This window comes from Manacus candei, unplaced genomic scaffold, assembly GCF_025592945.1.
Source record: "Manacus candei isolate 608988 ecotype Guabito, Panama unplaced genomic scaffold, ASM2559294v1 h1tg000009l, whole genome shotgun sequence".
Lineage (NCBI taxonomy): Eukaryota > Metazoa > Chordata > Aves > Passeriformes > Pipridae > Manacus > Manacus candei.
In genome coordinates, this window is record NW_026138057.1 from 7,964,631 (window position 1) to 8,036,719 (window position 72,089).

General features: G+C 41.5%; 1 protein-coding gene and 2 long non-coding RNA genes across 4 annotated transcripts in view; 1 reads left to right on the top strand and 2 right to left on the bottom strand.

Moving 5' to 3' along the window:
* Positions 1–11,913: 11,913 nt before the first annotated feature.
* LOC127466262 (uncharacterized) lies at positions 11,914–13,457 on the bottom strand. Its single transcript, XR_007902678.1, has 3 exons — positions 13,404–13,457; positions 13,204–13,329; positions 11,914–12,304 (listed from the first exon to the last, which is right to left on the bottom strand). It is a non-coding gene; the product is annotated as an uncharacterized LOC127466262 (long non-coding RNA).
* A 1,854-nt stretch (positions 13,458–15,311) lies between these two features.
* On the bottom strand, positions 15,312–37,806 carry LOC127466261 (uncharacterized). 2 transcript variants are annotated; one of them, XR_007902677.1, is made up of 4 exons: positions 37,747–37,806; positions 35,494–35,668; positions 33,803–33,941; positions 15,312–15,357 (listed from the first exon to the last, which is right to left on the bottom strand). It is a non-coding gene; the product is annotated as an uncharacterized LOC127466261 (long non-coding RNA). The 2 variants fall into 2 exon arrangements; XR_007902676.1 differs by lacking the exon at positions 15,312–15,357 and adding an exon at positions 32,878–33,001.
* Positions 37,807–71,201: 33,395 nt separating this feature from the next.
* Positions 71,202–72,089, top strand: part of RCN1 (reticulocalbin 1) — a 12,833-nt gene continuing 11,945 nt past the window's right edge. Inside the window, exon 1 of the mRNA XM_051776481.1 lies at positions 71,202–71,426. Coding sequence (XP_051632441.1) covers positions 71,209–71,426 — 218 coding nt within the window. The 5' untranslated portion in view covers positions 71,202–71,208. The remainder of the gene's footprint in view (positions 71,427–72,089) is intronic.

The window sequence follows — 72,089 nt, forward strand, 5'->3', positions numbered from 1 at the left end:
CAATCAGTCAAACAGACCAACTCAGTGTAGTGGTACGGGATAAAAAGTCTGATTTCTGGTTTATTAGAGTTCTTAGAAAATGGAAATTGAGCAGCAGGTGGTACCTTGAGCAAAGTTTTTAGGGTGGATTACTGCAATGGATCTAGGCAAGTATCAGCTAATAGCAACTTTTGAAATTTTATTTGAAGACTTCTTCCTCCAAAAAATTCCTGTGCCTAATACAGAACCACCAGTTACTACAATGGATTTGTGACAGTCTTCATAGAGCTGGATGTGAGAGGTAAAATTCATCGATTCCCAACAACTAGTTCAAACATTATCCAACTTAAACAAATGCTATACCTCTTCAGTTTAGGATATTGTTTCCAGTAATAAACTACCCACTCTCTGTGGGTAGTTAATTCCCTATCACCACATGTTCCTTTCACTTAAAAAAAAAAGAAATCTTTTATTCTCAAGATTTTGATCAGACAATAGACAAGACTCTTCCTCTTCACAAAAAAGACTATCAATTTTTTTAGACAAATAATAAATTCCATTTAAAAAATTACGACAAAAAATTCCCGACTTAAAACTTTGGAAGCCAAATTATTCAAGAATCTCAGGGAGGCTGCTCAAAAATTGAAATATCAAGAGTGTTCAGACCCCCAAAAACATAGGCTCTTACCTTAAAGCTGCCAAGTCCAATTTAAAATTAAATAATAAGCAAAATTGCACTGACAATTGCAAAAGCAGGAATGGATCTAGAAACCCATTATTAACAAGATATATTTTAAGAGTTGAGTCAAATGCTGTTGTGTTCGCAACTGAATTCTACCAAGGGTAAATCCAGAGGAAAGAAAAGTGTGCTACAAAGGTAAGCTTTTTAATTTCTTCTTCTGTGTATATTTGTTTTGTGGGATGCTTCCAAGTAATAAAAAGATGACTTTGTAAACAGAATGCGTAATATGATCCTGAAAAAGAGGCATTTCCCCACCTTCAAGAAGCACAGCTCAGATGGCAAAAGAAACGAAGGAAAAGATTAGGGGAATAGTGACAGATTTTCATAGAGACATCTCAAAATGTTGACATTAAAAATAAATTCAAAGAGATTAAATGGCTTTGAGTAGTCAAGAAACGAATCACATCAGCATAACTCTGGAAACTGGAACCCAAACCACCCTGATGGCTAAAAAAAACAGAAGGAGAAGCATACACCACAGAAATCAGCCTGAACCCACCAGCAGCAACTAAAATGACTGATTCTGATAAGATGTTAATTTTAAGGAATTTTGCAGTTAAGTGCATTATAACTGTAATCAGGATGTCAATAAAGCTCTGCAAGTATCCTGTGGTCTTCAGGGCCAGTCAGAGGGACTGTTCTCTTGTGATGTGCCCCTGTGACTGTATTTCCCTTTCGGCTGTAATGAATTTGAACACCACAGACTTCTACCCAAATGTCACAACTTAGCCCTTCTTTAAAAACAACAAAACAAAACAATCTTATTTTTCTGTCGCTGTTGGCAGTCTTGATGGCCTGCTTGGCCCTCTCTCCCACAAGTGTCTGTATTTTTTGTCTAGTGGCTGTTTGTGCCTGGAAGCCCTTACCCCTGCTCTTCCTTCCATCATCAGTCCTCCCAAAGCATTCTCCAAAGCACCGGCTTCTAATTGTTAGCAGGAAACTGTCCATCACACCTGGAAAACTGAGCTGGAAACCAAGAAGATGAAATAGAAAAATAGACTCCACATGACTGTAAGGAGATGAAAATAAGTGTTGGGAATCACAGCAGCCACACAGGAGGATAATGGGAAGTGCTGGTGTTAACCCTGGAAGACCAAAACCAACCACACAGCTACTGCCCTGGGCTGTTAGATCTGGATTAAGTAATTACTCCATCAGATCTGCCCAGATCCAGGTGTGTGCATCAAATCTTAGCCATAAACTATTTAACAACATAGTGTGCACATTATGAAAAGCCAGATATGTAACCAAACCCACACCACCCCTTTCACTTGTCTAGTACACTGTCCTATGAAACACCTATTTTCCTTTCTCTTTATCTTACTGCACCAATAGAAGGGTTAAATAGAGGGTGTCATCAGGGTGGTTCCTCCAGCACATTTTAAAAGTTCTGTTGCTGCACTTCCCTGCTTTTCCAGCTCCAAAACTGAGGGACTTTTCTTCATGCATCCAGCTAACTTCTTTGGTTTTCATCTTAATAAACCCACAAGGTATGGCGAGGAGGTTTCAGAAAACCTGAGCAACTGAGGGGCTCTGTGTTGAGCTGGAAAAAACAAGAAATGAATGGGCACGGACAATGCACTGTAGTAGAGAGAAAATCAAATGCTAAAACCAATCCCATCTGTTTTCACCTTTTCCAGTGTTTCTCTCCCTGTGTACATTGTCCAGGACAGCCACCTTCTAGTAAAGGTTATTTTGTCAAAATGTTCTATGGGGTCTCTATGTTTGTCATCCCTGTATCAAGAACAATGTGCATTATTTCACGTTTCTCAGTAATAAATTTAATTTGCCATGTGTCAGCTCAATTACTGAGCTGATCTAAGGCACGATGAATGTTTCTTGCCACTCATTTTGTGCTCAGTATGCATCATAATTTAGTATCATCAGCATATACAGCACATTATGGTGGGTCTTTCTAGCTAGGCAATTTATTTAAAATCGAACTATGAATCCAGGTGTTAATCACACTTAACTATTCCCTTTTGGGGGGATCTCTCAGCACAGAAAATTCATTTTCTTTCATGTATTTCTTTGCCATGTCCTTCTCAGCCCCTGTTAGGTTCATCTTCAGAAGCAGCCTGTCATGTAGATCTCTATCAGAGATTTTCTGAAAACCTAGATAAAATATGTCATATGCACCGCAATTATCTACTTTATACCTCCTAAGCTCATTAAAGAGGTCAATTAGTCACTATTGCCTTTTTTAAACCCCCTCTGGCAGCCTCAGGTTAGACTTTGGCTCCTTAATGCAGGCAGTACTCAAACCAAGTGAGTGCTCCCAGGAGCCAAGTGCTCCTGCAGCCAGAGCTGAGCACCAGCACTTTTAGAGGGGAAAAAAAGGGAAAAGAAAAAGAAGGTAACTGCCCACCGTTCCATTCACATATTAAATATTGATGAAAAGACTGAGAAAATAGAGCTGGAAACGTAAAATAATCACATCTGAGTGAAGAAAAAAAAAATCACGGAGAGAGCAGGAGGAAGGGCGGGGAGGGGGCAGCGAACACTGCAGAGCACTTTTGTAAGCAGAAGCTGAAATTAGCGGGGGGGGGGGTGGTGGTATCTATTTGCAAGTAGAACAAACACAATGAGATGTTCCCTCTGCTAATTTTTGGCTTCTGGTTGCACAAGTGCACTGCAGGGCACACACCTTCCTTACAGTTTCTGCCTGTTCAGTGCTTTCCAGGTGATATTTGTGGAACAGCAAAGGAGGAGCACCTCCATTTTGAGTGCTGACTGTAAGCACCTGGGTGACTCCTAGCACTTTGTTATGAAAATAAGCACATAGAGGTTTTGGGTTATTCCAACAGAACCTTCCTCACAGCACTTCTCCAGAGTGCTGTACTGGTGGATGAACCAACACAGCCAAGCATCCAAGAAGACTCATGGCTGCCTTGTTCTTCCTCTGTTGACCCATCTCAATTTCTTTGTGGGTCCCAGACAGGACTATGCAGAGTTATGTGAAGATGGAGAAACCCGGCTCAGTGGGGAGGACAGGGAGAGAAATGTGCCCCAACCCCAGCTGAAACTCCATCTAGGACCTCTCTGCAGAGCGTCTCTTCCCTGCTGACCATGAACTATTCCCAACTCATCTCCTTGATGTTTTCGCTGCCATTGTTGTGGTGCAAATTGAAGGAGAGAAATGAAATGGAATAAGAGAATGAAAGAAGGCTATTCCTGCCTCCATCTCATTATCTCTGCTGAAAAAATGAGCAATCACGGCAGTGAGAAACAAAATCTCTGAGGAGTGCTACTCCAGGCAGAGAAAGCAGCATCTGGGGGAAGGAGAGCATTAATATGTGCTTTTCAACCAACTGCATTTCAATTTACTGCTGGACTCTAGATTTCTTTTATTAATTTAGGAGTGTTCCTAGTTTATTCTGTAATCTGTGCCCTGCATTTTACAGAATTAGATGTCTATTTTTTTTCTGTTCTTTTTTCCTAGTTTTGTTTGGCAGTGTTACAGATGATCACATTTCCTTCTATTTGCAAGTTTGCTTTATCTATATTTCACAGTTGCAATCTGGGCTGTCCACTATCTTATTACTGTATGATAAGTGATATCTCCTAAAACTGCACATGAACTCATTTTTCTCTGTTCCCTTCAAATCCCTTCAAAGTCAGCTCATCTGAAATAACAAATTGTTGTCTTGTGACTGGCAATTATTAGTTTGGGCTTATTAGTTTTGATATCTAAGGTAATTTAATGTGTAACCTTATTATAGTTACTCATAGCACTGGACTCTACGTAAAGTCCAATTTGGCATTACCTTCTTAGCTATTAATTGCAACCCAGCTGGGCTCTGCATATATTAAAACAAAGCAATACTTTCATGAATAAATCTCTGCACCAGTTCCTAATACAAACATTTTAAGGTCATCCAATTAATGAGGAAAACTGAGGTAGGTCACACACACTATACCGTTTGTGATAATATCTTTTATATTTACTAGAATTCAGGTGACCAACATAACAGAATGGATAGTTTTATAGACTAAGCCAATCTTGCACAAACTAACATTTATTAATATCTCACTGTCTGTGATATCCTGAGTTCACTTCTTTTTCTGTTCACAGTTCTGCTATTTATGTCCTGATCCTCCTGTATCATCCACGCAAGAAGAACTTTACACCCATACTGGATCCTAGGAAAGGCTAAGGGGGCCTTCTCCGAGGGAGGGATATGTCCATTTGCAGCCAGTCAAACATGCAAAGAGCTGAGTTGTGTCAGCAACAAATACTCAGATTTTTTTTCATTGCTTCCCAAACTAGACATGTTAATTACTAACCTCGTTTCCAAACGACCTAATATGCGTTGGATATACTTACTTGTGCTAAAATTCCCGATGCCTTAAAAAGATGAGATGTAGCTGAAATTTATTAAGAATTTGAAGAAATCTATGATAACACCATGCAAAGAAAAGCTTTGTATCATCAGTAAGAGGTAAACATATGAACAAATGGTTACAAAAGGAAGTTGCTGTAAATACCTTGATGATACTGGCACAGCACTTGGGGGCTTTGTCTTACAACTGAGAAGGCAGCACAGTAGCAGAGAAGTTAAATAATCTGTGAATCTGATTACATCAAATAGATGATGTTTCACTCTCCATTAATTTATTTAAAATTTTCTCTGTTTTTGAAGAAGTGGTGTCTTTTTTTTTGGGTGAATGTGGGGGTGTGTTAACACGTTCCTCTGCTCAAGAATATGATCATGCAAATCTGTCCATTATTGAGAAATAACTGTTTATGTATGCTGCTGTCAGAAGGGTTTTCTGTGGTGATCACTGAGTCCAGTGAGAAAATAATATAATTTCAATTTTGCTAGCACTCCTGAATCCTCAGACACCTCCTCTGCAGGAACACTCTGGTTACTGTGAAACAAGACCACCATGAATAAGAGCACTTGAAGACCACCACGTCAGGACTATGAGCATTCCAAAATATTTCAATACCAGACCTTCAGATTTTCAGCAGGGCTCAGACCCGCGCCTCTGGAATAATAAACCCACTAATTATTCTGCAGCAAAATCATAAGTCTGGGAACGAAAATCCTGTTATCCTAAACTAAAAGCCATCCTACGTGCTGTGAAGCCCTTGCCAGGACCATAGGCATTAAAAGAAAGTGCTACGTGGATTAAATGCGGGCTCACCTGCCAGGCAGCATATGTTTCGCTCCTGTCAAACCCAAGGGTTCTGTAAAGGATTGAGACAGATGCTTATCTCACCTCCTGCACCTTTTGGAGGGATCATGTCACAGCATCCCCATCATCAGAATGCTTTGTTGTGAAACACAGCACCCTTTTTAACACTGGTTTGCCAGCAGCCTGAGACTTGCTGGTAAGAGTTTTTCTTCCACGTCAGCCAGTCTTGGCTATCCCTAAGTTTTCCTAAAGTGACACGTTGGAATTCCCCGCACGCGCATCAACCTGGAGATACGTGAGGTGCAGTGAATTGTAAACTTTCACAACTGATTTTACACGTTCCAGGTTTTAATACCCTTTCAATTCTTAAATGGATTAAGGAGGACAGTCTTTAGCTACATTTGACAGAGATTATTCTCGACATGGCCTATTTTTCATGGTAGTCATTTATTGTACTTGGTAATTAGCTATATGGCCTTCTGCATTGATTTTTTTCTTTCTGAATCTACTCTAGGTCTGCTTCCTAAATGCTGAATATGGTGTTTAGTGACACCACTTTTGTTTATTCTGCAGTCTGGTATATTTGATAATTCATTCATTTCTTCACATGACATAAATTGGCAAGGAATAAACTAAGGTTGGAAATAAAATGGCTTTGGCTGTCACAAGATGGATAAAAGCTCTGGAATGGCTGCCCAGTAATAGGAATACTGAGGGCCAAAAACCCAACTGTTTTTTCAGATGAAGCTTACCCAGTTCCTGAAAAGGTTTGTAAGACCTAACATAGTAGCTCTAGTACTGAGGAAATGGGTCCCAAAACACAAAATGCCGTTTTCAGACATTTGCGAGGTGAGTGTTCACGCACAGCATGATTCATCATCACAAAATATCACAGCATTTTCTAGTGTGTGCACAAAACAAACAGAAAATTAATCATAGCTCATTACTTATAGGCTTCCCTTTGAGCCTTGGAAAGGCTAACTCTAACTTGGAACACTGGTACTTCCACAGGGGAAGTCTGGCTTTTAAAAAAATTTAGGGGCACATGCAGCCGACTCCTGACACAGAAGTACTTGCAGTTTGTAAGGTTGCACATGCTACCAGATCCTGCTTTGTGATATTTTCCACAGAGACCATCCATCACAGTTGCAGCCTTGCACCTTGCTTTTGTCTCCCAAATATCTCCCACTTCTGAAGCTCCTTCCAGCTCCACTTGCATCTCTGGACCTGTGGGCCCTTTTCTTGGATCGTAGCAAGGGACAGAGTGCAGTGTCTGCTCCCTTTTGTGCATTCTTCACTTTCACTATATCTCTGATACTACTGGAGAGGACTGGGAACCACAGTAACCCAGAAAAACACCCTCCAAAATACAAGGGAGTTGAGCAGAAGAGTCAGATAACATCCACACCTACAACATCTAAGACTACATCTTCAACCTTTGCACTGAGACCTTGTGTGGCACAGGACAAACATAATCAGCTCCAGGATGGCTGCCAAAATCCCCTGAGGAGCTTCATCAAGGAACAAGCCCAGTTCCACATGCCCTGGTCCCCCCTGCCTCATGCAGGAAGCTCTATAAATGCTAAACCCACCTAAAGGGGAACAGAAGAGCATTTCCTGTTCTTCTGTGCATCTGTAACAACAACAGATAACCAAGACTGTGACAGTTTGGAAATAGACCCATGGGAATCATCGCATGGCACTGTGAAGGTGAAAGGCAAACACAAGCACAAAGAAAGCACAAGAACCCAGAGAATAAGCATTTAAACAAATCAATATGCTGCTCTCCAGAAGCAAGCTCTCCCATCAGAGCAGACTCATGGCTTCATTTCCCATATTCCATGCTCCAGTCACTCATTCAAGTCATTGCCAGCAGTGGCATTTCTATTGATGTTGCAGTGGTAGGAGAGTATAACTTTTCAGAAGGTGTGGGGGCTGGGGTAGGGCTGAATTTATCTGGCACTTAGTGAAACAGGGGAAGAGCCAGGAGGGGTAGGTGAATACAGTAAGACAAAGAGTTTCTGTATCAAATGGGACCTGTAAAGCTGCCCCATGTAATACTAGATTTGGAAGTTGTTTGTGTAGCTCTTTATATTCCCAGACTTAGTTCTATAAATGAACCCTGTCCATACCTGCTCTTTTACAGGAGCCCACGGAGTATGGAAGCAGGCTTACCACTCCTTGAGCCTAGAGGGAGAGCTCAGGCTCTTCTCTGCACCAGGGCAAGGCTCTCAGGCTAGATTTGTCAGCACCTCAAGCAACAGAAGAGTTTTACCATGGAGATCTATTCAGGGGCAGAGGCTGTGGATGAGTCTCTGTAGCCTGAGATTTTCCAGCTGCCTCAGGGAACATTGAAAACAAGGACAAGTTGGTGTCACTTAGACAAAAACATTGCTTACACCTGGGACTATCCCAACCCCAGGGTAGCAAGAGAACCTTGGAGGGTTATATCAGTATCATAAAGTGGCTTAAAACTTTTTCAAACCCTACTCTCCTTACCTGGAACAAAGAAGTGGAGCCAACCACCATCACTTATGACAGGTCAGCAGGAATGCAACTGGGACCATCCCACCCCATTAACCAGAAAACCAAGAGATAATAGAAATGCTAGTTCACTCTGAACTGAAGGGAGACTTGAAATATCAGTTCAACAACAAAAAGGTACCTATCCCCATCCTAAGCCAACCTACACTGCTAGGTCTTGAGGAAAATTATTGTAATAAAGCATCAAGTCAAAGCAATATTACCTGTAATCTCAGTCTGGTTAATCATAATTATTTTAAGTATTTATTGTTGGAAATGTGAGGAAAATGCAGAAAGTGAATTGAAAATTGACGTGAAGATGTGACAATTACAGTAACAATAATGCCTTTGTATGATGGACTATTCATAAAATGCCTTATATAATCAGATGCACAACAAAAATGCCTGAATGTGTCTTGCCATGTATCAGATAAAACATGAAGTACTTATTTGGCATCAAAACCAGCTGCTATTCCTTCGACATCCATCCCACTTGCAATAGCTTTAGAAAGAACAAGACACAGAAGCATAAGAGGGAAGAGAAAGAAGACAGTGATAAAGATATGAAAAATGCCTGTTTAATTATGCTCCAGATTTTATCTCTGTTTCATATCAACTCTCTCTCTTTCCTTTCCAAGAGAAATAACTGGCATGTGCTTTATTTTGAAAGCAGATTGACACAAAAAATGAGAATTGGCCATGTATCCTGGCATTAATCTCCCTCCACAACAGCCTGTGATTGAGTCAGAGCTATTATTCTCACTTTCAGGTCTGAGTCATTATCAAAAAGGATGCTATTTCTCCAGCACCCTTTCCAGTAGGAATATACACTGTCTAGCAGGGACATTGCAGAGCACTTCAAGTCCTACAGAATTTTCTCTGGCTCTTGCTTTTGTCCTGTTCATCCAATGAAAAACTGAAAGCCAAAAGGAGTACAAGGAAATGGTATTGCTGTTCCAGTTTCCTTATTATCTACTTTCTTCCATCTTTCTTCAGTTTACTCCATGATAGCATCCAGAATGTTATCTTCCCCACTAAAACCATAGTGCCTCATGAAAACCCTTCCCTGTTGATTTTGAACTCATCCCTTTTGCTCTGTATGTACAATAAAAATTGTCTCCCATTATGGTTTCTCTTTCATCTTCTCTGCTCCTGTGCCTTCTGCTTACACGCTTCTAAATATTCTTCCTAAGGATTACTTGACACCCTTTTTCTGCCCTGACCTTGAGATAGTCCTTAACAGGCCACCTTAAATACCCCCACTTGCTTCCTACCCAAGGAATGGAAGAAACCCACAGTGTCCCTGTACAGCCCAGCTGCTGAGCTCAGCATAAGACACCAGGTATTCAGGAACATTAATATTCATCAAGTACAACATGTCTGCTCCCTGCCTCAGCTTCACCTGGGCAAGTGCACCCCACCCCATTTACCAACAGAAGGAGAAATGATCCTGTGCAGGGGGAACATGCTCAGAACCACAACTACCTGTCAGCTGATGAAATGGTGCATTGCGTAGCTCACTGACCCTCAGTTTAAAGCTTCAGTTCTCTTCTAAAGAAACTGTGGAGCTTTTTACTTGGGTGTGGAGGTGGAAGAGACTGGCTTCAGACGCAGGACTTGCTCCCTGAATTTTCCCAGCTCTCACTAAAGCTTTTGGATAGTCTGGAGCAATAGAGTAGACACCTCAGAGAGCAGGATAGAGAGCAGACACCCTTCAGCCTGGTGATGACAGAGAACCAGAAAATGGAATGCTGATCCTAACAAATGCTCCTGGTCTGCTCTACTCTGAAGCTGAAGAGAATCTCATCTTCTCTTAATTTAAATTTTTATGTTGTTCTCTTCAATAGTGTACCTGAGTGCTTTCCTCAGCCAAATTTCTCAGCTCACTACCTGCTTTTCGTGCAAACACCCACGGAGATCTGAAGGCAGAATTTTGCCTGTTGTTGTAGTTATGAAAATAATGCAGGACTCAACTAATGCAATTCTTATGCTTAGACCCCTTTAATCAAGCAGCTTTTCCAAATCATCTTATTGAACTCTTTTCAGGAACAGTTCTGACTCCTACTCTTCACATGCTGCAGATATTCAGTGGCATGGCCGTGGGACTGGCTGGCAGAGGCATCCAGCTTCAGAAAAGAGACAAGGCTTAAACTGCTCTGGGGTTTATCCAGCATTCCTGGGAACTCACTACCTGCAGGAGACCATATTCCAGTACTTCCATTAGCAAAAGGATATTTTTCCAACATAACTGGGTGCCAGTATCCAGAGCACTCAGCAGCAAAGATACTGGTGCTCAGGGATGGGGTCCCTTCTGACAGTGTTTGGATGGGACCTCAGGAGCTGACAGGACTACAACTCTTTTTTTCTTTTCTTTTTTCTTTTTGTTTTTGGTTTGGGTTTTTTTTGGTTTGCCATACCTAAAGCTTATTTTTTACCAGTCATTTGAAAAAAAAAAATAAATTTGAGCTACAGCTTAGGTGCATTTTTGTTTCTGGACAAATCTCCAAGAGCCATCACTTACTCCCTTCATTCAACATCACACTTCACTTAAGTGACTTCTCAGAACTAAGCCTGTATGGAACTGACTGTAGTATTTTATCCTCTCTGTGAAATATTCTTCACTTTTGTGACACCAACTAGTCTTGAAATGCTGTAAAAATGCTGACAGAAGAAATACCAGAGAACGGTTTTAAAAAGCTTGTGAAGGATCGGTAGGTCCAGAGGTGTTTTTTCAGCACAAGAACAGCTGGGGGACATTTAAAACCAAACGGAAAAAATTCTAAAGGACACAGAAGATTTAGTGTATTTGAGGGAGTCACCAACATGAAAGGTAACATATTTTGGTGGAGGCTGGAGGGGACAGGATCTGATGGACAGTATGTCAGCCCTATAGCAGGAACAGGGGGGCAGGCAGCACTGCTGGAACATGGGGAAAGCAATGAAATGAGAAAGGTAAATGAAGCGAAGTGTAGCATCAGGCAGAGGCCCCAACATCACAAACACGGTCACAGTGTACAGTTTCATAGATCCCCTGAGTTTTACATTGAAGAGAAGTGACAAAATCATCAGGAGAGAAATGAGAATGACCAGCAGAAGCCTGAGGAGGAACAGTGTGAGAAGGGAGTCAAAAACACTAAAGAGCTGCCTGAGGTTAGTGCTACTGGACTATGATTTATGGAGGGATATATTCAAAACTGCCTCAAAGGTTAAATGTGAAGCTTGGACAAGAGAATGAGAGCAAAGAAAACCTTCAAGAGTCCAAGATGCAAGCAAGATATGTGGCATGTGCTGCTCAGCTAGCACAACTGCACTGGGAAACTGAATTCCTGAACAGCAGCTCCTTGTTTTGCTGCCCTGAAGGGGCACTCCCAGTCGTGTCTTTGTCATTTGAATGCTGATGGTTGCCACCCCTGTACTACAACAGAGGAAGAACCCCTAAAATAAGGCTGTGGAATGTTCATTAAACAGTCTTCCAGGATTTCATTTTCAAATGTAAGCACCAGTCCACATCCATGCTTACACATAGAGGTGCATATACACATATACATTAGGTTGCGTTTTCTTCTGCTCATCAGAACTCTTAACAATATTATTCAGTTGTGTTTAAAGTTTTTCTTAGAAATCCAGGTGAAAATAAAAGTAATTTATGCAAACATGTCCCACAGTCTCACTTTGGAGAGACCAAAGTGGTACTTCTCAGTCTCCCAAATAAAAGTCGCAGCAGAGTCAGATTTATAACCCCCCCTCTTATTCAGGCTTTCCCTAAGTCTTTACTGCATTCTGTAAGAAATCATTCATCTTTCAAACCAAGTGGTCCTGCAGGTTCTTTCCTGCACCCACATCCCGGGCTCCTCTTTTGCCTTCATCCAGCTGCATCAACAAGAGTCTTGTCCATCTACAGATGGCACTTCGTGGCTCCTGAAGGGTGGAATTTGTGGCCAGTTAATTTAATTTTGCACCCTCTACAATTATGGGGATTGTTCTGCTTTTAATTCAAATCATATAGCCCTTTTTCACTTAGCTTTATTACATCTTTAATTACGACCTTAGGCTGAGGTGGTATAATTTTACTTTAAGAGTTATGCCAGAACTCAAGTACTGACATCTCCAGGCTTCATAGAAATTGCAGGGATCATAGGAATTTAACTTCATAATTACCTCAATATTTCAAGTCAGACAATCACCATATAAAATAATTATGGGTTGTTGTTTTTCCAAATTCACTTTGTGGGTTACTGTATGTTATTGCAGGTTACAATATATGAAGTTAGATAGATAGAGAAAAGAGATAAAGAGGCATGCAAGATTATTCAACCAGATGGCTAAGGAATGCCAAAAGACAAAGAGAGATAGATTTTTTAAATGCATAAAATAGCAAATAGCACATTCCCAGTTAAGGAATGCTCACATCTAGGATTCTTTTCCATCACCTCTTCAGTCACAGAAGTTTCTTTCCCCACAGGACTTGTAAAGATTGGCACAAACTGGAGCAAAAATACCCTTTGTACTCTTCTTGCATGAAATCTTCAAGAACTGGCCCTTCTGTCACCCATATAAATTCCCTTTTACTAACAGAAGCACTCTTAGCCAGCTCTTCAACATGTTCCTTGGCACAATTATGGTGATTTAAGCTGTAAGCTACTACTTGATAAGGTTTTCTTTGTTTAATTTTAAAAGCAGTAATTAAGAAAGACCAAAAGTGAAATATTTTAATATACCATAAACTGATTACATTTTGTGGGGATATTTCCCCCCCTTCAAAACACCAATGCTTTTGTTATCTCTCACACATAAAGATGCAGGAAAAAAAAAATTACTTGGCATGATTTCCATCATGTTGATTCTTCTGGGTTCTCAAATATTATGATCCATGGAAAGTCTGGATTCATGCTTACTTCTACTCTTCATTAAGTCAGTTGTAGTTGAATTGCTGGTAGGGCAGGCTGCTGATACAGTAGGTGGGCATGCTGAATAAAATACATACCACAGCTGTACCTGCACTTGTCAGAGAGCCAACCTGCTTTACGCCAGTCTGTTCTCCACTGCTTCCTGGTCATAGCCCATCTGTTTCTGAATTCATAAAATGCTGAAGAACACAAATATCTGAACCTATTATAGGTAACATGCTTCAATTAAATTCTGATTGTGGAGCTGTGCTTAACAGACTAACATTGGTAATGTATCTCTTTCAAATTTGTCAATAAAATAGACACCCCCCCATAGATATTTCAGTGGAATTCGGAGGCTTTTCTATGTAGTGGCTTCTACATATGGTGCACCTGGCCAATATTCTTGCAGTTGCAAACAAAATCAAACCCAAAAACAACCTGCCAAGACAGAGTATGGAAGGTTACTAAGACAGATTAGATAAAAACCTACATATAGGGAGAGGTTTCACGGTAGGAGCCCTTACAGGTGAAGTAAGCCAGACAGCTATTAACCTGAAGTTACCAATAGCTTAAAGTGCTTTGCATTTCAGTTGGATTCAATGATAGCATAGAATGATAATGCACACAAAAATGATTGCACTAATAAAAGTTTACCATGTACACATAATTTTTGCACGGGGGGGTGAAACACTCAATTTTACAAGGTCAGTTTTCATAAAAGCTGTGATTTAAAGGAACTCAGCAGGCTGTCAATAACTGACTTAATAGGAACAGACTTTAAACAGAAAAAGTAGGTGAGGGATATATCCCCAGGAAATTTGCTGAGGATACCTGCAGTACCTATGATTAAACTATCTGTCCTCTGGATGTCATCATTGCTCTTTTTATATGCTGTTGGTTAAAGATGCATTTATGTAGAAGATAACTGCAGTCCTAAGGAAGCTGGCTTGGGTGCATTATTTTTGGTAGCTCAGTGCATTTCTAATTAGAACTGAATTCACAAGAGTGTGGTCCATATCATTACTATTTATAATCTCTAATGAACCCTTTCCTATAATGTAATGCAAAAAAAATTTAAAAATGACCCCCTGTGCACATTTCATTTGATGAAAACTCACATCTCTGCTTCAAGAAGCACTTTATGCCTCTTCACAAAAAATTTGCATCTTTCCATATGTGCAGCTGAGACATAGCTGCCAGTCAGCAATAGTGTTTGCAGTATTTGCAAAAATCTTTACTTTAACCTGGAACCAGAATTTAAAATTTCAAAATAAGGTGCTTAATTTCTCTGGCAAGGGAATACTCCATTAGCGCTGATGCACCAGAGCAGAAAGGAAAAATTTGGAATACACCTTACTGTGACAAGACTGACCCTGAGAGATTTGACAGAGAAAACAGACCAAAGTGTGGCACTGCAGATATTTACTATATTTCTACAAGATCTTTTATAAGATATTACAGCAAAATAGCCTAAGTAGAAGCAGATTCTAGGCTGAATCACTCTCCCGGCACGAGCTATATGGTTGAATTCAAACCTTCTCAGTACCTTTCAAGTCCAGATGAATCTAAAGACAAGGAGGGGGCCGTCCTGGCGTGTTGGGTCTGCTGGCAGGTGGTGGATGCTGAACCAGCCCAGCCAGCCAGGGAAGGAGACTGTCACCTTTGCACTTCTTTTCTTGCGCCGTGCCAAATGTTTCTCGGCTGCTGTCAGCAACCATCCTGAAACACCTGAAACAGTGTCAATTTTAGCAGCCTGGGGACCACTCCAGAAGTCTCAGAAATACAAGTATGATGTCCTTCTCCCTTCTGCACGGCCATTGCACATGAAGTGAGTTGTCAGAGAGCTACATTGCATCAAAAAACCCTCCAGCTTTCACAGAGGAATTACTATGGAGCTTTCAGAGAGAGATGATGCCCAAGTTGTACAAGCTGAGGTTTTACATATATCTTCTCACCAATAAACACTCCTTACTCACCAAATTGACGGAGATCGAGTTTCCACAGAGGCAGGGGGATAGGTGCTCCATTCCCATCTTTATCCAAAGTATTAGTTAGATAGCATTTAGCAAATCACACTGAAGTCTAGAGAGAGAACCTAGACTGAGCTTGCAAGCCTCTGAGCTTCAAGCCAGCAAAGCTAGAGGTACTTATAGTCTGTTAATTTTTTGTGTGTCTGTGATTTTGGAAACCCTCAGAAGCCTCCTGCTGTTAACAAGGCTGAACAACTCAGCATTTTTTTCGTGCCTCAGCCCTGGGAGGATCATAAAGTTTGATAGTCTTCTATCATAGGTTCATAGTTCTATCTTCTATCATAGTTCATAGGTGCAGCAGAATGTGTTAGGTGAGCTAACTGGGCAAATCCCTCAAAATGGGCCCTTACCTTCCTTTTAAGGAAGAGATGGAGGGTTCCCTCATCCTTATACCCAGTAGCTAATAGAAGCACATCAGCTTCTGAGGGAAAAGCCCATTTTCAGGGGTCCTTACTTCTATTTAAAGTGAAACACAGTAACAGGTGAGAGAACAGGAATAAATGACAGCTTTGAGGAAGGCCTATGGATTTGGTTACTGTGGCTTCATGGCTTCTGGACCACAGCCGGCCTGGGTTTCATCTGGGACACAGACTCTGCCCCTAGAGAAGCCTCATATGCCAAAAGGGCTGTGTGAATATCTCACAAATCACCACAGAGCCAACCTCCTTGGAGGATGTGCTCTTTATTTTCAGCATGTTGTCTTTCCTGACTACCCGATATTTTCAGGGGAGCTGTGCCAATTCATTTGTTACAATCAGAAGTATAAAGCAGCATTATTAAAAGATATATTTTAGGATGTTTATTCTATTGTTTTTAAGCATCCTCTGGAGATGTGAAAACATGGCTAGAAAAATAACTTCGATGTGCTGCCCCATTTCAACGCTGGAGTTTTGCCTTGCATTTTAATGTGTATATTTTCATGCCTCAGCTACACTAACTGTACTCCTTTCCTGTTTCTATTTATTTTGGAAGCAATATATGTTTACTAAATCAGTTGAAAAGTGTTAATGATCAGTTCATAGAATACTAATGTGGATTCAAATTACTTTCACATGAATCAAGACAAATTAAAAAATACTGTTTGATCATAAACTGCTTCAAATCCATGTCACAAGAATTCTAGTATCTCAAAATAAAGATTTCTTTTTTTTTTTCATTTGGTTAAGATCTCATTAGATATTAAACTGATCCAAAAGGTGTGGGGACAAGAACGCATGGATTATCCATGGTTCATGTAACGAAGAGAATGGATAAACCCTCAGTGTGTGTGTAAGTGTGGTGAGGGGGAGGGTATCAAAACCAGTTGCACCACAAGCAACATCTCTTCCATGTGCCTGAAAAGGAAGAAAGAGACATGTAAGCACAAGCAAAAGAGTTGTGACACGGATACAAGCCAGCCCTGACTGGTAGCATGTTATTCAGCCCTGAGAAATAGATGTGAAACCTGAAGACTGGTAACCTACACGGACAGTGGGTCAAAAGGTTTCCAACAGAAATTTTTATTGCATCTCATCAAATTCACTGAAATCGAGGCACACTCCGAAGATGAACCAATTCCGGTGACACTTCGGCTCGATCCTGTCTTGATCCCAAACATGGTTGTGTTTCAGAACCGCCTTTCAAGTGTGTCTTACAGTCTAAAGGTAGGAACTTCCAAACTGTGAAATTCCTACAGGTTTTAGTGGAGGAGAATAACCCACTTTAGTGACCTCCACTGGGGAAAAGCAGATGACTCAGGTGCTGCAGCACACGTGCTGTTTGGGAGCGGCGTGCTAGCTAGGAGCATATGCTGTGCCCACCGGCCATACCTACTCACAGGTGACAAGGAACACACAACCTCTGGCAAACCAGGCTCACAGAAAGCCTTTTTTCCCCCCTCATCTGTTAAAATCTGCCCTTTTCCAGGCTCCCAGAAGTTGTGAGTTAACCTCTTAGTGCTTTGTCACACAGGAATACACGTGCCAAACACTTCTTACATGGATGCATCATGATAATGCGCACGGTGGCTTTGCTGAGCGGGTCAAACCAGTGTCACTGAACAAATCAATGTTGGAGGGGAAAACCAGCTTTGCTAGGTAAATTGCAGCTGTACCAGGGTGCCTTCTAGACCCCAGTGCAGTGAAGATGCACAGGCAGAGCAGCCTGTGCTGTAGTACAGGCCAGTACTGGGCACAGTGATCTCCTTTTGCCTGGTAAAAGCAGAAGTTTACAGTAATGACACTAATCATTGCATAGACCTTGTATGTTGACCCATGAGGGGTTAGTGGTTGCTAAGAACTTATCTCTGCTCACCTTTTCCTTATTCATGAAGGGTAAAAACATTTCCTTAGCCATGGTTGTCGTGAATTGGCTTTTAGGAATGTAAGGCAGGATGTTGGGCTGGGTTTGCCTCCTCCACTATAATTTTGCAGAGGCCAGGTAGAACATTCAGCTGTTTCTTTACTTTTTAATTTTTTTCCTTTTTTTTAATATACAAAAATTTACTTTATCGTGGATATTTTATGCGTGACAATTAAGACTCACCTAGGAAAATATCGGAAGGAATAAGCTCTCCAACCTACTCTATTTCATTCAAGACAATTTTATCTAACCGATTTTTAACAAATTTAAAACATTGCCCACATCTACTCTAGCTATGAGGCACTGGTAATCAAGTCAAGCACCATTGACTGTGAGAATAGTGAACTGTATAAAATGACTTCTCAGCATTATGTAGTGTCAGAGCACGATTTAAATAACACGTTCATTATTCAAGGTCTCATAATTCGTACATATAGAAATAGATACAGGGAGCTGAAAGAGGCTTTCAAGCTTTCAACAGTTAAATAAATAAGCAACCTGTGTCATTACAACTGTACTGTACGTTCTTTAAATACCTGATAGGTTGTTGGAGAGCCTTTTTAAAATGAAATGCAATAATACAAAGTGCTAATTTAAGATGAGAGATGCATATACAGTAGTGACGGCTGTTACATGTTGACGTTGCTTTTAAAGGAATGAACAGAAGATTTGAGAGCAACTGTGCTTTCTGAGTAGGAATCTCAGACATTATTATTATGTTGATGTACAAAAGGGTTCTTACAATTGCAATTACAGAAATCTAATATTAAAGTCATGCTCTTTTCTATAATTTTAGTGGATGTTGGTGTTTGTTCCTGTGCAAGATGGAATTTATTGTGGAGGTTATTGTCTGGATTTTCATATGCATTTAGAAGATTTCAAAGTAAAATTGTTGCAGTCACATTCTACCTGACACTTCTGGTAGAAGCATAGTTGAAGAAGAGTATTCTACAGTTTTTTTAATAGTACTCAAACCCAGTCTCAGAGAATTTCCTGTAGCTCAATAATTTCATGTTATACTTAGATGAATGAGATTTACAAAATATAAAGATGATGTGCCTATTTATATGGAGGTAAAATTTATAGATATATTAATCTGAGCTGTTTATAAGCAATTTTAAAATAAATTTAGCAGTTTAGTACTGTCTTGTGTATTTTGTAAAAGACCAATAAATTTGACAAAAACTATTTCTTCACTATGAGGGCAGTAAAACAATTGAGCAGGTTGCCCACTCCAGAAGAAGGGTGGCTGCCCCATCCCTGGAAGTGTTCAAGGCCAGGCTGGATGCAGCTTTAAGGAACCTGATCTAGTGGAAGTTGTCCCTGACAAGATGAACTAGATGATCTTTAAAGTCCCTTCCAACACAAACATAGCTATAAGTCTGTGATTCTATTTAACAAAGACAAACCAAATGACAAAAAGACAAACACAAAAGAAAAAACAACCAAGTTTCACCCATCAATTCTCGCCAAAGCAAAAGAATTTCATAAATCTTTCCTATACCTCACACTTGCCCACTTGGGCCCTGTTGTCTTTGCCTGCTGAATTTAAATTGTGTGAGAGAGATGAATTTATGCCATGCTGTTAAGCATTAAGTATCTCAGCAGAAAACATTTTTCCTCCTTTTCTGAGAAGGTCTGTGTCTCTAGACAGAGCAGGGCAGACAGCTGTGTTCCCCTCCTTACCGAGGAACAGATGAGAAACACTGTCCTCTTCTGACTGGCACTGGAGCAAGCCTTTCTTTTGGAGACCTGGCATTTCTGAGGCATTTCTGAGCTTACCATTCACTCACTGTTGACCTCCCAAAGCGGCCTTCCCAAAGGAAAATGCTATTTCCCTCACCTCAGAACACATAGGGAGGTCCATGTGCTCCTCTTTCTGAGTAGTCCTCCCCAGACATCCATTTAGCACTAGGGCAAGGTTTGAAAGTATTCTTGATGCCTTATAAAGCTTCACTTTACCATTTGCCATCTTCATTGATACTACAAACCTTGTCTTTTGTCTTTCAGTCCCACACATGAATATATGGCCTGCCTAAATCACTCTCTGTGTTTCAACAAATTCTATTGCCTTGTTCAGTCCATAAAACAGCCAGAGAGCTGGAATCTCACCACTGCCCTTTCCTAACTTTCTTCCTGACTTTTATTTCACCATAGCACATAGAATTTGCTCCATAGCATTATTACCACACCATGTCCTATATTGAAAGTATCTTCTCTTTCTTAATACTTCTCAATGTTAGCAAGCTAGTGAAGCTTTAATCCAGTTTTTAGGCATTTCTACCACTGGTTCATGTCAAAACCTCATGTAGAATTTTTCTTCCACACTGATCACTTCTCCATACACAATCCTTCCTCAATACTTGTTCATGACTAAGAGGGAGATATTTCGTATTTACCAATGGATAAGAGCACACACAAACTCTCATCTAGTCCAGCAGGTCTTGCAGTATCTTCCTTATATATTGTTGTTTTACTTCAGCATCTCAGAACATCTTCTGCCAAACATAGATGCTTCACAGTATGTCCTAATCCCCCCTGGGAATTCCTGGTGCAATTTAGCTGCACATTTGGATGCAGTGCACCTTCCTCTGTACACCCTGATTTCCTCTAGTAGAAAAACTGTCTCTGTGTAGGGAAGATGCTACTATATTTTCCACAAGGTCCCGCAGACTGAGCGGTCAGGAGATCATGACTCCAGACATGCTGTGGAAAACACTTTCCCTATAGGGCACCAGCACATACCTTAGTGCTGGTGTAAACTGGCTTTACTGAGGTCAGCTGACCTGCAGAAAGTTGTAGTGGATTTGACATTTAGCATCATCTGGCTATTAAAAAAACCCACCAGGCCACGCCATTCATTCAGTGAGCATATCCTGTGTCCCTGTGTTTCTTCTGTTGTCTGTGATGCTCTTTTGGGTAGCTAGCTCCATACATAAACATATCCCTGTAGGTCAGGCTCAGATCCATCCTTGCCCCGTGCCCTGTCTTTGAGCTATTAGTAGGAGATTCTTAGAGGACAAGAATAAGAAACAGGACAAATCAGAAATCCCTGTGCATCTCTCAGCTTCCAGCAATCAGCTGCTCAGAGGACCTTGAACCGGAGTTTGCCACAGTACCATCATGTTAATAGTCCCCCATGGACCTATCGTCAGCAGTACATCTTATTTTTTTGAACTTGTAGCATCCTGTGGAATGAGTTCCACAAAATAATTATGCCCTGCATGACAAAAGTTTGTTTTAAATTCCCTGTGTGATTATAACATTGGAACCCCCTTAGGTCCTGTATTGTCAGAAACAATGCATTAGTCACTCCCTAATCGCTTTCTCCATGACACTCATTACTGTGCACATCTCTGTCTTTTTCCCCTTAGTGGATCCTCTGAAGGGTCTAGATTATTTGCTCTCTCTATCTGCTATATTTCCCTGTGCCTTTCTATCCCTTTGAAACACAGAAATCAACCAAATAAAGGATGCAAGATAAGGCACATTAGATATGTCTGTGACATAGATTTTAACAGTTTGATTTGACTTGCCTTGGTAGTTAGCAAGTAAACCACCAGCACAAAAATCCAAACAACAATTAAAATAGCATTGGCTAACAAATGGTAGTAGCAATAAACAGATTAGTTCCTCAAGGAATAATGTGAAACAAAACAATAAAATAAACAGGTGGAATAAAAAAATAATCGCAAGATAATTTCCAAAACTAAACAACCAGTTCTTATCCCCAACGTCTAGTGAAAGCTCCTTTGCTCAGAGAGGAAATTCCTGAGGTTTACCACTTCAGGGGAATGAAAAATAAAGGGAAATGCAGAGTTGACTCTCGAGGTCTCTGTGATACAGCAGACAATTGCATCTGCTCTGCTATTGACCCTTTGAACAGGGTTTCAGAAAATCCATGCATTTAAGAAACACTACATGACAGCTTATTACTTCCTAGAACTGTCACATCTCTGGCTGCAAGTGACTCAGCTGAACAAATATCAGCTCATACATTATCATGTATCTGTGAGCAACAAGATTGGTTTTCTTATGCATGGTCAGCACAACACTTTCTCTCTTCTGAAGGAAAAAAAAAAAGAGATATTTAGGATGAACATCTCAGTATTTTCATAAAACGCCTCTCGAAGCAGTTGCATCTCTGGACAACTTCAAAGCACCTGGATAAGAATTTGGGCTCCTCAGCAGTGCTTGCTTTGTGCTGGCAAACTCTGCCATTTCTCTCTAATGCCATTCCTCTCTGCCATCTCTTCCCTAAGACAAAGAATGTTTGCAGTCACAATTAGCCAAGGGGAGGCAAAATCCCAGCAAGGATGCAACAGCCTGTGACTGGTTCAGTCCCTTCACAAGCTGAATCTCACACAGCCTGTGTGACCATTGCAAACTGCCTTGTTCTCACATGCTTTTTTCTTACTCTTTTCTCCCCAGTGAAACAAAAATTTCTCATTAAAAAAAAAAAGGCTTTTATACAGCAGCCAGTAACCAATTTAACAGCCAGTAATTGAGGTAACATCACTGGGATCTGGAATGGCCTTCTAACTAAGAATTAGTACCCTTAATGACCTATAGAGTTAAGCAAGCAAGCCCTTTTCTGGTGCACAGACCCTGTGCAGGTGACAGAGATCCAGACAAGCTGTCAATAATTAAGCAAGAACATACTCCCACATAACCTGCCCATCTTAACAGAAAGCATTGCTCTTTTCTTTGATCTTTTAAGTCAGTGGATATTTGGATATTCTTCGAGGAAACACTAATATGCTAAGTCTCCTCTGTTATCATTAAGAAAACATTAAACAGGTTAAGCAGGTGCCTCTCGTTCTGCTGGCTTTACTAACCTAAAGGTTCACCTGTCAATTGACAGGCAGCTATCGCAAAATCCACGAAATATGTGTGTGAAAACAACTTCTCTCCCTATGCTTTCAAATAGAGATGCTGTTACTTATTTGTTACTTGGTCAGTGTTTCAGATTCCTTGTCGAGCAATAGAGAACTTGCACTTCACCCCAGTGAATATCCACCCCATGGCAGATGCAAACCCCAAGTGTTGCCGTTTCCTAAGGGCAAAATGCACAGTTGTAAACCTGGCTGGACTCCAGGGCCCTCCTGCTATCTGGGCTACCTCAGGTTCATGTTAAGGGTCCAAACCAAGAAGAATGACTTGCTATCTATCTATAGAAGGCATCCAGCCAGAGCTTTTTGACTTCCATACACTCCACTTCTTTCTTGCTCTCACCTTTAGAACTGAGGACAGTTGTTTTATCACACAACAGCTACAGGATGGACAAGGGATCAGACCCAGCCAGCAGGGGTTTAGGAAGGGCACGTCCCATCTGACCAACCTGATCTCCTTTTATGATCAGGTGACCCGCCTGGTGGATGAAGGGAAGGGTGTGGGTGTGTCTACCTGGACTTCAGCAAAGCCTTTAACACTGTCTCCCACAGCATACTCCTGAAAAAGCTGGCAGCCCACGGCTTGGACAGGGGCACTCTGTGCTGGGTCAGGAACTGGCTGGAGGGCTGGGCCCAGAGAGCAGTGGGGAACAGGGCTGCATCCAGTTGGGATCTGGTCACTTGTGGTGTCCCCCAGGGATCAGTGTTGGGCCCAGTCCTGTTTAATACCTTTATTGATGATCTGGATGAGGGGATTGAATGTACCATTAGCAAATTTGCAGATACCAACTTGGGGGGGAGTGTTGATCAGCTGGAAGGCAGGAGGGCTCTGCAGAGGGACCTGGACAGGCTGGAGAGTTGGGCTGATTCCAACGGGATGTGGTTCAACAAGGCCAAGTGCCGGGTCCTGCACTTTGACCACAACAACCCTCTGCAGCGCTACAGGGTGGGTCAGAGTGGCTGGAGAGCAGCCAGGCAGGAAGGGACCTGGGAGTTTGGATTGACATGAAGCTGAACAGGAGCCAGCAGTGTGCCCAGGTGGCCAAGAAGGCCAATGGATCCTGGCCTGGCTCAGGAACAGTGTGGGCAGCAGGAGCAGGGAAGTGATTCTTCCCCTGTACTCAGCGCTGGTGAGGCCACCCCTGGAGTGCTGTGTCCAGTTCTGGGCCCCTCAGTTCAGGAGGGACATTGAGGGGCTGGAGCAGGTCCAGAGAAGAGCAACAAGGCTGGGGAAGGGACTCAAGCACAAGTCCTATGAGGAGAGTCTGAGGGAGCTGGGGTTGTCCAGCCTGGAGAAGAGGAGGTTCAGGGGAGACCTCATCACTCTCTACAACTCCCTGACAGGAGGTTGTAGCTAGGTGGGGGTTGGTCTCTTCTCCCAGGCAACCAGCAGTAGGACAAGAGGCCATGGTCTTAAGCTGTGCCAGGGGAGGTTTAGGCTGAATATTAGAAAAAAAATTTTTACAGAGAGGCTGATCAGACATTGGAATGGGCTGCCCAGGGAAGTGGTGGATTCTCCATCCCTGGAGGTTTTTAAGATGAGACTGGATGTGGCACTGAGTGCCATGGTCTAGTAACCACGGCGGGGTTGGATCAAGGGTTGGACTTGATGATCTCGGAGGTGTTTCCTGGTTGATTCTATGATTCTGAGATTCTATGATCAACAGAAGTGATGCTGATTCGAAAGATAGGCATCCTCAGGCCAGTGTAATTAGCAAGCCAGCACTGGCAAGCCAGTCATGGTGTGAGAGGAGAGAATCATAGAATCATTTAAGTTGGAAAAGACCTCTAAGATCGAGTCCAGCTGTTAACCCAACACTGATAATTCCACCACTAAACCATGTCCTTAAGTGCCACATCCACATGTCTTTGAAATACCTCCAGGGATGGTGACTCCACCACTGCCCTGGGCAGCCTCTTCCAATGCTTGATAACCTTTTGGTGAAGAATTTTTTTTCCTGATATCCAATCTAAAACTCCCCTGGTGTAACTTGAGGCTCCTTCCTCTTGTCCTATTGCTTGTTACTTTGGAAAAAAGACTGACATGGAAGATGACATCTCTTCTCTGGTGGGAATTTTAAAGAGACTTTTACAGAATTCATTCACAGAGTGTGGTGGAAAAAGGCAAAGAAAGATTGCATAAACCAGTCTTCATGCTGACTTGTGGCACGGAATATACAGTGATGCAGGGAAGGAGGAGAAAAAAAATTCTGCTAACCATCTGAATTTAGGTTAAGGGAAAGGGCTTAAATACAATCTCCACATGGCAAAGGTGGCAAAAGCAGCTTTTCACCTGGACAAAATGAAAGAGCTGCAGACACAGAGAAATTCACAGAGTGGGGAAGGGCCATTTGGATTAGGGACTGTGGCTAAGGTGACTCTTTGGAGAAGTTACCATAGGTTAGAATAAAAAGAAGTGTTGAAAAATGAGAACATAATGCCTAGTCAGTAGATGGGAAGCATATTTTTTTTAAAAAAAGCTGACATAATTTTTTTATTTGTCAAAAATTCAGTTGTAAAAAATAATTTCATTTATATTTTGAGTTCATACTTTTAAAAGATTTTGCATCACATTCTGTTAAAGAACAACACTACTCAAAATGTGTAGGAGTAAAACACATTAAAAACTGACAAAAACATTGTTATTGGTCATCACATCTGAATATGGGTGTATCAGATAGTATTTCCAGTGTTTCTATTATTTTTTTAAAAAATGCCTTTTGACTACATTCAGAACAGGAATTATGAAAATATATTTATCTGTCCAGGAGAGAAAATACTTCAAGTATTTTAAACTGGTTACTTTATAGATATGTAAAGGAAAAAAAAAATCATCAAATAACCATTGGAGAGATCGTGAATGGTCAGCTATAATGTGCTATTTGAATCAGCTTGTAAAATGAAGTAATATTTTAAAAAATTTTAATACAGGCAGACACAAAGTCAGATATGTCAGAAGAGAGAATGTAGGTCACACTAACAACACAGAATACCATATCCTGAAATGCAGTGACACTGAAAAGGACTTCAGAAAATCAATTTACCATGAATTCCCTATGCAATCTATGGGCTAAGGTTAATGCAATACTTGCATGATTTCAGGAGACCATGATATTACAGGTATGTATCACTGATGGGACCAGCATGGCTATGTCCAGTTCTGGTATCCAATTTTCAAATAATGATGATTCTGGAATACTGCAAGGGAATCAAGAATGAGTCACTAAATAATTTGAAATTGTGGAAGCCTTACCTGTGCATAACATCCTGCAGCTGGCCACCCCCAGGAAAAGGGCAGGGATAACTCACCACAGTGTCAGTGAAGTGCCAGGAAGGGAAAGCCCTGACAACAGCAGGCTTGCAATTAGGGAGCAAAACCACTGAAGTAAGTAATTAAGAAAGAGAAGGCAGACAAATTCAGGTTGGGAAAAAAATCGTGTGTTCTTTTAAAAAGTAAAGTAAGGATTAGGTTAAAATTAAGTGCTTGAGAGCACTGGATATAATAAGCTGATGTCTTTTCAGTAAGAATGAGTGCCCTTATAAAAGATACACTGCAGCTTGTCTGGGACCTGGGGCTGAAATCACATGACTGGCATGATAGAAGAAATAACACTAGATGTCCTTAATAACCGTAAAGCCTCAAAATCATAATACATTCACTAGAGTATGAATATTTTGACACAAAGAGGAAGGAGAAATCAAGGAAAAATAAATATTATGTTTACGTGGTCAGCTGTTTACCAGTTAGCTTTCAAAGCAGAGGAACCCCCAGCAGGTGAAACCAAAACAAAAATACACGTGCTACTGTCTTTAAAAATGCAAGATAGAAACTAGGTCTGGGAAAAAAAAATATTTTTTGACTATTTGCTTGTGAATAAAAGCAAGATTTTCTTACATGCACACAGAGGCACATAGCCAAGAAGCAGAAGGACTGAAGGAGGAACAAATGAGTATTTAAGGATGATATGTTCAAAGATCCCAAATATTTTATTTACACCTGTATTCAAAAGAGGATTTTAAGCTGTCATTTCAGCACATTATTCTCCCATGTAAGGAAAATAAATCAATATTAAAGACTGTTACCAAGGCAGTAAGTGCTACAACATTTGCATTTAGGAGCAACAGATCTCCAGAACTGGCTTGTGTGCATGCAAATATTTTCAAGGAAGTGTCGAAGGAACTAATTAAAAACCCCTACATCCTTGCTCATTACCATCAGCTGCTGGAAAGCTTAGCTTTAAAAAACATGTTGAGCCAGCCTTGAAAATTTCAGCCTAGTAAACTCTACCACCAGGAAAACAAAACTCTTAAAACAAAAATAAAGTATGAAAAGAACCAGACTGTCATTATATAAAAGAGAGAGAATAGTGCAGAGTTTTTAAAAAGAAAATGAGGCTCAGAATGTAACCAACTGCCTCAAGTACAAGCATATCTGATTAATCTACTGCTCTTTCTAAAAACAGCTGATAGCCCTCATCACAAAAAGTGACAAAGGGAACAAAACCAACTTGGGAAGTAAAAATCACCAAAGAAGAAGAAGAAGAAAAGGCTTTCAGCTGCTTTGACAATGAGGTGACTCAGAGAACTGTGTTAGGTACAGCGCTGTTTAATATGTTAGCAAACAGGGGAAGGGGCTTAAAAATCCAGCTGATAACATTGGAATTTGATACAATTATTGAGGCTTGTCCAATATTATGAGAATATTAGGAACCACTTCAGAAGGACCAAATAAACTAACTAAATAGGCAGAACAATGGCAAACGAAGGTCACAGGAGAGAGAGACGTGAATGCATATTAGAAAGAACTTCTCCCATGCATCTGTGCTAAAAGGCCAGCACTGCCACCGCCTTCGAGCTCACACAAAACCGTGTTTGTGGGCAGTGCTATTGACAGGGCTGGAGGAGCTCCGGTAGGAAACGAAATGCTTGTCTGGATCAGGACCTCCACTGAATCTGTGACCGTTGTGGGGGGAGGTGGGATGGAGTAAAACCGTGGGCAGCTGGCCGACAATCTGTCCATGTGCAAGAGCAGGCAAAGAAATAAAGCAAAACAAAACATGTTCCTTCTGCTTCACCATAAACAACTCGGCCACGAAAAGAAAGATGAGGTGCAGACTAAGCTAGGAAGAAGGGAGGCCATTACAATTTCGTTTTGTAAAGGAGTGATTTGGCCTTTCTGCTCAGCATAGCCCAAGGAATTGCAGAAATGAAATGGGTCCCAGAAGAGGCCACAGAAATGATTATCTTGCTGAGGAGAGAGCAGAGGGAGGCTCACCCCCGGTGACGCATCCGTCCGCTCCCTGCAAGAGCAGAGCTGGGATCAGGAGACCCCGGTAAGGAGCTGGAGCAAACTACCTGGGGAATTACCCCGGGGACCCGGGAGGGGTCGGAGGAGGTGCGTGGTGGAGTCACGTTTTCCTGCAGTGCTCCCAGCCCCTTTGGAGAGGGCTTGCCCCAGGGAGACTGCAAGCCCTCACGACCCCAGAATGGGCATCAGGACTGCACTGTGAGGACCACAGCTCAGAGAGCTGGGCTGGCACGGGTGTCTCCATCCCCTCATGCAAGAAAGACCTGCCAGCACAGGGGATTTTGAAGCCAGGGTGAGGGCTAAATGCCTTAAGCACTCCACTGCTGTAGCCGAACTCTAGAGTTTCTGGAATAATATTGGCTTCATTTATGCGAAAAGGAGGGGCTTTGTGCAAACCTGGACGTCTGACTACACAGCAAGTTTTAAGACTAAACAAAAAGGTTCTATCTTCATAATGGAAAAAAAAAATAACATTTTATCATAACTAAGTTTCTGAAGATATCAGTGACAAACCACAAATTGCTCAGTATTTTCTGCTATAACAAGCAGATACAGAACAGAATAGGAAAATATCTGTGTGTTTCACGTTACGCTTTTATGTACTGTGCGCTGAGCTCGCCCAAGAGCTAAACAGCATTTGATTTGTGCCTAACAATAAATAGAGAAAGGATTGCCAATTAAGAATGTGGGGCAGCTATTTTTAACGAAATGTTTTTAAACTTTTGGCTGAGTACGAGAGAAAGGCAGTGCCATCTGTCGGGGAAACGCGGCCGGTTCAGGGACCGCGCGGGCTCGGCGCTGCTGCGCCTTGGGGAGAACAAAAGCCCGGTCGGGCCCAGGGACAAGCCTGGCTTGACGCGGGATAAACTTTTACCGATGAACAGAAAGAAGAGGTAAAACAATCTGGATGGATTCAGCGCCGGACTGAGCAAACCAGCAGCTATCAGGTGTGTTTAGCACCGTCGTGCCCCTTCTCAGCAGCAGTTTCAGAGGCGCGGAGGCCGGACGTGGGACACGGGGTGATGGAGCGAGGAGGGCAGGAGAAGCCACATCAGGGGAAATTCCACCCCACTTCGGCCACTGCAGCAGCCACGGAAACGTTCCTTCCTTGCCGTTTCATGAGTCAGCACTTCCAGCGTCTAGACTTTACACTCAAATTGAAACATGCATGGGAGGAAGATAATCTGAGCTCCACAAAGGGATAAAATGGCAAGCTTAGGTGGTTTGTCAAGGACTGGGGCTCGGGCAATTTTTACTCAGCACTTCCATACTGCTAGTGGTTTCACTTTAAATATGCAGCAGTCGAATGTTTGTAGCCAAATGCAGGTTTCAATAGTTGCACTGAATTTGAAAGCCAACGTATTTAACATTTAAATACACTGTATGCACCTTATGAATTATTTACTTACACCAGCCTTTCCGGAGATGTAGGGATATTCTCACACCCACACATGCATAGCAGCACAAACACATCTATGTACATCAGCTGAGTCTTCCAGCTAATCATGCTTTTCTGTAGCTATTTAGCATGCTGCTATTTTCATTTACAGGTCAGGGTGGGTAGTGGATATCAAATATGGACATTTTTTTGCCCAGTGAGGGACTGACACATCGGCTAGAATCACGTTGATGGTTATTCAACAGAACTGCAGTAGCCGCTATTTTTGCTCCATTCCCACAGCAGCAATAAAACTGTAGCACAAAACAGAAAGTGACACACCAGATACATTGAACAGCAGCTGCCCTTAAAATCCGAGCAGTCCCCATGGACTGATTTGCCTTTTGCAAACGTTACCTTTTTTTTTTCCCCCCACCCCTACTGAGGGGGTGCAATTAAAGAAGAAGAGGGGGAAAAATGGGATCATGCGAGCAGTAAGAGCAAACAGTGAGACCAAAAATACATGATCGTGCTCTGGGAGATGTGTGGAAAGGAATGCATCAGTAAGGTGTTTTATTTAAGAAAAAATTGTCATGAATAGCAGGTGGACAGACTCCTGCTGCACTGTCCAGTCCTTGCCTTGATTAGTAAAAAAAATCATTTTTTAGTTGATACCAAAGTAAGAAGTTGTCTATGAAAGCCAAGTAAATAGTGAAAGCACACATCAAATGTGCCCTTGGGCAGGATTAATGTACAGACAACATTTTGGAAAAGCATATTTTTCTTTTTTAAACAGATAAGTGTATTTTGAACAGGAAATATTTTGTACTTTGAAGCAGGAAGACTTATTTTTATGGTGTTCCATGCTGCCCTGTTTTAGGTATTGCACATCCTAAGATATGGAATGAAAAAAGCACTTCTCTGGTGCCAAAGGGAAGCAGGACTTGAAAGAACACAAAAGTACCACTTAACTTGTAAGAGGTGCACTCTGAATTTTTTTTTCCAGCTGAACTCTGTAAGTCTGCAAAATCTGAGAAACAGAATATTAATCTTTGATGAAGCAAACCTAAAACTGTATAGGCTTGGATTGCAGTCATAATGATATTGTATTCAAATACCAAGACTCCTTTCTGAATAAATTCCCTTAAAGTATTCTGTAGAGCAATATTCCATGGGGAGACTGAACTAACCTCCACTTTCAAACTCAAGATGATACACAGGCCAACCAGAACTAGAACTGAAGCTAAAAATATTCAAAGGCCCAATCACTGCATAGCTTGTGATAGTAGTCTTTTTTTCATAACATATGTTCACAGATATGTCATCATCATCTGTTGTCAGACTACTGGCAAATAGAGACTTGCAAATTTTCCTGCATTTTTCACATCTCTGCTTGTTCCAGCACTAACATTGCCTGCTTGCCTTTTATTCACCATGTCTGGCATGTTCTAGTAATTCTCTGTCACACTAAGATCTTGTGCCCTCAATATTTGTTTGCTTGGTTTTTTAAAATAGATGTAGAGCAATTTCTCTTATTTCTCCCCCCCCCCCCTTATTGTCTACATTACATTTATTTCTTCTGATTTAGGTAGGACAGGAATTCATTTCTATATCCTGCACACACCCTCAACAGTTTAAGTCTCGAGTTATCCTTTTATTTAATATCAACAAACAAACCAGCCAAATTTGATCCTGGATGAAAACATAACTATTAGCATAGTAAAGCTCAGCTAAAAAGACCTGTCCCCAGTACTTCTAGCCATGGGATCTGGAAATACTTCCAAGCTGCTATGACTGTTCTACCTGCATGTCAGGATGAGCCCCAAGACTTAATCTTCTCTTATTCTTTGATTTTCACTGGGAGAGGGCCAAGGTGTACAGGTTAGGAACATGCCAGAGCATGCTGTAAAAGGTCTGGATGATCTGAACAATAAGGCACTGGGACTGCAGGGCACAGGCACAGAGTATGATACGGATTTTGCTATTTGCAGCACTGAAATGGGGCCTTTTTTGCCCAAAATGTAGGAATTTTCAGTACAGAAAATTAATTTCCAAAGGGTGAGAGCAAGTGAGTATTAATTAACATTAGTGGCTGGTACCCACTGCTAGAATTCTGTCATCATACCCAATAAGCCACAGTTTTTCTCCACAAGCTATTATTCTATGTAGTCAGGCCTAGAACAGCAAGGAAGGTAAATAAATATGTGCAGAACTTCACATCTCAGGGGGATGACCCCAGAGAGTAAAGACAGAACTGTAGTAAGATGTGTACTGTCAATGTTCACAATGCTCAAAGCCATCCACTACTAAATTCCATTTACTTAGGGAAGATATACCAACCATGCAGATTTTAAGGCTATGAGTTAGTTTCCCTGATGCTGATGGGAATTTTAACCTTAGTCAAGGAAGTGTCTGGGCCTGAAGGAGCCTGAAGACACCAATAATCACTAGCAGGTGATGAGTGTCTGTGTTGAATGATCCCATTTAAAATCCTGCCAGGCATCTATTTGCCTCTTCAGCTCCTTAGTTACTTTTGTGTATCTGGCCTTTGTTATTTGGAGAGTCTTTGGTTTATTCTTCTTTCTATAGTCTTTTGTCTTTGAAGGATTGATTTATTACTATCTGATATGAGCTACATAATCCAACAAAAATGCCTTGTCTGAACAGTTTATAGTTCTGCTTAAGATTTATGTTTCATCCATCCTTCCTTTTTCTTCTTTACGATTTTAAAGGTTTGCCTATTCAGAAATAAAATCTTCTTCTAGGAAAGGAAATTAACCTAAAGTCTGATTCACTTTAAAGTCTGAGATAGCTCAATTTAGGATGTGCTCTTTGTAACATAAAAACCATACACGTTCCCTGCTGTCCATGTTCCCCAGTACATTTTTCCTAATGCACTTGAATTGTTCCTACCTCTCACTCCAGCTCTTCCTCAGAAATTTCTCCTTTTTCTCCAAACTTTCCTTTTTGTTGTTTCACCTGATTTAAAACACTGTGGCCAACACAGTTTTTACTGGTTTCACCTTGTCTTCAACTTTGTCTTGAATCTCTTCCACACCTTGGGATGACTGTTCTATCTTCAGCCCGTGCATAATTGTTTCCTTAATTATTTAACCTCTTACCCACCATCTTTCACTCATCCTGAAATCCCTTTCTTCAATTCCCTCCTAATAACGGATTCTGCATTAAAATCCTCATGAAAGCAAATGCTGGGAAAGCTCCTGTAACAACAGATTGTTTCTGATGCAATAATGAATGCTGCAATTAACATAAATAGCTATTTTACTTCTCAGTAAATGGTTCTATTAGAACATCATAAACATTCTGCAAGGCACCTCACTGGTGCACCCTGAAGGGTGCACCTTGCTACCAAATGCAAGATATGGACAGTCCTGAGACCAGCAGTTTTATGCCCACTTGTGTGGGCAATTCAGTCTCCCAGTTGTGGAATTGCCTGGGGAAACCATGAACTCCGTAGCTCAGTGAGCTGCAAGGGTGGAAACTCCAACCAAGGACTTATCACCTCCTTCCAAAATTGCACACTGCTTAAACTGTTACCTTGGTTTGGAGCCCTCAGACTGCTGGAGAGTTGTAACACCTTCACAGCACCATTGTACCAAGGACTGGGATCAAGAACAGAACATGGTCCTCTGGATCTGAGTGTTCAGGAATCAAAGAGGCTGTGGGGGGAGGGTGGGAGAGAGAAAAGGGGACATGGCCTGGGCTTCTCTTCTACAAAAGTTCTGGTCTCAGCTGTTGTGTCTGGGAGGATTTTGCTCTGGAAGACAGTGACATTAGTACTCTGATAATCCAAAGTATTTTTCAGCATCCTCCAGTTTGTGGATACACTCCTAAGTTAATACATAAAGAATGACATGCATGCAGTTTTCACACCAACGAAACTCACACCCAAAGTGAGAATCCTGTGGAAATTAAAAGCTTCTGAAAAATCAGGTGCCCTTTATATGGACCCCTTGACTCGTGTTTAGCAATGCTTTTCTTTCCTCAGCTGCTCTTCCTCAAAGGTGTCAGAAGTTCTGCAGCCTCTACGTACCTCAGCAGAAGGCACAGGGTGCTCAATGTCTCTTAATGATCAACCCACTAATTTTGATGCCATTGACCTCTGCAGCAGTGCTTACTATGCACAAAATATGATAATATTAAACATTTTAAAAAGGAGGTTTTTTTATGTTTCATTTCAAACCAAGTATTTCTGATTAAGGGAGTTAGTTCAATTCCTACCAGTTTGCATCTAAACCTTTTTAAGGGTTGTAATAATCTTCTATACCTAAAAAAAAGAGCAATGACTAACATTAGGTGTGCAAGCAAATATTTTTAACCCCAGAGCACAAACAAGGGTGGGCAGGTAGGCTTTGTTGCTCTCAGCTAAGCTACATATGGGATTTCTGATGTGATCATTCACATTTACTATGACTGTCAATCCAACATCTGCTGTTGCCATATTGGACTGTGAATATTTCAGATCAACAACTGAAATCCAGATGTGCTTGTGTCATGAGCTCTATGCACTCTACTTGAAATGATTTGTCTTCAAAACCAGAATTACGGATGCACTCACGCTTGCAGCAGTATCCTGAAATGTTCCTCGTGCACAGCAGAGCTTTTGTGGGAGAACTCTGACACCTGGGTCCAAACTCTCTGACACTCTGGGCAAGAGGCGTGTGCAGACGGGACTCCCTCCCTTCTCGGTGCAACAGCTGGAGGTAGAAGACAAACCAGCAACACATTCTATGCCATTATTATCCCCATTTCTAATTTAATTCTTTTGCACTAACACCCCCCCCCCCCAAATTTTACTGTGCAGTCTCCCTTCTAAGGATAGCGTAACATATGGTCTCAAAATCAACAAAAGCCATGCTTGTTTTTTTTCCTCATGTCTCTCTGCACAACTAATTTTAAAAAGAAAAGGGTTGTTACAAGCAGTACATTTGTGACCCTGTCTTGTCTCTTTTTGACTGCTCAAGTTGAGGATTTCCATCTTGGTTGCTGGCTTCACCATCCTTCCCTTTTGTAGGGGGACTGCAAGAATGAGAGCTGTAGGAGAGTTGGAGGGTTGATGAGCTGTAAGGAGCAAAAGAGGCAGGATGGGCACATCACATAACCCGGGGGTATGGCTATGAGAATTTTTCAGATTGACTTTATTATGAGAACCAAGGGGTTAATTTAAACATGGGGAATTCTGCATGTATCTAATACTTCAACATCCTGCCTCAAAACAATGGATATTTCTTGTTACGACAGAGGAAAGCTGTTGTTAAGGTTTAATTCGTATGAGAATGTCTTCAGACCAAATATTAGTTTTTTTCTGTTTTCTCCTCTCACCAAGCCTGGGTACTAAGTGGTGCTAGAGGTGGGGTTCACACACACACATGAAGAGCCACACACCAAACTCTTCGTCTGTGTGGGAATCAAACAGGGAGGCCTGGACAGCAGCCCTCAACTTCCAAGCAAAAAACATTCACAGATTTGACCAACTCTGGAGTTTAAAGTATTGCTGCTTTCAAAGGAGTACAGAGGACTGCTCATTTCCCTGTGTGTGGTAAAACATACAGAATCGCTCTCTGTCCACCATTAGCATGGTCCAATGTGGCTTTCAAACTCCCTGTGACATGATGGGGAAGCACAGGAGTGCACACAGCTACACAGCATCTCTCAGGGCAGCTGTGCACAGCCTTGCTCATGGCTGCAGAGAAACATATACCCCCAGGACAGAGAATGGACTCACTCTGGCTAGAGCCACACTTCAGGACTGTGCCACAGAGCTGGAAAACACTGCACTGGGGAGAATAAAAAGACAGGAAAGAGGTACAGGGAAGTGTACAGGGAACCTACATTGACCCATCTGAGCTACTAATGCAGTTTATTTTCCTAATTCTGCTCGTTAACACATTTATTGGGTCACTTAGTTCAGATGTGTGTAACTTCGGAAGCGTGTTCCTTGTTGGTTTGTACATGGCACTTCTCATCTTCTAAGCAGAATTTATATTTTTAGACACAAGCCAAAACAGAGGTGCTTTTAATAAAACAATTACAGCCAAGCAGGAGTATTCTGACAAAAAAAAAAAAAATTCACTGGAAAATACTGATTCATGGAAGCCTGCCTTTGCCTTTTTTTTTTTTTTGTTAGGAAGAAGGTCAGAGAAATATTTTTCAGAACTTTAACTTTTTGTAAGAAAAAGCTGTGGAGAATAAACACATTACTGCATTCACCTGAGACACAGGAGACCCAGATTCAACTTAGAGCTTTACCTGATTTAATTTTGGCCTCAGCAAATCCCCGGTGAATGTCTCAGTCAAGTGCATACATCTCAGCCTCTAGTATCAGCCCAGGGAATTTATGGAGTCTGGGAGTGTAAAATGTTCCCTGGATACTCCTCAAGAAGGCATGACAATGGCAGGAGTGGAACCCAGACCTGCAAAAACGCTGGGAAAGAAAAACACGTGCAAAACAAACTTGCCCAAATGAAATGAAAAAAATCTCAATTTACAACGTGTCAGTCAGAAAATGTGCTAAAACAGTAAGAAGCTGAGCTCCTCTACCATAAAACCTGGGAAAATTGAATGTCTTCCATGAGGACTGAAATTCCCATTTTTGGTGATAAATATGCTTTAAACCGTCCCCTTGAAAAAAATATAAGGACCATGAAATTCTGATATCCTTAAGTCAGAGGAAAATTCCCAGTGACTTTATTAAGAATTTTGTCTTGATGAATAGAGATTTTGGAGTTCAGGAGGTGGCCCTGAAATTTCAGGGTCAGATCTCTTCAGCCTTGCAACTGAGCACAAAACAACCAAGCTCAAAGGAATCACCCCTAAGGTATCGTGCAGCAACGTACAAGTCACGAGTGTGATGCACAATTTGCCTTCTATTTGCCAAGTTCTGGATTCCTTTTCTGATCCAGACTACTGTGCTATCACACTGAATGCCACTGCAGGCTCAGTAGGTGCCATAAGATGCAACAAGTCCATGGTTTCTCAGACTCTGCATTTCCCACGCTGCTTGGATTTACTTGTCACTATTTTCCTGCTTGATAACTGCAGGGATGAGAATATTAGGAGTGGCAGTCTAATCAGTGACCACTCTGGGCATTCAACCTGTCAGAGCTGAAAACTCATGAATGAGCTGCAGTGGGTCAGTGATGTGCTCACACATCAACCAGAGCAGGAGGCTCCTCTACAATAAGGCTCTTCCTCATCATTTATCCAAAGCAGGAATGGAAGCCATAAAATAAAATAAATTAAAAAAAACCCCAAGCTAAGACCAAGCAAGGATCAAAAATCACACAATAAAGATCTAAGTCTATTTTCAGCATAGAGAAAACATAAAAAACTATTTGCTTGTCTTTTAGACACAGTATCAGACAGGTGTTGCACTAAAGATGACTTTTTTTTTTTGCAGAGAGATAGCAGAGATCTGACCCTTTCTCATACACTGAATTCAAACATCAGATGTGCACAAATCCTTATAAATCTCATAAATATATATATTTATATTTATATAATTTTTTATATCTATATCTCAATCAAACCCCACAAGTACAAGTAAATGAATTCAAATGTACTCATTGCTCAATTAAATCTCATCCAGAGGTGGGTCTGGGCAGCCATGGCCCCAGTTCAACAAACCACTTAAGCATATGCTTAAAACAAGCTCTGGATCAATTCCCAGTGAGGATTAATGCATATTCGTAAATGCTTCGGTCCTTTAGAGACCACAGAATGAAATATTGCTGGAAAAGCCTTAAAAAGTAAAAGCACAATTTTAGTTGCTTGTTTTTAAATTAGCTTCAGCCACACTGAATATTCCAGACTCAGCAAACTCTCCACAGACAAATGTTTATTTTCATTCTATAGCACCTTGTGCAATGAAATTAAAATTTCAGAATGCAGCGCGGGGCGGCCAGAGGGAAGGATGAGGACAGAAGGTGGAGGTTAATGCAGAAGGACTGTCTGAGCTTTCCAAGTACATTGTAATAGAAAGCACATGAAAAGGATGGCTAAGCTGGTAAATAATGATAGATCAATCTACTGCTATTTCTGTGGCTCTGCAAGATGTACATGTCCTGACACTCCTCCTTATGTATTAAATTGAGAATGTGAATTGATATAAAGTGAAATGTTTTCTTTCCCTCAAGCTCCTTCTGTGCCTAGATGGACTGATGTTCACACTCCACTTTTTTCCTTTGGTTAACCAGAGAAATAAATTCTTGATTAGACCCACATTATTCATGTTTTGCAGAGAATTTTTTGCCTACACATACAAGTCCTGCTGGGGTAAGCCAGCAGAGACCTATTGACTTAGTGTCGTAGCAAATTACATGGCCTCATAGTCAGATGAAATATTAACTCAAGGGACTGATATTTTCACTGGATCAAAGACCAACTAATGAGAAACAGAGTACCGGTTTTCAAAGAGGGTTTAAAAAGTTAGAACAAAACACAGATCATTTAATATACTGCAAAAGTTGCAGTAACTTCCTGACAGTTTGCTTGCCTACAAACCTCTTAGCCCTGATTTATTAACATTAGCTGCTGTGCCAAGTTCATGTCATAAAGGATAGATGCTGTGTGCCCACGCTCTGCTTGGAACTGCATAAACATGATCATCAACTAGATTTGACATCATAATCAAAACAATGAAAACAAGCTAAAGGTGGCAGGCAATATCCAAGAAACTGTATTAAGAAGCTCTGTCTACATTATGAAAAATAAAATTTGTCTCCAATGATGGAGGGAAGGACCTGTTTTTTAAAGGAATTCAGGTGCTTAAAGGAGCAGATGGGTGCACAGTGGGATTTTTAGAAGCTCTTTGATGGCAACTCCCACTGAAATCACTGTGTATTAGGCAGCTAGGTATTTCGGAAAATTCACATTACCTGCATCTTTAAGCACCTAAATACCTTTAAATATTTGGCCCAAAGACAGCTTACTGTAACGTCATAGGAAACAGAATAGTCCCTGCTCAAGGGAAAATAGTTTATTGTATGGTCAATTAATTTTCAAGCAAGAGAAATCCATGTAAGCAATTTGTAAGAGAAATTAGGCCAGAACTCCTGAGCTATGACTTCTGAGTGGTATTTTGTAATTGAAATAAGAGATATGGCACACAAAGAAACCTTGGACATCTTTTTTTTATTTGCAAGATTATAACAGCAATGGTACGGGTACGGATAAGCTGCTCCTCTTAAACTGGAGCCCATCCGGAATGTTTGGGCCTCAATCCCACCGAAGAGCAAAAGATAAATGTGGTACCTTGGTGCTTGTGAAGGGAGTCAGGGGCTGGTAAGTGCAAGGGCTACAGGAGGGACACACACCCTGCAGGGAAGGCAGGCAGATGGACGTAGGCGTCATTTGTCTCTTTGGTCTGGGAGAAAGACATCAGCAGCTGCAGCTTTTTGTCCCAAGGAAGCCCTGGAATTCCAAATGGGAACCTGTAAGATTTTTTGGGACACTTATGGCCAACACTGCGAGGGGAAGAGGGCACTGCAGGTGTCATGGAGGTGAGACACTGCACCTAGACTGGCTCACTGCCATTTAGTTTTCTAATTCCACTGGTCCAAGAACAAAGCAAAGAGACCTAAGATAGCAAGTCCTGCACGTATCCTTTCACTCCTGCTTCAGGAGCGGGAGCCATAAGTAAAGAAGCCCTTCTACTTGCTTGCTTCTGGCTACTGTCTTGCATCCAGGCTTTGTCCTGTTAGCCTGAGGTCTAGGAAAGCAAACAAGTTTCTTGGCTTACCTTTTACAGAAGAGTAAAATAACAGCTCTAGTGCTGCATCATGTCACCTTTCAGTGGCAGAAGAGGATTTCTCCTTCATCACCAATCTGTGTATCCCATCCAAGTCACTTCATTTAATGTGGAAAAAACAAGGAGTGACAGAACAGGGCCCTCAGAGTAAGGCTCCCAGCATAATGCATCCACAAGAATTTAACAAGTGGGATTTACTTAACTGGTCACTAAGTGTTAGGATTGCTTTAAAGATATATTGCTGAAAGTGTTTCTCTGGCTATAAAGAAACAGAACCAAGGGAGCAGAGAAAATGCCTGGCAAGCAAACTCTCTCCCTTTTGTTTAATAGCTCTCTTCAGATTTGTAGGCCCAGAAAAAGCTTCATTAAAGTTAATGGACAAATCTTCCAGGGAAAAAAATTAAGTACTTAAATGTTACTAGTTTTGGTCTGAGCACACAAAATTTCTCTTCCTTGCTGGGCTCACCCCAAGATAGCAATCTTCAGACAGAATTACATAAATATTGACAGCTTTCAGGCTGGCTTTTTGTCTCAGACCTTATAAGTGACTGGCAGAGTTCACGGGCCAGGTTCACAAGCCTTGTAAGTGGGCACAGCTTCACTGAAGTCAGTGGGAAGCCTGCACACATTACAGGAACCTTCCATAAATAGAACAGAGCTGTGTCCATTTGTACCAGAAATGACTGCAAATTACTGCCAGAAACATTACAGAGTACATTTTTCACTCTGTAGACTTCAGGCAAACCATTCCTGATGACACCGTACGAAAACACCACCCCCGAGTCACTTCCTCAGCTATTGCCATGGCACCCTTTCCCTTAACATTTAAAACCTCTCTAACACACCAATGCCAATTGCTATCACCCTTGCTACACCTCCAGTGTGCTACTATGCTTACTTTTCAATAGGTGACTCAGGCACAGATTGTGACCTTCACCAGGACCCAGTGAGTTGATGGGGAGACACAGCAAGGTGCTGGGACAAAGAAAGGTGAATATAATCCCTTATATAATGGATTTAACACTCAGTCTTTACTCACATCAGGCATTTCGCAGAAGAAATGCTTTAAATAGCTTCTTTATCCACTCACAGTACAGGAAGAAGTAAACTTACCCTGCTGTATGCTTCTAAAAGGCAAAATTAAAAAAAGCTCAGTTAACAATACATGCTGCCATTTTATATCTTAGATGAGATTTTAAATGGGTAGCCATTAAAAAAAAGGCTGTGCAACTTCCACCCTAAACCAGGCAAAACTGCGACTAAGAATGGGATGCTGCACAGAGACAACTGTGTTCTAGTACCACACCTGAGGTGAGACATAGCAAACATAATCTGCAGTTCCCATTTGGGTGTTGAAAAGTGTAAAAACAACATTTGAGATGTCCTGTTCTTGCCAGACATGAATGATGCAATCAAAGATAAAGTATCCTGCTGTGAAGCCTGCAGCTCATACAGGGAGCAGAATGTAACAGGGACCACTTACACAACATGAGGCTCCTGACTGCCCTTGGAACAAGGTTGGCAGAGACCCCTCTGGACGAACAAGGAGGAGTCATTTCTCATTAATAGACTGTTCCTAAAATTTTTACGTACTATCTCACTGATAATATTATTTATAATATCGGTGTGATATTGTTATCTGCTGTTTGTTCAAATGAATACAGTTAAAAATAGAATAATGGATGGGGTTTGGTGTATAAGTGACTTGTTTTGGCAATTTTCAGCAGCACATGAGTAAAATGCATTGTGTCGTGGCTTCTTTAGGCAGAGTCAAGTGCAATAGCAGAAAAATCAGTAAAATACTCCAAAGAGATTTTAAAATTCAGAGAGGATTTTGAGGGATCTCTTGGCAGCACTGTCAGGCTGCTCATGAAAACACACAACGTTTTAATACAGACTGTCAGTTCTCCAGCTATAAAGCAGACGCCAAAATATATGGGTCTGAGGATCCTCCTGTAAAAGCCAGAAGACTGAACACTCATGTAGTCACAAGGAAAACTGATAAGGCTGTCTTTGACAGAAAAAAAATTAAAATTCTGGGAGGTCCAACTTGACAAACCTCATGTTTTTCCCATCAAAATTAAGGGGCAGAAATCCCATACTTCACTGTGCAAACTTATGAGTCCAGGCTGACAGCTCTATGTACTGTACAGAACAGAATGGGGTGCACAGGGACCTGATGTTTGGGCCTTTGCATTTTGACCCACAGCATCTGATGAGGATTCTGCAAAGCTATTCTAGTTTACTGCCCAAAACACACTGGCCTGAAGAAAGTTGAGTGAATACCTGCTTTTCAAAGCTGAGCTTCACATTTTAGGCATAATGTAGCCCCGATGCATAATCTAGTTTATGCAGACTCCAGCTTTTTCATGTTTTACTTTCAAATCCAAAAACTTATTAACACTGACTTTCCTAAGTTTTAACAAAATGTCCATCTTGATGACACTGTAATCCCTGAAATAAAATGCCATAAGGCTTCAGAGCTCCCAACAGTTTTAAAATATGGAGACAAGTAGTACATATTAGCCCGTGATACACACAGGGGAAGATTATTAGCTAATAACAACTTTCCTTCTCTGTTCCAGCTCATGACTTTACTCCTTATGCACAGTCATGGCTGCTGCAACTTTCCTGTTTGATGTTCCTGCAGCTTTCAAGCTGCACACTTCTCCTGCATGTCTTCACCTGAGCAGCAGCCCCATTTCACACCTCCCACTCTCCAAAAAGTTCTGTCTTCAGGTGTTTTTCACCACTCACTAGTTTTCAGTCCTCTTTGGATTAGACACCACGAAACTACTTCCCGGATGAATCCATCATCTGTAATTTTGTATTGAGCTTATTTTGGATTGGGAGCGCCCTGGGGTAGGGACAGCTTTTTGTTCTGTTTGTACAGCACCTCCCATAAGGGCTTTCATAACTGAAATAATAAATATGTAACCTCTGTGTCATTAATGAGAGTCATTGGCAAAAGGAGGAAACGAGTAAGTGCTAATACCCATGACGTTAATCTGTGCAATGTGCTGCTTCTTAACACCACAGTGAGCCAATGGAGTAATTAAAACTGATCAGTGCAATTGTTTCAACATTAATGCAGAACTCAAGATCAGAAACTGAGCAGCTGCAGGGATTGCTGGAAAGTCAGTGTAAGTATCACCATCCTTGCCCGTAGGTGAAGAGCTGAGAGTGAAGATTAATACTCTGATTCACGGCATGGAAAAAGTACTTTACTCCAGCATTTTCCAGTGGACTTCTCTGCAAAGCTACCATAACTAAAATGAACTTGAAAAGGTGTTCTTTAAGAACTCTGTAGTAAAAGCGAGATGGGAAGGATCTTACTGCTTTTTCCAAAGCATGCTAGTATCACTTGACAATTTTTTGTCACATTGATTCAAATTCACTTTTTCCCCTGAGAAGTATAAGAATTCATCAGCTTTCCCTCTCTGATTTCTGCTGTCAAACACATCAGAAAGCATGCACCTCTCCATAATTCAAATTCTTTCCTGCCCACCTTAATTGTGTGTCTCTTTTCTGGATGTAACATAGCAAGAATGGGCTGTCTCGAAGGAAGACTTCCCCTGGATGTCCTTATAAGGCAGGTGTACATGATCACTGAAGGATAAATCCTACGCATAATTCTTCTGTCATCAGTTTACTCTACGTCTCCATGCTCCATGACAGCCATTTTGATGGCCTTGTCTACAGGGAATATTCCCATGAACTTCCTCAGGCTCTGCAAGGAATGAAAGCAAATTGGTACCTCCAAGTATAAGTCATTCCAGCTGTTTCAGAAGAAAGGAAAATGGTAAATTCATGCTCTTCAGAAGCAATAAAACAGATCCTGATTTAGCTAATTGTCTTAACAGGAGTTGAGGAACTCAACAGTTTCTGTGGAAGCCAGCTAAGGTCTCACCTATTTCCATTCACCTTTAACAACTTCTAGTCAGCTGATAAGTTGCTCTGTTGATAACAAGAGGCTGTTGTGACAGATAGTAATTGCTAGAAAAGAGTAGATGATCGTGTCTGTGCTTCAGGATTCACAGAGCTCTAACAGACTGTAGATCCTGGAATTTGCATGTGTGTGGATTTTTGGTTATACTGACTGTCCCCAGTGTTATGCAGAAGGCATTTGGGTCTCCAAATGCTATTTGTGCCACATCTTCAGGGATTAGGGCTTGGCAGCCCTGCATCCCTACCCTTTTAACTCCAAATGTCACACATTGCTAAGGAAGATCTTTAAAAATACCTAAAATTTGGTTTGCAGCACTGGATTCCTTCAACACAGTAGCTTTTTGAAATACCTTCACCCTGATACACTGAGGGTTGTAAACAGCACTAGACATAAGGGGAGAAAAAAACCAGAAAAGAAGTAACATAAAAATACTGAACAAAAATGAAAGAGAGAAGGATGACAAGAGAAGTAAGACAAGCCAACTGTAGTGAAGAAAAATGTTCTTACGCTGATACTTTGGGGACTTCTGAAAAGAGTTCACAGCTCAGTGGTGTGAGAATATGTCAAGGTTATTGAACCTAAGGCATAGGTTGCTAACTAACTGTTGCTTACTTTGCTTGACCTTTGAGTCTGCTTACCCAGCTTCCCCAGGACTTTGTAGAGTGTACAAAATGCATCCTTTACACTAGATGGTCAGTAATTTGGGCTAAATTCCCATTGTTTACTGTGCAGCCAAAGAGCTGTCCCCTTGTTCTGCTCCCACATTTAAACCAACCCAAGAAGCATCATCTCTAAACTTCACTGAAAACATATGGATGCCTCAGAGTAAAGTTATATACAGTTACACATACAAAGGAGGTGCTAAGCTTGTTTCTTTCCATGCAGAATAAACATGGTGGAGGGGAATATCTGTGTGTGTGTGTGGTGGTGGGGAAAATACATCTGTCATCAATTAGCTGAACTGTCAATCCTTTCAATAGGAAAAAAAAATTAAAAAAGGAAAGAAAGCACGTGACATAAGTATTTTCATTCTTTTCCCATTCTCTCAACATTTCAGAATATCTACAGTGGAGATTTATCATCTTTTAAAAGAAGAAACTTCCTAAGACATCTGACTCTATGAGGCCTTTTCAGGCTTATTAAACACACTCCCCCACAAAAAACCCCCCCAAAAAACAACATCCCAAAACCTAGAAGAACAGCACCAGTAGCTGTGGCTTGAGAGATGCTACTTTTGCCTTTCTTTTCCTTGCACTGTTTAGACAGATCCAACCTTGAAATAATCTTGCCATTGCCTACTGCTGGCTGGAGCCCCTTTCGTTAAAGTCAGAGAGAATCAGAATAAGGTTTGCAAAAACCTGAGAATAAAAATAAAACAATCACCCAGCAAACAGAGTAAAAAGAAATTGTAAGCAAGTATTTGTATCAGTAAACTTGAAAACCATCATCTGCTGTCTTCGCTTAATGTCAATAGTTACTGATGTCTGCTCTCATAAATATCATCTTGTAACTGGCTTTTCATCCCTTTCCACGCTTGCCACCCCTCCTCTTCAACATGCACTCAGTTGTAATATATGGAAAAATTGAGCTCTGTAAGTAAATTCCAGTCTGTATTGGCAAATCTCAACAGATTTCCACATAGTGCTGGCAATTTACACTCATAGCTAATTTGACCCATTAAAGAAGTTATTCTGGTCAATGAATTAGTTTGTTTACCAGTAAAAGGAAGTAGTAACTGTGAACTAAAGTGCTATTTGAATATTCCTTATTTACAGACTCTGGTTCAGCAAAGCTCACACCGTGGCTACATTTGATTAGGATTGATTCTGCGGTGCAACTTGAGCACAGGTTATTTGATCAGTATCTAACTAAAATAACACATTTTATTAATAAACTGTAATACTGAACTCTACCTCTGTTCCTCCAACTCTTTCAGAAAAAAAAAAAATAAAATCCATAAATATACATACATTGTTCATAAGCCTGAAGGCCAAGTGAATACACTTAGTGCTAGTTGAAATAAGACAGTTGAATGCTGCTGAAATCTTACTGAAGCAGCTTGCAAAAGGCCTGAGGAACAGAACACAATAAGCGTTCAAAAACATCTCACAATGTAATAATCAATGTGTAATATGAGCTAGGGGTTAGTTAAATAAAATGTGAAAGCTGTATTAATGAACCCTTTTGCTGTCCGACACAGCATTTCATTTTCTTTCATAGGCTGCATAATGCAGGGCTTGGGAATAAATTATAGATGAAACCCCCATCATATGTTTATAAATACACTAACATTAGCATTTTACTTCCTCATAAATCTGCACCAAACATTCAGGCACAAGATAGAAAGCCCTGTAAAACAATGATATATTCTCTGCTTGCAAGACTTGCCTAGTGGCCCATTCATTTTTACCGCTGTTCTTCAAACATTACTTTCTTCACTCATGCCCCCTCATTTAAAATCCATTTTAATTTAAAGATGTTCGATGCAGTCCTAGTGGTACATTTACTCATCCTGGTTATACATCATGGAGCAGGGAAAAGAAAATTGTTTAATCTAGAGATACGGTTCACTGTGGTCACCACTGAACAGTGGAGTAATTACCAGATCAGCTCTGCTAAAAATGCACTCAGGGTGTTCTGTGACCTATCATCTTCTAATCTGCATAGTGAAGTATAGCTTCATAACTATAAATTGCTGACTTAATTAAAACCAGGACCTTTCTGTCATTTAATTACAGGGAGAAAGGTTATTGCTTAAATGCAATTTTCCAAATGTGATTTCTTAACAGTTATTAACTGCTTCACCATCATTTATTGTTTCAGATTTTTCAATTTGAAAATAGTCCCTGTGACAGAAGTAATGACTTCATGAAAAACTCAATCTAGATGGAGCTGAGCAGACCCATTTGTTTCTCGTAAGTGGAGCAGACAGAAAACTTGAAAATGTCACAGGAGGATCCTGTGATTGCTCCACTTTACAGGAGTAATTAAAAACCAAGAGGTTGTATTAAAGGTGAAGAGAGGGGGTTTATGACAATCTCAAGGTTTTTCCCCTTACCAAAATATTGTGCTTGCCTTTTCAACTCTATTAGGAAAGGTTTGGATTAATAATTGATAGTTTATCCCAATCCAATACACAATGCCAATACACTAAGACAAGCCACTTAGTTCTGCAGCTTTTCTATTCATCTTCCGAGAGTCACCTTAATTTGAAGAAAAATAAGTTCCATATAATTTCCCTCTGCATATAAAGCTTTTCCCTTCTAAGAACTATTGTTTTCATGAAGTAAGTGCATCTTAACTAAAATTTGAATAATGGCTTGCTGTCTAAAATAGACCTTCTCATTCAAGAATTAATTTGATTCTGCTAAACCACTTTTATATCAGTTTGAGTCCAGTGAGAAAAAAAGTCAGCATCAAGACCTCCATTGCAGAGTTCTGCATGAAATTCTACTTGAAGGACAAACCTGGCCCTTTTAACTCATAGGAACAGCTAAAGCCTATACAGCAGATACAAGGTAAGGTCCCTCAAAAAAAAAAAAAAAAAAAGAAGGAAAAAAAAAGAAAGAAAAATATTAAAAAAAAAAAAAAAAGGAAAAAGAAACACAGATGCTTGCTGTTGCCAGGACGACAATTCCTTGCTCCCCATAAGAACACATTTTTAATGTGAATTTTCCTTGAATCCCCTTTTGTCTAATTAACAGCCTTTCCAAGATGCAGGTGAATGTTACATGAAAGAGGTTTTGCAGATCAAGGGAAGCTTATTGTTCAAGAATACCATAGGAAGCTAAGAAGCTTTCTACCAGTCAGTCATATATTTATTCCTTTGCCCTTGTGGTGAGACTCTACGTTCACATAAAGCTTCACTGGCATCACTGGCAGGGGCTTTAAGGTATTGGAGGAGCTGGTAATGGATACAGTAGGCAGCACTATGGATCCATCCATTTCAAACATCTTTTTGATCCCATAAGTATACCATAGTCTTCAACTCATTCATCCTCCAACACCCTCATTAGTAAGGGGAGAGCTGCTACCTCCAGGTAACTGGAGCTGAGGGACAGAGGCCACATGGTCCAGAACCTTCAGCTCGGGGTCAGGGCCTGGAGAACAGAGAACCTCTTCTTTCCTGAACAAACAAACCATGGGGATTCATTTTATGTCCAGTTTTCTGAGGCATTCAGCTGTATGTGAACTATGAAACTAGAACCTGAAACTTAGTGGGGACTGTTACTTACTGGTAATTCTGCTGAGCAGTTTGCAAATATTCACTGTAGGCACAGCACCGGCTGCACTGCATGAGCCATGTGGCAGTGTTTGCTCTCCCTGCAGCAACACAGCTGAATATTGCCCATTCAGAATTTGCTCTGCTTTTACTATTAACACAACACCCAAAATATTTTCAAACCATGTGTCGCCTCTGTTCCAAACTGCATCGCTAAGTGGAATACGAGCTTTTGACTCTTTTTTTCCTCCCCTTCCATTTCTTATTGTGAGGACAAATCACGCTTTTGGTTAGTCACCAAACATATGTGTTATTGGTTTTGTTCCCTGACTGGTAGACTTGCATAACTTAGCAATGGAATCAAAACTGTAAACAGACAACATATGTGCATGTACGATGTGCAGTTTGCTTTCAGCTAATGATCAAGCACTCTGGGTTACAGTTTGCCCTTGGCAAGTATCTGTACCAGCATAGCTGGAATCCTTACATGTTTACACTCCACACTGGCAGGGGAGTGGCAGTGTGGCACAGGAAATGGCATGAGGGAACATGAATTATCTATTTTCAAACTCTCTGGAGGTGTCCTTCACGCGAATAAAAACTACAGAGAACAAAAATGCAAGAGAGAGAGAAAGAAATGGAGGAGTTTAGCAGAAAACGGGAAAGATAAAATGCAGCAACCATAGAAAGAGAACAGAAAAAGAGACAGTGGATACAGCTGCATTCCCTGGAATGAAAATACAGCAGCTCTGAGCAGAAAGCATCAGGTATAGGCAGTCTTGACAAAGACTCCGGACTATCTTACCAGGCCAAACCAACATCTTAGTGATATATACTGTGGCCCTACTTGTTTATTTAGAAAGCAGTGTTATTGCCAGTTCCATGGAATTACATGGTAGGGTTAATAAATGATTTTTGTGACCTTTCCCTTATGCTGAGGAAACCTTCCCTTTTTGCCAAGAGATCTGTCAGAGTGCAAAAGTATCTCCTAAAGAAAACCATACACCTTCTTTCCCCATTTCAAATTAAGCTAGAAATTGTACTCTAAGGACACCAGTGCACTAGAGGAGTTTAGTAACAATTTCCAGTCTCAGTTCTACACTCAAAACACTTCTGTGTCCTTCTCCAATGCCAATAGCTACCCTGCAGGTGGAGGAAGGAAAGCCTGTGCCTGATACTGCAGACTTCCTGCTGGGTTGTGTCCTGTGCAAGTTGCAACAGAGCTCCTTACTATCACATCCATGCTGGGTGTGAGTTTTCATAAAGCTCTTATATTTATACAGAACTCCTAGGGAACAGACATTCCCTAAAAGGGCCCAAAAATGCTTACAGAATATAATGATGAGTATCTTTTGTCTCCAACCTTTCTCAAATACTTTTTTATCTCTGATGCCATTGTAGGTGGAACTAATCCAAGAATCAGAGAAAAGTTCCTAATAGTAGAGGCCAGGTCCCCTCCAAAGGAGAGAGAATGTTCCAGGCTTTGATCACTCTTACCCAAGTTTAACTCACATTCAAAAGGAAATAAACCTAATAAATTCAATGTGGCATTTTTTTATTTCCCCTTGCAGTTGCTGAGGCTCACAAGGCAATAGGGCACATACCACAGTTCAGAGAATTAGAAGAATGTGCTGAGGACAGTGAGAGTTACTTCACATATAGTTTTTGTGAGCCCACTAACATCAAAGCTGTTTCTTCTTTAACACCTGACAGATTCTCATAGATTTTTGTAAAGTAGAGACTCTTTCAGTGAACACTAAAATAGTAACGGATGCCCTCAGGTCAGTAAAATTCATTGTTTTACCTTGGATATGTTTGGGGCCAGTTGCCTGCTCTGAAGCAAACTTGTCATGCTCACATATTCAGAAATATGCAGTCCTATTTCACAGGCAGAACTGGCTTGATCACGTGAAACAAGACCCACTGTCTGTGGGGTCTGACAAGGCATGTGCTTACAAAAATCATCGTGCCATGCTGCCTTATGAGCTTTCCATGCTTTCCTATGAATTACAAAAACATGTGCTCTCAGAGAAGCAACACATGAATTTCAAAGCACACCATTACAACAGGACATAATGGCCATGCAGGTTAATAGCCTGAAAATATAGAAGAAGGAGCCCTTTTTGTAATTTCCTTTATTTTGTTCGTTTGATTAATTGAGCCCATTCGATTTCCATTGAAGACTATTAAGAAGTCTGTAGCTCCAGCTATTTTTGTCTGCGAGACTCAGCCTGGAGATTTCAGAAGCTTAACATTCTAGCTGCATGTCACTGCCACCATTGTCTCTTGTCACAATTCTAATTCTATGTTCTGATAATAAAATTTCATTAGTGTCTGCACATCCTTTGCCTTACCTTTGAAGTACTGTCTTGTGCTGAAACGATTAGCAGTACTTTACGTCATATCACTTGACTGTTTGACAGCCATTGTGAGTGAGCTAAACGGGGAGAAATTAAAATTTCTGACAATTTCCATTACATCTAAATTGCCGAGAAATTAAGGGATATTTACTTTTACAAATATTAAAGGTTGTTTAAAATGTAAACTGACTTCGTTTTATTAGTAGATTCCACAATGTGCTAATTCAAAATGACTACATGGCCTTATGTGAATAAATTACCAACTCATTTTCCAAAAGCGAAGGACATTTCCTCCAGGCTGCTTTTTGACTGTTTGTGTCAGTAGAAAAAGAAAACAAAAAAACTTATGAATATTTCAGAGCAGAAGATATTCCTTGGTGCCTGTATTTCTTGCTTCATCTTAACAGAATAATGAGGTTATTCCTGTATGATAGGGTTTTTTTAACAACTTAACAAAAAACATGCCATGAAGCACTGAGTTTATCATATGATGTTAATTTATCTCAGGAGGGGTCCCTCCTTAATCAGTCTTTTGAGTCCTGCTAGTCCAGACCATCACACCCCACATGCCTGTCCATACAACGACTGAGCTTAATTTTAAAACTAGTTTGGGTTTTCCTGTTCCTGAGGGTTTACATGTTTGGTGTCACAATTTCTTCCATGATTCATTCTCCAACCTAAGTGGTTATTGTCCTTGCAGGCTCCAAAGGGACATAAGCAAAAGGGAAGTTCCGTACACCTGCATGGGCTTGTGGGGTGTCACCAGTCAGGTGCCTATTTCAGACTCAAATACATCACTGAAGTCTTTTAACCATTCATTTAACTGAGCTGACTGCAGCTCAGTCCTGCTGATTTAAAAGCTAAGTTACTATAGCTGCCTATAGTTATTTAGGTTTCAGGTTGAGAATGAGTGCTGTTAACAACAGTCACGACTTTCTTTTATCTCAGCTGAAGTAGTATGGAGAGGCCAGACACTCCTTTATATTTTGAATTGCAGACTAGAAAATCTGGTCATGGCTCCTCCACTCTAAAACATTTCCTTTCATTCCCCCAGACCCTCTTCCGCACTATCTTTCTTTCCAGACTGATGAACCTTCATTTCATCATTTTTTAGGGTTTTTCACCTTGAATTTTTTACCAAGACTTTTCTTGGTTTCTAATCACAGCTTTCCTCACAAACATTTTTTTTTAAAGGTCTCTGCACATGGCCCAAAGACAAACACTGCTCCTAAAAGTCCTAATGCTTTGCCTTGTAGGTTCCTCTTTTATAGACTCCATTGTAGACAGCATTCACATGATGATTCTGGGATGAAACCCCCAGTGACTGCTCATAATGTGCTGGCATGTTGAATGCAGCTTATTTCACGAAGTCTGGTGCCCATAAAATGGGTATAATAGTTACCTACCACATAGGATGTTGTAAGGTTTAATTTATTAGTGCTGTAAAGCATTTTAGACCCTTAGAAGAAGGGTGTTACGAAAACATAAAGCACTATTGCCCTAAAACATTTGTCTGGCTGAAAACCCTCACTGGTCTGCTTGCAAAACAAAGAGAGATATAGGGAATCAGAGTGTCTTACCAGGCATTTTCCATTAAGAAAAAAAGTACTGCTTTCATTTATTTACTGTCAGCATGCATATTCTAAGACTTGGTGATGGAGAAGCAGGAAGAGCAGTGAGTAAGCTTTATTGCATAAAGCATTTCTATTTGATTAAAAGATTACTAGGACATGGAAAAGCATATGAGCTGTTTCCCATCACCTAAGCACACTTACGAAGAGAAACAGATCTGCAGATGCAGGAACTTTTAAAACTTTAAATCCTTCTGATTAAAGCAATTCATTATGAATAATGCAAACTGTGTAAGAAATGCTGTGCAAGGATGTGAAAACAGGGAAAGATTACAATATTTTTGATGGCTTGGTTGTGGGTTGTTTTGTTGAGATTCTTGAGAAGCAAGAATCTCAGCAGTAAATGCAATCATGTTCAGTGGCTGCCACCAAAGCTCACTGTGTCTGAAATTCTTTCTTACATGCTTTGCTGAATCAGGACTCCAGTACATGAAATATACTTTGATCTTGACAGTGGTTCAAGTCTTTTCCTTAAAGTCAAAGCCATTTTGGTTTTTTTTGCTTTGATGCACCATCAAGCTCATGCGCATTCTTTGTCAAAATATATCCATATAATAGGGTTATAATAAATAGTTCTTTTAACAGTTCATTTAGGATTCCAAAATGATGAGGTTTGCAAAATGCAAAGAAAAATCACACAGATTTTTTAAAGCAAATAAACTGTAACAATCCCTGAATTAATACAACTGAAAGAAAATCAAATCTGAGATAAGTTTATGTGACCTAAAGGCTTTGGGGTAGCATACAGCAATATGCTAAAGACAGACTCATAACCACAAGCCACATTTAGGACTCAAATCACATATGAGTGGCACATTTCAAATGTTCTTCTGCTCCTTAAAATAGATATGTGCTCACCAGATGCTGACAAATGGCTACCCTATAAATGGCTAAAGAAAGATTTCTCCTTGTTCATATTTCATTTTCTCTTGCATTCTATGTCATGTCCAGCTTCTGCTCATATGCTACTGAGTCAAAAATAGAGCTATTCCATGATAAATGTTGATGTATGATATTTTTGATCTGCCCAGAAGACAATACAGCATATGACAGCACATATTTCATACAAGATTTTCATTGAGTTCACTAGAAACCCCCATATAGGTGCTCATAATTTGGGCTCTATGTTTTGATTCCAAGAATCAGAGGTTGTAAATCTCAAGAGGACCTTTACGATCCTGGGCTGCCCTCTGGCAAAACAAACACCAAAATGTTCCTCCAGGAAATTGGAAGGATTCAGAGGAGCATCTCAACTTTCGGAAATATACTTTGATCAAACTTCCAAACCACTTCCAACAATATAAAACCAAAAATAATACTGGCAGGTGCATCTTTTGCAATGTCCTGTTGTATAAAAATCATGGGTCACTTAATTGAAGTGATTGGAAGTCAAGAAGATAATCTAAATATATACAGCCATTCTGTGAAGTCTGCTATGTTGTAACCAGACTTCCAAAAAGTTTGCTATGAAACTAGTAACAATATCTAAAATTAAACAGCACAAAATGAGCCTTACTTTTAAATTCTGATGACATTTATGACTGGGATTGTAAGACAATACAACTATAGGAATGAACTGGTGCAAGAATAGCTTGGGTGAATGCAATGATCAGCTTCACAGCAGAAGCTGGTCTGTTCTGTGCTCGCCCTCACTGAAATGTGCTGAAGCTGCTCTATAGATAAATGTATAGATCAGTGTGTACTCCGTGCCTCACCTGGCTGCACAGTAATCTGTGTAAGCATGTCTGGAGAAGGGGTTATCATTATGATCACGTCAACAAACATTGACCTCAAGGCACTTACACAGAGGCTACTCGTTGTTAGTAAAACCATGGCTCGCTCCAGCTTGTACACGGGATATTGCCACCAGTGGAACAGCAGCACTGCAGCTCCCAGGGAAGCTGCAGAATTTGTGTCCATGTGCTACCACTTAGCAAGTGTGTGCCTCAGTGACGTTAGACCTCTGACAAGAGTTTCTAAACCGTGCAAGGGTGGGAAATTCTGCCTCCAGGCCACAGTCTTTCCCCTTAAAGTACTGTTAAACCAGTTTAGCCCACAGCTTGGTTGGGGTGTTGCCTTATCACCAGTCTTACGGTGTCACCTCTGCCTTTGTTTCGTGTGGACTAATAAATTTAAGACCCCCTCCCTCTGACTTCAGCCTTGAAAATTTTGATCTCAACAGAGCAGTTTCACTGATTGCACAGTGGCAAATGGGAGATTGTCACTTGTTTTTAAAGTGCTTGCTTTTTACAGTGCAGAGCATGAAGTGTACCAGCAACGTTAACCTTCTGGAAACACACAATATTTAAATTACACTGCTCAGAGCACAGTAATTGAGCCAAACAGACATAAGTTCACATCCACTGAGCCTTCAACGCAGCAAATGCTGCCATCAATCCCCCTGAAGTGCCGGAAGGATGGTTCACATGCCCAGAATGTTGTGTATTTTTTTCCCTACTCTAGCAGTAGATTTAATAAACTAATAACTTCCTCTTCCAAATCGTACCTCAGCCATGTAATCTAGGGATAGTCAGATTGTTGGCTAACTCAGACCTTTCTGACACGCTTAGCTAAAACCCTGAGCAAACAATGAAATACCACTCAAAACACTTTCTTTGCCACATTTTGAGTGAGCAGACTGACAGGAGGCCATGCACAGGCATGATCATACATTTGTTAAACTGCCATGTTTATAAAGAGTCCCCACCTTATTAACAAGCATTTTAAGAAGAGATTCAATCACTTCAGAGTCCCCTATTTGGTTATGACCTGTACCTAGTAACAGAAACAAGACTTTTCACAGACCGTCATAATGCTTCCTCCTTCAGAGGTCCAGATTCCTGTTCACCAGCCCTTACTTCATTACTTGCAAACAGAAGTACAAGAAAGGATGAACTGCTTGCCTACTGAATTCCTCAAAAAAAAAAAAAAAAAAAAAAGAAAAAATTACTTTCATTGCTTTTGCAATTTTCCAAACATCTGAATCTACTTTGCACTCACATAAGAGCATTACAGACACCAAAACACTTGGTTGCCACACAGCTGTTGCTGCCAGATGTCTCAGCTTGGGTGCTGCTGCATCCCAGGATAAATGAATACTAATGTTCCTAGAAAGGGAAAGAGGGTCTTGCCAGTAACATTCTTCTTACTTGTTACATACCACCGTGATGACTCTGGCCTGGCATGGGAGGTACCTCCAAAATGCTTCACACCAAGAAAACAATTCAACTTCCAGCTACTTAGTATCATATGTACTAGGTAAAACATCATATATATCTGTATGTCTAATGTATAGATATGACCTGTGGTCATATTTCAAAAGACATAAAGAAATGCAGCAGCTACATTGTTCTCTTTCCTCTTTATTTTGTACATCTTGCAGTGAGTTTCTGGACTCACTGCACTTTGTGGCAGTCATGACATTTTAAGGTCTTGCAGGGTAAAGAGTAACCTCTGTGGAGAACCTGCACATGGCATATGAACCACTACTGTGCCTCCCTCATCTTCAAAGCAAGGTACATTCACCCCATCTGAGAATATCAAAAAGTGCTGTGCTCTCTCTGCTGGGTTACACAGGCACAAAGCAGATCAGGCAGAGACACAGGCAAACACATTTACTCATCTAAGAAATCCAAACATCCTTTTTAAAAATTAAGGTCTAAACTATCTTTTGAGAGAAAGTGTATTATATTCATGAATAAAATAAACACCTTTGTTATCTGTTAGGAACATGTGGTTAAGCATTTTTTGTTTTATGGTATTTTAGAATCTTGCTTTACTGATGACTCCAGCTCTCAATATGCAGGAAATGAGCAGGTGCTCAACATTGTCTATTAACTACCCTATCAGCCTATCAAAATGACATACAGAGGCTTAATAACAGATTTTTGATAAAAATTTTATAAGTCCAGGTGTAAAACACATGCTATGTCACAAATACAAAGGGGTTTGCAATGTCAGCTGCCTGCTCTGCTGGTTTTTTGCAGAGTGGGTATCTCGAAGAAGCTTTGTCCATCTCAGATAATGCCAGAACTTTAATTCTACTTGCTTTAGAAAAAAGTTATATCAACTATTCCCACACTCTCCCAAACCAAATAACAACAACTCTTCCCTCTACTTCTGCCTGTGCACATCATATGCTATAAGAAGGACTAAATGCATAAATGCATGCGCTCTCAATTTCATATTTCTAATGGATTAGTCTAAAGAATCCTCATAAAAAAAGTGTTTGGAATCTCATTCCAGAGGCAAGTTTTACTGTTTGGAGTCTCTCCCTACTCCCAAATGCAATGCAATATGTCACACACCCAAACTGTTCTAAAATAAGATACTTGGGGAGACAGTGACCATTTTAACTGTAGGGGTTTTTCTGGGGGAAGAAAGTCTAGATCCTGATACAGCAACACTCATGTTGACTTAAACAAAGCTGTTATTGAAAACAGGCATGAGCTGAAGTATCTTGCAGAATTTGTCCCTAAATATATATAAATTAAACATATAAAAGAAAGCCTTTAGACATAAAAGTGTTTTTCTGCTGCAAAGGCACCCTCATCTGAAATTAAATCTGCTGTGTAAATAAGCCTCACTCCTGATCATTGTGCTCAGTATAATTTAAGAAAAAGTATCTTAATATATCGTTTATCACCCTGTCCTTTTTTACAAGTATTATCCATTTAAAAGTCTCATTTATTTTCTTTCTTATTCTGGGCAGGCTTGTTTATGGTGTTCTCATTTCTAAAGAGAAAAAAAAAACCCAAAAGCCACAACATAAAATCACCCTCCTCAGTACTGAATAAAACCATTTCAGGAAGTCTAATTATACCCTTGCTTTTGTAACTTTTTCTCATTCAGATTCACAGAGAGCTCTTGAAATCAAATGCTAGTAAAAGCAAAAGATTAATGTTATTATTATCAAGCACTTACGGTGTGTGTAAATTTACTCAGTGTTCTTTACAAGCAGAGATAAGATATCCTTCCTACCCCAGAGATAACAACTGACCGCAAAGAACTGGGTGTAAAAGGGAGAACGCGGGGTAAAAGAGGGCGATAAGAGATAGGGTAATAAGCACTGAGTCACTTCTAACCCAGCCCCAGCCCATATGGAAGGACGGAGCCGCGTCCTCCCCGTCCAACAGCAGGTGGGGCTGCTGCAGTGCCGCGGCCCCGGCGGGGGAAAGAGGCCCTGGAATTCCAGACTCACCTGTGGAAACACGACCTCTCAAATTCAGAACCGCAGTACGAACGGCCTGACTTTCAGATAACTTAATTTCATTGTTCCTGTTTGCCTCAGCAAGCTTTACCAAAAAAGCTCCTGAGTGCTTTTCTGCGGGTCGCTAAAACACCGAATCGGAAAGATCCAGGCCAGACCCTTGTCCCAAGTCTGCATCACATCTCTCGTGGCAAAGCTCCACTGGCTAGTGATACAAAGTCAGTCTACACCTGTGCAGAGCACACCTGAATGACTCCTGAAAAACTTCAGTGCATCTCATTTAGAACACATATTGCAGACCAAAGCCAGCTCTTTATAATATAAGGGTCAACTTGTCAACTCCTTCCCATAGCCCTATCAAAATTAGCAGCATGTAGAAATGATGTTCAAAGTAGAATGCAAGAAAAACTCCTGAGGACAAATCTTGTTAGCTGAAAGACTGAGGTTATTTTCAAGTCCAAAGGTCTGTTTCTGCTGGACTGAACGGGAAGCTGAGCCCTTTTTCATGAAAGGGAATGGGCACAGAAAGGTGGTATTTGGTTTAGCATCCAAAAACCACCTGCAAGGATGATAGAACCAAATTCTAGACTTCACCAAGCAGGCACAGCTCAGTGAGAAGTACTGGCTGCCACTGCAGAGCCCAGACATTTAGTTCAGCTCTGTGGACCTTCCTCAGTCTGACAGCTTACATAAGCCATGCCACAGGGTAAAGCAGGAGAGCCCCAGGGATCAGGCTGTGGCAGGTAACATCCGGATATCGTCATTCGGGGTTTGAGGCCCAGTTTTCATGCTCTATTTCTACCACTTCTGAGTCAGTGGCAGGTTGTTCTGCAGCATGACACAGTCCCTGCCAGAACGTTGTTTCTTCAGAATCAAGCACCATGGGAGGGTTTTAACAGTCCTGGTCATCATTTTTCTGGCATGGGTTCATACTTCCAGCACTGGAGTGGAAACACTGCTTTGTCTCCATCCCTCCCCTGGCATGCCAGCTATTATGTTGCTCTACACAGGAGTCAGTCTTCCCTTTGTTTGCCTCATTTTCTATCTTCAGTCTCTTAGCATTGATTCCATATGTGCTGAGGGTGTCTCTGGATGAACATTCGTACTGCTCATCCAAGATGTTATCACTGTTTCCCGCTCACTAAAACAAGTGCATCCCATCCACAGCAGCATGATACTCAGGACAAACTGCAAAACTCACCCAAGAAGCAGCATAAACTCTGTGACAGTCATTTAAGTTAGCCATTACTAAGTAACAATTCACTCACTGTGACATTATTAACAGCTATCTCAGGGTATCTCTGCAAGCAGCAGTTGTTGCAGTGTCAGCATACCCTGAGATATACACACAAGGTCTCTGGAGACTTTATAACTTGGTTGCTGGCCAGTGCTGCTGCATCCTCACTGCTGCTATTACCTCTGCCAGTTAAATTAAGACAGGCAAACATGCTGCAATCACACCTTCATTTTGCCAGGTAGACCTGTGGAGATAAAGACAGACCCAAACCAAAAGAGAATCCCTGATTACAGGGAGAAACAGATGCATAAAGACAGCTCAAACTGTACTTTTTCTAGAGAACACAGAAATTCTGCTCTTTGTTGAGCAGCACACAGAACAAAAATATGCAAGTGTGGGGCTGGCCATGTCTCAGACGTCACTGAGGTAGGTACAGCACCTCATCAGGTCCAGGGTCCCTGCAAGCCACCCACAGTAGGATAGCAGGGGGATGCAGGGAGGAAGAACAGTAAGAGAGCATGATGCCAAGTTAAGGACCCCCTGATTTTTCTTTTTTTTTTACTAAATGATGCTCCCTTTCTGCACCTTTTCATCACCTGTGTGATGCCGCTGTGTGTAGGGCCATGCAGAACCCCCTCATGACCACAGTGTCTGAAATTGGAGGCACAGCAGGGGTTTTGACTCACATGGGAAGAAATGGCCAGGTGGAAGCATGAGGAACAGTCAAAGGAAGAAACAAACAGAGTCACCTTCAGAAGGAAAACAGACAAAAGAAAGCACTGCTCTTTACCCAGCCATTTCTGCACTCCCAGTAAAATGCCTGGCTACAGTAGAGGTGCTTCCCTGGGAGAGGAGGAGGAAGGTGCTGTCTGGAGGATGGTAAGTGCTAGAGGCAGAGCTTCAGATTTGCATCCACCCTCCTTTGACCAGTCCCTGCCTCACAGCCTTAGCAAATTTGCTCCCTCCAGCACATGGCCTATTTTCTCACTTTTATTGCACTAGGACTGCAAGGAGCCTCTGAAATCAGAGGGGCTGCTTCTTCCCCAAAGCTGCTTTTACACCAGGCCAGTTTCACTTTTTACAGCAGGTTTAGTCCCAATTTGCACTTTGCTTGAGAGCAGCATCTTTCCAGATGCAGAGATGCTGAATTATAGTGTGAACATTTTTCAAGAAGCATCATTCCAAACAGATGCCTTCCCCTCACAGCAGAAGGGTACACTCTTAAATGGGGTAATGAACAGGTAGCACTACAACAAATGCTGTAAACGTTAATAACATGAAATCTTTACCAGAATTCTTGCATCTGCTGGTAGAGGGTTTGTTTTTCATGGAAGACAAAGCAGTGACTGTGTGTAAATTACTCTCATGTCAAGTGCTAAAATGCAATAATGCACCATCCTAGAACATGCATAGAAATGACTGCTTTGCCATGCATTTTGTACTAAAAGCAGAAACCTAATCATCAAAGTAAAGCTGAATGGGCTGTTACACACCCTCAGCACTGCACAGGAACTCTTACATGTCATGATTCAGAATCAGCAATTCACATTTTCCGCAGAAAAACAAGACCAAATGGCACAGAGAAACTTCCTCACTCACATCAGATGAATGCCTGCAAAGAACCCCACCAATACCACCTAGAATGCTGTCCCATGTTTAGTCCCTGCAGCAGTCAGGGCTGCAATATCCGAACAACAGAACTGGTTGGCCACTCTCTATCCAGCTTGGATATTGTTTGCCCTGCCTGTGCTGGACAAGGAGCTTCATCCATGGACAAAATTACGTAGCATTCCTGCCTCACGACGCTCCAAACTCCTTTGTGGACCACTCTAATAAAGAAATCCAAGATGAGGCCTTTGCAAACAGAATTTTTTCCTTCTCATCATTTGTGATTTGAAGCAGCAGACACAATCTAAGCCAGGTTTGTTGTGAGGAACCTGCTCTAGTGGAAGGTGTCCCTGCCCATGGGCAGGGGTTTGGAGCCAGATGATCTTTAAGGTCCCTTCCAGTCCAAACCATTCTCTGGTTCTATGATTTGTTAGTGTAACAGCTCTCTTTGTCCAGGTGTTTTGTCCTATTTCTCTAACTCTGTCCTCCAGAGTTGCCTGCACAGGACAGAGATTTCTGCCACTTATCTGCTGGGGAAATCCCTTCTGGGAAGGGTGAAGTGTGGTTTGAGAACTGGCCCAGGCAGCATCTGACATTTCCTTACTGCGGTCACCCTCTCAGGGGGAAGTTGACTTTGGCTGGAGCACTGTGTGTTCTGGCTAACCCAACTGGCAGACAAACTCCCAGGGACTCCTGGCAGTGTGAGCCAGAGCAGCCTGAGGCTGCACTCCTGCATTCAGGAAAGCCTGGGGCAGAGACACTGAGTCCAGCACAGAGCCCAGCCTTCAGTGCCCCCATAAAAGCCTGAGCCAGCTCACAGCGAGGTTGGTGCCAAGGCTCCTGTACGAAAGGGAATCCAGCTTGTTCAGAGCAGCGTCCTCTGTGTCACTGCCAAACCCCACAGGATCTCGGGTCCAGTGTTAGTCATGCTGCTGGTGGTAGTACACATTTATGGGGTCTCTTGTTGAGGCTCTGCCATTTACTGCTTTGTTCATTCAAGAAACTCAAGTTGGCTTAATCTTATCGTGTTAATAGATCTAAATATGGACATAAAGAACTTGAGCATACATAAGCACAATGAATATGAGTCTCTCATTCATTCCTGCACAGTACACAGTAAATTGCCAGTGTGGCCCTTTCAGCTTATTAACATCTTTAGACTTGGCCTCACAAAGATTGCACTCCCCACTCAGCAATTCAACCTCCTTCTAATACTTTTAAAACAGAGGAAAGGTCAAGACCCCTAGGGAAGATGCCAAAGATTGAATGGTTGGCCCTGAAAGCAGATGAACTGCAACAGCCAGCAAAGCAAACAGGCCATGCCAACAGTGGTGCTCTCAAGGAAAGGAAGTACAGTTTCTGTTCTGGCATCCACATAACCCAAACACTTACACACACAATGCAGATCCCTGCAAGGCAACAGCGAGTATCTGCTTGGAAAGGGTCTTTGCCACTTGGAACTTTTTCAGGCTTTCTTAACGCTGTGGCTTTTCTTATGATTCCCTCACCCTTCTGGTCATTTTGGAAAAAACAAGTTCACTGCAGACCAGGCTCCCACACTTACTGGACCCCAGAAAGCTGAAACAGCTCAGGGCTGGAATATACTGGGTGATAGTTTGTTTTCTTTCTAACAAGAAAGGACTTTCATTTCGCTCTGAACCGCAGTAAGCACACATCAGGAAACGAGCATTTGCAAGGACGAAATCTCAACATCGAGCATTATTTAAATTTGTAGGGCTATTTAATGTTCATCACACATTTGATCCTAACAGTGCAAGTGATTTTCTATCAGAACATTTTTTTTTTCCACTTCAACAAGGAAAACCGCCCCTCCAAATATAAGCACTGCTTGTTATTTTGAGGCAGTGAGGCAAAACATACAGCACATAGACCACATTTGGCTTGCTTAGCAGATGTCTACAGATCACTTGATGTTAATTTCAACATAAAAGCTATTATATTTCTGGCCTTGCCCTATTAGTTGTTAAATAATTATTTATGCTTGGCAGATAAATTCTAGGAACCCTGAATAAAGCCCATCAACCCTACTAAACTAACCATATTTGACACAACAGTTTTCACTCATAGAAGACCCAAGATGTAATGTTTGTTGCCTATATGATTCTGTCTCACAACCTAAAAGGTAATCCCATATTTATATTTAAACCTAAACTGCATACAGGATGTGTTTCAACACTACTTCACAGGCAAAGAATTAGCTTGTTTGGTTCACTGACATTTACAGCCATGTGCTATAGCTAGTTTCAGTTCATAACTCAGTTTATCTAAATCACTTCACAATTCTGGCACTAGTTAATATGTTTTTCCATAGGTGTTTTGGCTTTGGCTATCTAGTTTGCTATACTTGTCATCAGCCAGGCACTGGTGTGCTATGACCTTGATGGCTACAAAACAAAACGATAATTGGAAATGTAGGCTTCCCTTAATTAATATATTTAAACAGCTAACCCTACTTACATGAGTGCTATTTATACACATTCAAAACTGCAGTTGTTGTGTATTCTGGTTGAATGGTTTGTAAATTCCAAATAGGCAATCTACAAGGCCCTGTATGAAAGTCTTTCAACCAAGTTTTGGACATGCATATGCTGTTGTCTGAAGAAATTTAGATGATGTGCTGTCCTTCGTGAGCACATTTTAGTGTAATTATACTTCTGTATCCTTAACAGACAGGTTAGAATTTAAAGATTTGGAAAAACAAGGAATTTGAACATTCCACTGAGGAGAACTCACTCAATATGCCTATTTCTATCTCATCTGTCTGGTTAAAAGAGCACAACTTCTCTATTATCGTAGTAACGTACATTATGTCTGCATTTAAGTTTATGTGCATTTTATGATTTTGTGTGATAAATAAAAATTAGTGATGCAAAAAGGAGCAAAAGGAATTCATATTGCTTCCAGCATACTGCACTTCCTGCCCTAAAAGCTGTGTGGCTTTGCTTTGCATCGTTGACAAACTAAACTCACTAAAGTTACAAAGATGTTTTCAGCTGATTTTGGTGGACATTGGACAGACCCCTTTTGTAGTTGGGGTGCCTCTGTCCTAAGGTAGCTTAATTACAGTGGGCAATTTTGTTATATATTATTAATAGAAAATGTCTAAGCTTAGAAGCAGTTTCCCACTTTGATTTCCAAGCCAGCTCTGTTGTGGTTTTCCCAGAAAGTCAAGCTGCTTACTGAGAGGTGAGTATTCATGTTTCTCCCCACTTAAGCCCCAAATCCCAGAGGTCTGAGCCTACAGCCCCTCTGCTGTAGCTGCCTTTAGAACTGCAAGCTATTTTTTCAGGCCTCGATGTTTGTCAAAACAAGGACCTTTATCCAAGCAGGGAAAGAACTATCAGGTCTGGAGGTTGTGAGACAGGAGGAACCTGGAGGCAGCCACTGGAGCAGGTATCACACAGCCATACCAGCCTTTCAGAAATCTCCACAGGAATAATGAAGGAATCCATGCGTTCCTCTGGAAGTGAACTGTTACCAGGGCTTCTTGTGCCATTCCTCACCTGCAATAACAGACACAAAATGATCAGTCTTAACCAGAAGCTTGCCATTTAATGATGCCCTAAGAAAGAGTTAGGAAAGAGAGCTGAGATCCTCCATTCCCCTGGATACCTCCATTCCAGGCTGCTCTGCCGGGATGCACTTTCACATCTCTCATCTCTGGGATAAGTCTTGCCTACACTGGACCTTTGCCCATGGAGATTTTAACTGTGGGTTAAAAATGACCAATGAGAGCTGTGGGTTGTGTTTCACTTCTGCACACGGGAGGCAGAGGTTGTGGCCAAAAGCAGGGGTTTTTGTAGGGTTGGTTTTACAATTTTTACTGATGACAAGCCAATTTCTCCCTGTTGATGTCTGCTGCATGTGACAACACAATGTTGCCTTGAACATCATGTCATAAACTAGCAAAGGTGAGCAACTGCTGAGGCAGAAAAAGGGAGGAGAAGAGACAGTAAATAAAAAAATGCACTTAAAATATTACTTGTTCATGCTGGCAGGTTCCCTTAGTTTGGTTTTAGTAGCTAGAAGAAAATTAAAAAAAAAGTGGATGCAGCACATAGAGGAAGGCAACACCCTCGCTTGAGCAGGGAAACAGAGTCATTAAATCCCACATTAGCCCTACATGTGGCATTAACCTAGACAAATCTTTTCTCATGCACACTTTTTTCCATGTGTTGGAATGGTGTTGCAGCTCTGAGGGAAGCTTTGCAACATCAGCAGTTTCTCTGATGAACTTTTAAAATCTTCAGTCTGTGCTACGAGTTTCATTAAAAACTGACACCATTTCTCAGACATTCCTAAGTTACTTGCAGCCTTTTCATTTTTAATCATTGTTAATCATACCTCACTCTGTGATTAAAAGCAATAAATAGAAGCCATATAGAGACACACTTTAAAAACAAGACTGCCAGGAAACAAAAAAATATGCCAGTGGTGATCCCCACTATCTCCTGGACTTAGGAAGAGGTCGGTTCAGTCCTGAAGAAGACATCCTAGCCATGGAAAGCAGAAGACTGGATAATTGCAGTCAAGTCTTGTCTGGCTGTGATACTGGTCAGACAATGAAACTGGCACGTAAACAGGGGTCCAGGAGGTCTAGCAGTGCAGTTATCATGCATTTTATTTTGAAGAAGTGCGCATTTAACTTGCTGGGGCCTCAGTTTGGCTGTCCCTGTAATTCCAAGGCATCTACTGTTCTCTTCAATGTGATACGGGATCTAAGGAGAGGTCATCATCAGACAATCACATGCTGAAAATAGAAATGACAAAGAAACATCTATAATATGCAAAGCAGGCAGACAGACAAAATCTCCTGCAGATAATTAGGCTCAATAGTTTCTGCCAGATGATTAAAAAGCCTGACTTTATATATTTCTTTCTAGTGCAGTTTGTTTTTCTCAGGTAGATGTCCTAATTAAATATGGCATTTTAAAAAAGCCTCCAGTGTAAATCAGGGATGTCTGCAGCTCCAAGCACTGTTGCAAGGTTTAGCAACAAACTGGATCACCTGGATATGTGTACCTTTCAAATTCCACTGCCATCAATAGCTATGCTGGGCAGGGTGGCACAGCTGAGCAGTGCTGCCAGTGCTACCATTGGCTACGTATTGAATTGTTAATTCACAGAGACATAAGAGGGGAAGAGATTAAACCTTACAATCTGGATTTGTAGGCAGACCTGTAAGAGTGGCAAACACCCCTGTACAAATACCAAGGGATACAGATTAATAGAATTTTAACCTCCAATTAATTAACACTCTCTACATCTGCTACCTCTAGCACAAATAAAGTTGCTCAAGGCCTTCAAAAATTTTCTTTCCACTCCCCACCACAGTTTTGTTTGAGAAAGACTGCTTTTATGATGAAGACAATTCAGTGCTGGCATAATGAATAGCACAGCCTGCTTTGGGAACACTTACAAACTGGGATCTGATTACATATGTGCCTCTGGCTGCCTGGACCATCTTTCTCTGACTCTCCACAAATCTCCACTCTCTTTTATCAGAGTATTTCCTCATTAAATGGCTGGGGCAGTGTAGCTTTTTGTAATCAGTAACTTCAGCACAGATTGCAGCACTAACACCAACATTCCCACTATTTAACTTCAAAGCAAAAAAAAATCAGGAACAATTTCATTCTTCATTAGAAAAACAAAACCTTTACTTAACCAATTTTCTTGCCTGCTTTTTTATATCTTTAACAAATGACTCTAGTTACGGGTTAGAGGCTTATCTTATTTTCATACCTCCAGGGTTCTAAGGTTACACAAGGATTAGTGTATATGCAGAACAGCATTCCTGTAGATTTTTTTTGTTGCTCTTGCTTATGACTAAACAAGGGATAACTGTTACCAGCATCTTCTCTGCTGTTTCCTCATTTCAGTAACAATGCACTGACCCTGATAAGTATTCAGCCAGAGCATGTCTGCTTTGAAAGACAAAGCTACTCTCCCATATCTTCTGTAAATGATTTGAGGAGGTCTACACCTCAGTCCAAACATCTGTGGCTACAGTTCCACCCCTACATGCTCACAACTCCGTGTTTACAAATGCAAGAACTTGAGTTTAGGCACAACACAGCCCCACAGTGTATCCAAGTCTCTAGACTTTTATGCCCTACATACACTGTGGAATTTCCACTGTGCATACAAAATTATTCATGACAGAAACATTGAAGGACCACCCTCCCCCTCCCTCTGCAAATACGAGTGAGAAAAATAGCAAGAGGTTTCCTTTTGCTTTCTGATCATAGTGAGGAAAGGAAATTTTAAACCAACATGTTTTGGGGAAGGAAAGGGAGAGTCACTGCAAAATGTTGAAGACCAGGGGTAGGAGTACATACTTGTATTAACATCTTCCATCCCTGGAGCTGCAGTAATTTGCATGACATTATCTACCTGGGATGTTGCTATGGTTATCACCATCCATAAGTAATTACCAGGGCAAATTGCACATACAGCGCACGGATTCATGCTGTCAGAAGCAAGGGATCTGCTTATACACTTGAAAACGTAAATGTTTGAAAAAACACAAATCACAAAGATTCCTGATAAGCAAAAAACTTCAAGACTGCTTCTGAGTGATGCAAAATTGTTGTTAACTATGCTTATTGACACCGGTACCTCAAGGGACAACTCAGACCACGTCCAAGCGAGCAAGATGCTGCACCTGCTCAGTAGAAAACCAGTAGAAACAGTCACCAGTAGTAGTAACCAGAAACCAATCAGTAGAAACAGTAGAAAATCCCTGTCAAAGAGTTTACAGTCTAAGTAGATGAGAAAGGCAAGGAGAAAGAGAAGTAGTGTATTGTACAGAGCAAACAAGGTTGTCAGCCTCACAGTACTGGTGTGATTATTTTGGGCAGATTATATCAAGAAACTTGCTTCTGGCAACCAAGCCAAAGATGAAGAAAAGAGAAGGGGCAGGGGGTGATGTAGGCTACATCCATGCTAAGAAAAAGACAAGGGACATGATGGTGTGATGAAGCAGCCAGTCAGGACAAGCCAAAACTACGTGTGATCAAAGTGGTTCTCTGAAAGTTCCCCCATTTCCCCTCCTGCAATGTTTCTGCTGCTATTTGCTGGCTGGGATCTGACTGTACTCTGATCTCTTCAAGTTTCCCTCAGGAGCCAAGATAAAAGTTACAGTCCATCTGCAGTTGTACACCCAAGCTGAAGAGAGCAATTAACACTCAGCAGAATTTGGCTGAAAGTACAAATACAGGGTATCTAATGCTAGATCATCCAACATAAGTTAAATGTTAAGGGCTCATTCTGCAATACCAATACAGTTGCATTTCCAATAAAATACAGCTGCACTGCATACAAACAGCTTGAGCTGCAGTCTATTGTTATCCATGGAAACTTTTCAACAACTTTGATAAAGGTATTCTGTGTCCTCAGGAAAGACAAGGCTTTAAAAATTAGTGCTGATACCATGACCTGAGTGAACCACCTTAGCCCAACTGAAATGTAAAATATAATTCTGAAAAACACAAAACGGGTTACTATAATTTAATTTGAGGTGACATAGGTGAGTCTCATGTCCGTCCAAACCAACCATACGTTCTGTGTACTAAGGAATATTGTAATTTAGTTGTTCTGGACTTACAAAGTACAGTAGAATCAAGGAGAAAAGTTATTATGTTTTCCATTTGTAGCTTCTCTGAAAAACAAGTTCTTCTTCTTACTTAGAAATCATCTGCTTCTCACAGACATTTATTTTTACCTCCTAGTAATACTAACAGAGTTATCATCAAAGATCACCATTCTCCCTAACTGAGCTGCAGAATGCGTTTTTTCAGAGCTGAAATAGACTGTAATCCTAGACCTAGCCTTTCACAGTTCTCCATGGGAAACCAGGCAGTCTGCCACACTGATCCCAAGGATGATGGTACTTCCCCATATTCACCACCAGTAAGTTGAGCTCACTTGTGTTTCAGCATCCAGCCCGTGAAAGCCATCATTCCCTGATAACAAAGGGCCACCATGAGATCCTCAGACTGCTCAGTTAAACCTACTCTCTCATTCCTCCAGGTTGCCTCAGGGGACTGTTATTCATAGCTATGTGAGACTCTGAAATGAACTCGATTTGTTGATGAGAAAGCCAGTGAGTGTATCGGTGCTTTACCTCTTTACAAGGGGATCTCTGCAGCCAACTTCCATGAGGTACCACACGTGAGTGGGAAATACACAAAGGAATTTTGTGAAGAACAGAGGAAGAAAAGTCTCAATGTCAAGATAAGTATGTCTTTGCATGATGGTTAGGAATGCTGCACGGATTTAGAGAAGGCAGAAGATTTCAAGAAGTTCTGCAGGTTGACTTTTTAACTGAAGGTGTACTGGTACTCTAACAACTGTTGGTGCCACATCACTTTTATTTTTCACCATATCCTTTCAAGCCAAACTATGATGCAGTCTTTAGGCCTGAATCTCATTCTAGTTTTAATGTGGACATCAAATGCAAGTAAGAGTACACAAAGGTCCTTACTTAGAAAGCTACACTATGACAGCATCAAGTATTCTGACTACTTTAGCAGATGGGACTCAAAAAACATACTAATAGAGATATGCTCTGAGAAGAGTTTTGCTACTGAAAATGTGATAAGATCAGGTGTTAGCCAGCAGGCTGTCAGAAAGCACAGTATCCCTTAGGGATCATTTACACGGCCCCAGGGAAGTCACAATATTTCTTTAGCCAGAAATACTGGCTAAAGACGCAAGATATGTGTACCCTCGTTAGGATAAAGGCAGACTGAAGTCAAAGACAGATGTGAAACAAGTAATCTCAGGCTTTATCCAGGTAACTGGATGCCCACAATGACAGGCATATTGTAGCTGTACATATATTTCACATAAAACGGTTGATGATAAATATATCAGTGAAAGGGAAAGTAAATATGTGAAGAGCAAAATGCAAGATGGAAGAAGTGAGATAAATATTGTTAGATTCAGGGGAAAAGCGCTATAAACAGTAAGCAAAGCTCTTTGATTTGCACTGTTTTCCAGCCCATAAAACCCTAATATCTGCCAGTGTTTCATTAAAAGCTTATAAACTACCCAGCATGCCTGCTGCTGCATAAATGTATTGCTAAAAAACATTTTCGATGTTGCAGACTGGTCTTTTGCAATGTCACAAAGAAACCCTATGTGTATATAACTCACACATTACTGAAAGAAGCGTGGATTGCAAAAATAGCACCTTAAACTCTAAATCTAATTAATCATTCAGTAGCAGTAGGTTTCTCTCACCGGAGATGTTCATAGTAATACCCTTAAACCAGAAAACACAAATATTTCAGGGAAAACCCCCCCCAATATTTTAGGAAACAGGCATTTTGGATAGAGGAGTTAAGAGAAAATTACCATTTTGTGAATTGAATAAACAGAGGATTGAGAGTTCAAGGTCACCACAGTCCAACAGCAAAATCTGTAAAAGTTAATCCGAGTGATACAAAGATCTGGCAACACTATGACTGACCAGATCAACAACTGTTTTGACTGAATGTGCTCCCTATTCTTAGCATTAAAATCTAAGACTTCAGCCCTCTAAGGACACGTAATCACAATATCAGTCCTTTTCCACAAAAAGTCATATTGAATCAAACAAATCTTTATTGTTATTACCAGTGGTCCTGATCCAAGACTGGAGGGATCAGAACATTCACGGTTTCCCATCTCTTGTAAGATCACTACATTTCAGGGCTCGCTCACACTTGAACCCAAACCCAGGGCAAAATTAAAATGTTCCAATGGCCAGAACCCATATCCCTGAGGCAAACCCTCCCAGCGTCTGGAGGCTTTCAGATGAACGACCATGTAGGCACTTAGCCCATTCTGCATTGCTGTTACTGTAGCTTTTCTCACAGAAGTGGCTCCAAATTGTTCTGACAACAAAACACATAGATTCATTTCCCACATCCCTCAAACAACTTCACGTTCTTCTGCATATTCCACAAGCATCAAGCTGATGCTTCATTACAGCACCGATGGGGTGAATGGGCAGCAAAGCCTACCTGTTACTCGTGCAAATGACTCATCTCTGAACTAGCAGCACAATCCAAGACTTGTGGATCCGGAAGCTAAAAATTCAGCCCCTCACCACAGCCTCAGTTCTGGGAAAACATCAGAAACAATATTATAGATGTAGGAATCAGGGACAGGACTTTCAGAAGACTGAGACACAAAAAGAGTCATATCTGAATTATTGCACAAATATGAGATTCTTCATTATGTTAACGAAAACTTTGTTTTGCAGCTATATGCTTAACACATAAATAAATAAATAAAGCAACCAAACCCAAACACAATAAAAAGATTACATCTCATTAGCTTTGTAAACTCAAACACTGCTAATCTGATCAGCTGAACCATTTTCAAGCTGCCACATGCATATCACAGCTCTCACCAACAGCACTGAAGCAGTTGCTCAGCTCTGGATGTACAAACACACCCAGAAGACAATCTGCCCAGACCTAAAGCAAAGGGTAGCTCATGTGACTGAGCTGAAAGGTGTGTATTAGTGTTCCACGCTGTCTAATTAAGCAGAAAAACAACATATTTGACTGTTTAAATGTTTGAAATCTGCTACTGTTGCCAATGGTTCTGAGGCAAAATCAGCACTAGCCCACCATGGCTCTCATTCATACTTTACAGAGTCACAAAAGGCAGAAAACAACAAATGTGGAAGTCTCCACTGCCACATTTCTGCTGTCATTACAAGCAACTCCTGTGCCAAGCACAGTTCAGCTACAGGTTTAGGTCAAATGGATGTCTACTAGGGTAACAACAGTGCAAGGGGAAGTTGTGGTCTGGTTCAGCATATTGCATGTCAGCGTTACTGGCACACCCAAAGACCACATCATAAATGTGGTTTATATACCCTGTGGACCAGGCTGACAAACCAGTCATTGCAATTTGGGACTAGTGATACCCTCAGGTCCAAAGCAGCAATGGACAGAGCAGCCCTGCGGGTGGTGCACACTGTGGCCCTACAGTTCATCACAGGACGAACTCAGCAGCACGATCATAACCTGCAACATGCTGCATACATTGACAGTCCTCTCTACAGTGTGATTCTCTGACTGTGAATTAAGACTGTAACACAAGAAAAGGAACCAGGCAAATTTCAATTACCTCTGACTAGAGACTTTTACAGTTGTGAGCAAAATAAGTTGTAATTTAAGCAAAACAGAACAGAATATAACCCTTCTCTTTGCTAAATGGTTTGGGTTTTCTCTCTCCTGCTTTTTCAGGATACCAAGTTTGCTTCCCTTCCAGTGACAGTGACCCCATCACCGCAAATATCCTCTGTGAGAGTGCTTGCAACCTTTTTTCCCCCCACACTGCGGGAATATCAGGCTGCTGTAACACTCAAGAGTCTTGACTGAAGAGGGGGGATTTTGTTATTGTCGTTGTTTGTTTGTTTATTTTTGTTTGGAGTTTCTGTTTGTTTGGGGGTTTGTTTTGTTTGTTTGTTTTTTTACTTGTAGCTTTATTGCTACTTGCCATGAAAAGAAAAGAGAAAAAAAAAAAATAAATCACGCTTCTGTCCTCTCCTAACCAATTCGGGATGACAGCAGAGACCCATCATCAACCTGGCGCTCCGGGTGACCGAACCGCACAGAGGGAGCACAGAGGGACAGACCCGTGTTCCCCAGGGCGGGCCGGGGTCGCTCCGGCGATGCCCGGTCCCAGGGTCCCGCCCCGCCCCGTGTTCCCCAGGGCGGGCCGGGGTGGCTCCGGCGATGCCCGGTCCCAGGGTACCCCTGCCCTGCCCCGCTCCGCTCCGCCGCTCCCCGCGGCCCCGCCGGCCGGGCCCCCGTGCGGACGTGGCGCCTGCCAGGCCGCGCCGGCCCCGCCGCCAATGGCCGGGCCGGGGGCGGGGCGGGCAGCGGGGCCCGGGGCGGGGCGGAGGGGCCTGGCGGGCGGGCGGGACGGCCGCGGAGCGGGGCTGCGGAGCGGGGGCTGCGGACCCGGGCCATGGCGGGCGGCGGTGCGGGGCGGGCGCTGCTCCCGGCGCTGCTGCTCCTGGCGGCGGGAGCGCTGGGCAAGCCCACGGCGCGGCAGGAGCGGGCGCGGCCCGGAGCGCAGCACGAGGACCGGCCCGGCTTCCAGTACGACCACGAGGCCTTCCTGGGCAAGGAGGAGGCGCGGAGCTTCGACCAGCTGAGCCCGGAGGAAAGCCGGGAGCGCCTGGGGTGAGGCGGCCGGACGGGGCGGCGGACGTGGCAGGGGGAGGGACCGGGGCCGCCTTGCCTTGGTGTCACAGCGCTCCGTGCACCCTTCTCACCCTCAGGGGATCGTGCAGCGGTACTCTGTATACCAGTGCAGTACCCTATACCCCAGTGTGCTGCCCTGTATCCCAGTGCAGTATCCTGTATCCCAGTGCAGTACCCTATACCCCAGTGTGCTGCCCTGTATCCCAGTGTAGTACCCTGTATCCCAGTGCAGTACCCTATACCCCAGTGTGCTGCCCTGTATCCCAGTGCAGTACCCTGTACCCCAGTTTGGTACCTTGTACCCTCGTGTGGCAGCAATACCTCTGAGGTTTGACTTAGAATCGTAGAATGTTAAGGGGTGGGAAGGGACCTTGAAGACCATCTAGTCCCAACACCACCCCTGCCGTGGGCAGGGACACCTCCCGCTAACACCAAGTTTGCTCAAGGCCTTATCCAGCCTGCCTTTGAATACCACCAGGGTTGGGGCATCCACAGCCTCCCTGTTCCAGTACCTCACCACCCTCAGAGGGAAAAATTTCTTCCTAATATCTAACCTAAATTTCCCCTCTCTCAATTTCTACCCACTGCTCCTTGTCCTGTCACGACTGTTCTGATGAAGAGTCCGTCTCTGGTTTCCCTGTA